General features: G+C 39.7%; 1 protein-coding gene across 1 annotated transcript; it reads left to right on the top strand.

Annotated features, from left to right (window-relative positions):
• Positions 1–11,788: 11,788 nt before the first annotated feature.
• On the top strand, positions 11,789–63,927 carry LOC311081512 (NACHT, LRR and PYD domains-containing protein 12-like). Its single transcript, XM_084112064.1, has 7 exons — positions 11,789–11,888; positions 19,277–19,559; positions 46,311–48,078; positions 48,324–48,497; positions 51,994–52,167; positions 58,619–58,665; positions 62,934–63,927. Exons 2-7 carry the CDS (start codon positions 19,307–19,309, stop codon positions 63,455–63,457), a joined length of 2,940 nt encoding a protein of 979 aa, XP_083968190.1. The 5' UTR covers positions 11,789–11,888; positions 19,277–19,306; the 3' UTR covers positions 63,458–63,927.
• Positions 63,928–72,089: the final 8,162 nt, after the last annotated feature.

The raw sequence follows: 72,089 nt of genomic DNA, 5'->3' as shown, positions 1-72,089 counted from the left end.
GTTTCGTTCCGATCGGCCTCCGTTAACCTTGTCTAATAGGTGCTCAAACTTCGTTGGCCGATGGCGGCCATGTTTTTTGAGATACGCCAATGTCCTCATAGACATACATGGCACCTTGGACCAAGACACTGCATACCAATTTTCAAGTCAATCGGACTAACGGTCAGGTGGTTATAGCCTGTTTTATGTTTTTTTCATTTTATAGCGCCACCATGAGGCCAATCGTCGCGATTTTTTTACTGTGACCCCAGAGTAAGCTCATACACATGTGTACCAAGTTTGGTGAAGATACCTCATTTACATCGGGAGTTATAGCCATTTTAGTAAAATAGGCCCCTCCCACAACGTACGTTTTGGCGCCCCTTAGCGACCGTGAATCGAAATTTCCACTTTTTTTCGATAATTATTGATATTCAGTCTCCAGAGAACATTTCTGCACTAGTTTGGTTCCAATCGGGCAAAAAACCAGGGACTAGTTCGCAAAAGTAGATTTTTGACAAAATTCAAAATGGCGGAAAATCTATCATGGCGGAAATGAAATCGGAGATATACATTTTGTTCGTCAGGCGTCCAGCTTTCCAATGATATAAGACACTTGAGTCTACGACATACGGTCTAGGAGTTATGAGCAGTTTCGCGCTTTTGGTTGTTATAGCGCCACCTATGGGCCAATCGGGGTCATAATCTCTGAACCTTTCCTCGATTTTTGTACTACCATCTGTCAAAGTTTCAAAGTTCCAGCTCTTACGGTTTGGGCTGCACGATGCGTTTTACGGCGGAATAATAATAATAATAATAATAATAAAAATCAGCACAATTACAATAGGGTTTCAGCACTTCGTGCTTGAACCCCTAATAATAAAAATCAGTACAATTACAATAGGGTTTCAGCACTTCGTGCTTGAACCCCTAATTAAAATATGAATGTAGTCCTATATATATTTATGTTATATCATAATCTGCGCGACCCCGTCGTTGACTTTCTTTGATGACGTTTGCAGGGCGTTTCAAATGAGCGGTTATTGTCAGTGAAGTCCACTTCAACTGATACATATGACATAATGCACATGAATTTTCACCTTTTTGCACAATCTTGAAAAAAGTACTGTTGTTGAAATTCTCAGATCAAGCAAACTTCAACGCACCCTTATCCACTACCTGCTAACGTTAGTGAACCGCACCCGAGCAAGCAAGCACACTTTGCAGTTCCCCCGGAAATGCATTTTTCTAGTTATTATTATTATTCCCGGGAGAGAAATTTTGGCCAGCTCCTGCGCCTAGGCCCTTTGAGACAGAGACACCGTTACAACTTTAAAACGTCCGGTCAGTACCGGTGTAAGTTGCTCGCGAATATGACATCACAAGTCCATGTCGTTCGTTCGCCATATTGGATTGAACAGTAAGCGAAACTATATTTTCACAGGTCACAAATTTGGTCTGAACTTCACGAAACTGGACGTACATGATCCTTGGACCAAGCCTCACAAAAGTTACTAGAAGGATTTTTGTTTTTCGGAAGCGTTTGCCCGTCACAGCCAAACAAAATCGGCGGCGTAGTCGCCAAAACAGGAAGTAGTTCATATTTCAGGAACGCTGTCACGTATCGAAACCAAACTTTGTACATGAACTCGGGACTCCAATGTGAGGATGCACAAGATCTGAAATTTTTATTTTCTTTTTAAAATTTCAGACAAATTGACAAACCCATTTACCTATGTCTATGCAAAAGAGTTTCACCTCACACTTTTAATGTTAATGCATTTAGACAGTAGGTGGCACTGTTGTATTACATTTCACAGAGCTGCCAAGTCAGTGAATAGACTGCATTCGTTTTTACTAGGTTTGTCTTAATAAATGCAGGGCCTGAATTTCGTTTTTAAAACTGGGAGGGAATTCCACCGCTTACATGGGTCACATGGGGGGGGGACTAAAGATTATTATGCATCATACATTCGGTCTTCTTCGCTAACCGAACAATTCATTGTCTGTGGCTATGTTTGTGCGCGCGGGAAATATGCTGCGCATAACAATAGAAAACAAGGAGAAACGTGCAGTCACACTCAAACAATCAACAACGTTGCTCTAGATGTGTAAAAACAAGTGGAAAGCGCGAGCGCACCGCTGTCTCCTTTCCACAAGCGCTTGCTGTCTCGTGGCATCTGTCGTTGCTATGCAACCATGAACTGCGCTCTCCATGATGACAAGGAAGTATCAGCAAAAGATTAATTGATTTCTAGCCCTTGCATTAGCTTTACTACTAGATATATTTATGGAGATGAACAATAATAAGGTGCCCTGTACAGCTATGATCAGCTGTTCGGCCGAGCATTCAATGTTGTTACGCTGCAAGCTGATCAGTTGGTTCATTGCTGCCGCGCTCTATCACTCGCACACCATAAAGAGCAAAGTTTTTTAATGTTTCAATTTCGTGATTAAAATTACATAATTTGGAAGCGGATAATTTCTTCACAAACAGCTCATTATGACTCAATGTTAGAATGCTGCACCTACACTCGATAGTGTGAATAAGATCAGCGCAACGCAGACCACTGCATTGACAGCGTGAAACATGATCTGTCTACGGCCAGGGCTCAGCGGAAGACAGACAATGCCAGTCCAGCGCTGATTGAGGAATTAAATTCGAAAATAAAAGACAGTTTGACATCTTTTTTTCTCGCATCTGTGAATTTATTTTTTAATCATTTGTTCTGAAATGAAGACGAATATATTTGTGCGGGAATTTCTCGCACTATAAAAGCTAACTTGCGGGAATGGTTTAAATTATGCGCAATCCCCACATTCCCGCACCGAAATTCAAGCCCTGAAATGGCAGCGGGATGTGTAACTCTAGCATATGGCGCATATGTCATATAAAGTTAGGCAAGGCTAAACAGCGTTATCCATGTTGTTGCGATTGCATCGCTAGAGTAAGCTAATAGTGAAACTGATAGCGTTTTTCATTTAATTACAATATGAGGACTGACGGTAGGCTATAAAAATCAGCGTTTCTTTGTAGGTGATGACAACCATCTTGACAGCAGCAATCAATGCATCGCTAATTACGGTAGACCTTAAAGGCGCTGTAAGCGATCTCAAGCGTTTTTTTAGGCCAAAACATTTTTTTTCACATACCGCAAATATCTCCTCACTATCCGCTAGCTGCCTGTCCCCTGAACACACTGTAAAAAAACACGGTCTCTGCAGACAGCCCACGCTCCACAAACTGCAGCAAAAACAAACTGAGCAACAAACAGAGCGACCCGCAGCACGAAACATAACAAACTGTTCCAGCCAATAACCGACAAGAATGATGTGGGGGTGGGGTTCGGGGGGTTAGTGCGCGGATGAGGAGGAGGGAGGGTCTAGCTAGCCTCCGTTTTGTTTGATAATAATTCAAACATCAACAAGAGGTTATGCCAACCGAGATCGCTTACAGCACCTTTAATTTGAGATAGTAAATTTGTTCCTAATCAAAGGGAACACTCAACCACAGAACAGCTGGGTGAGTTTTGTATTGGCTTATTGGATACAGTAAATGAAGACTGTCAACTTCTTTTCAATAGGCTACTATTTCATCACCCAAAACACTCCCACTCTCTGCTGTATATTCATAACCAAATATTTCAAAACCAACAACCAAGCCACATAAACAATGCCATTGGCACTAGTCTACATTGCAGACATGTCTCTTAATGCACATAACTTTTCACCTTTTTGCACAATCTTGAAAAAAGTACTATTGTTGAAATTCTCAGATCAAGCAAACTTCAACGACCCTTATCCACTACCTGCTCACGTTAGTGCACTGCACCCGAGCAAGCACACTTTGCAGTTCCTCCGGAAATGCATTTTTCTAGTTTTTTATTGTGTTTTATTAGTGACACATTTGGGTAGAGAATATATTCCAAAACTTTCTGAAAATACAGCATGAGAATTAACTGCACAATTACTAGAAATGTTTACCTTGGATATTATACAATTTGCAAGCACAATTTGTGAAAAAACCAACAAAAACTGTGTTTCCAACTGTGAACCAATTATATATATATATATATATATATATATATATATATATATATATATATATATATATATATATATATATATATATATATATATATATATATAGTCCTTGCATTCTTTCCTGTGGCTCAGTGACACACCTGAATGAAAGGCTCATTATGGGTGTGAACTTCTCAGGTGTGAGCCACTAAATGTTCATGATGGTGTTGGATCGTTTACGCCCCATCCGCATATTGCCTTTCCAAACTAAAAGTGTTTCACAAAATTTAAATCAATGTATCGTTTTATGTGAATGATTAGGCAGGATGATTTTCACATCATTTTGAAGAAAAAACTCTAAGCGACGACATCCATTAGTAAAAAGTCTTATTGATACATATTTAGTATGTGTTTTGTGGCCTTATTTCAGAAACTTTCATTTTTAGTTTTTTCAATAACCATGCATAAACATTATTCTCTCAAAAATGAAAACATGTACATACATGTTGCACACATATTATGGTAGCCCTGTTTGTGCTAAATAGAGTGTAATTACACCTTTGCCATTAATATGTTTATAAGCAACTGAAAAAAGCACAAATGTCAGGGCATGTCAGAACATCTCAAGGACCCCAAAAACACCTCAGACCCCAGAGGGTTAAGAGGGGACTGAGAAATGTGAGAGAATTGGAGGTTGGTCTGGCCTCAGCGGGACTAAAAACACTCTCTCTCCTCCTTTCGCACGGTGAGTGAGGCACGCGGGGTGCTGAACATTGCTCGTGACCGTCCGCTCTGACATCCCTTGCAAACGGCACAGTTTGCGCGGCTCAAACAAAAGGGAGAGAGAGCGGGAAGCGGGGTCGTGATAGGCGAACAGCCAGAGAGTGTCATCATGTCTTGTGACGGCGTTTGTTTGCAGGCGTGTTTACTGCAATATTGATATTTCCAGTCGCCTGAACTAAGGAGGGGACTGAGAAATGTGTGAGAAATGGAGGTTGGTCCGGCCTCGGCAGGACTAAAAACACTCTCTTTCCTCCTTTCGCCGGTGAGAGATGCACGCGAACGGGGCGCGAGGGGCAGGGTAGCTTTCTTGTAATGTAAAGAAAGCTAGCCCTTTGACCGTCCGCTTCTGACATCCTTTGTGGACGGCGCAGTTTGCACGGCACAAGCAAAGGGAGAGAGAGCGGGAAGAAGGGCGAGTAGCCAGAGAGCGTCATCATGTTTTGCGTCGGCGTTTGTTTGCAGGCATGCATGTATTATAACAGGCTCGTTTACTGCAATATTGATATTTCCAGTCGCCTGAACTAAGGAGGGGACTGAGAAATGTGTGAGAAATGGAGGTTGGTCCGGCCTCGGTAGGACTAAAAACACTCTCTTTCCTCCTTTCGCCGGTGAGTGATGCACGCAAACGGGGCGCGAGGGGCAGGGTAGCTTTCTTGTAACGTAAAGAAAGCTAGCCCTTTGACCGTCCGCTTCTGACATCCTTTACAAGTTTGATTCAAATAAAGCCTGGTTCACACGGCAGGATAATTAGGCCGATTTTAGCCCCGATTCACCCCTTCCGGCAATCTTAAGGATGCTCCGATTATCATAAAATAATCTGATCAAATATTCCTGCCGTGTGTGGTGTGTTAAGACTGCTCTCGTCTGCTCGGAAGGACGTCGGGACCGCTCCGATCTCAAATCGGGGATATCCAACATGTTGGATTTATTTAGCCCGATTCTCCTCGTGTGGGGTGTCCCCCGGGGACAAACGAGCATGCAGCCTGTGGACTGTGGCGTGTAGCCAATCAGAAAGCGAGGTGACGAGGCGGCGAGGAAGCACCGGGAAACAAAATCAAAATATAGTCAAGTATAGTCCATGCTTGCGTTGTCTCCACTTCTTTGACCATCGCCTTTTCTTTTGATTACGTTTTTTTTCAGTTAAAAACAAACTACAAACTATCGCCACTGCATCCTCTTCATCCGCCATGATTGTTTACTCTGAAGTCACGTTTGATCTCAAGGGATTTTGCGAGATTTCACGTCTGACCTGGGAATGCTTGGGAGTCAAATCTGTTCGTGTGTGATGTGTTGATTTTGCCGTGTGGCTGCACACCACACACTGTACGACCAAAACTGTTAGACCCGTGATTTTTTTATCGCCGTGTGTGGGGTCCCTCAGGTTTGGAAAATCGGACGACAATTTTAAAATTGTCCCGTGTGAACCAGGCTTAAAATAAAATAATATTAAATTATTATTATATTAAATATATACTTATGTTATAATACAATGTTATGACGTGGCCAGCGTTATGTCTGGAAGAGAAGGAGGCATGCAGAAACATATTCAAAACAAATTAAACAGAGAAGTGCCCTACATTCACCGTTTTAATCATCAGTTACATCTGGTTATAGAACATGCAGTTTCACCCGAGAGCGCTGTTGAAGGTTTTTCTGCCAATTGCAATGCACTTTACAAATCTCTGAGAGAGCCCACTGTAGCTGCACAGTATAAGGGAGAGAAGCTTAAAAGGCTGCTGGATCAATGATGGACTGGACATCTTGAAATCACACAACACACTTGTGGATTTTCTGAATGAAATCGCAACCACAAGAAAAAATTGAAGCTGGTGGACTTTACAAGGCCGTCACAGAACCCACTTTCAAATTTCTTGCCTGTGTGATGTACAAAATGTTGTGCCTGTGGATCCACCGAATAGGATGCTGCAAGCTGACCAAACAGATCTAATGACGGCAATTTGGCTCATTGGCAGCGCTGCTTCTTGCATTGAAAGTCTACGATCAGATGTAGAGTTTGCGAAACTGTGGGCTGAAAGTATAGGTGCAGATGATGCGGTTCCTGCCCCTCCGAAACGGCAGCGACAGGCCAGCAAGAAATGTCTGTGCGTTTCAGCGAACGTAATAGCAACTACATGGCAGCTTTGGATGCACTGGACCCTGGTAGTAAAAACTTTTTTAATGCGGGGAAAGTGCAACTACTAATGGAATGGTGGAGTGTCAGTTCACCGTTGCTCGTCAGTTTTGGCAAACACTGTGCAAAGGACAGGATGAGAAAATGATGTTGGACAAACTTCTTTCAAATTACTCCAGTGTTTTTCAAGCCATGCCAGTGGTTCTGACTGCCTTAAAACATCCACTAACATTTGGGGCCGCAAACTTTCTCAACGCTGAATAATGTATTTTCAGCTGGCATTTGAAACGTTACTGCTGAGGAGGTTTCACTCATCGAAGAGAAGACTGCAGCTCTACTGAGGCTAAAGGTACAATTAAATATTTTGCTCGTGATTTAAAAGGTTTGATAATTAGTCGCAGTTGTCAAGTGTTATTTTGTTATTGTAGCAGTTCAGGTTGTTTTAACTGTAATATTCCGTTAAATGGTCGCAATGAGCTGAGCATGTGGGTTAAGCAGTAGGGTTGGGCGATATACCGCATGACATTGTTATGTGCATCTCGTCAGTAAAGCCGGTTCCTTGATTATCGCCATCACCTGCTTTCAGATGGAGCGGCATTTACTACACAGAGCCGTAGTTCACTGACAAGCTGAGCCATATCGCATTAATTATCACGGACGTATCGCCTGCGATAATTAATGCGATATGGCTCAGCTTGTCAGTGAACTATGGCTCTGTGTAGTAAATGCCGCTCCATCTGAAAGCAGGTGATGGCGATTTACTACTAATCAAGGAATTGGCTTTACTGACGAGATGCGCCTAACAATGTCATGCGATATATCGCCCAGCCCTATTAAGCAGGCATAAATTGGTTTTGGTGGTGTTTTTGTGGTAACATGATTGTGTAGGCCTTATTTACACTGCACATACATACATACATACATATATATATATATATACACACACACACAGATCAGTAGCGGGCGGTGCATTTCACACCTAGGCCTTCAGTGGTGTCCTACCTGAATTAATTACTTTTAATAGTTTAACGCACAGACACTTTATAATTGTTGTGAAATTGCTGTTTTATTTTGCACCGGCAGTTATAGGGTTAATGCAGTGAGTTCGGAAAAGGCTGGTGTTGTGCCGAATTTCGACTCTCTGCCAAATTATTCCCCCCTCTTTAAAGTCAGTACCTGATTGCCTAATCCTAACCCCATCCCTAATCCTAACTCCTCCCCCACAACTAATCCTAAACCTACCAATGCTAGGGGGGTAATTATTTGGCGGGGGTCAGAATTCAGCACAACACCGGGTTGAGAGAAAGAGCGAGTGAGTTCGGCTGGTGCGTTTGTGTACAGTTGTTGCGTTCCAATTAAAAAGCTCAGAAATGGATATTGACGCTTTTTAAGGCATTGTTGGGGCGTTTACCATTTTGCATAGATCGCCTTATCTGATGAATAGATAGAACACATTATATGATGAATAGATAGAACACATCAGAAATTGTACATCTCAACAGTTTCATACAGATTACATTGCAGAGGAATATTTGTTTTAAATGTGAATTATTTTAATTAAAAGTAGACATTTCAAGCTTTCTTTAGACGTACGTTTCATGTTTGTGCGATAAGTATTAGCTGAAATTCGGTTCATTATTCAGAAAGTTTCAGAAAGTTTCTTGTGGAGACAGCGACAGCTGAAAGCACACCCTGTTTATTTTCTTTATTTTACAAAAACACAAGGATTTGCTTTATTGTGAGTGTACACAAATACAAGTAGACCCTTTATAGTTTATAATGATGTTTAATGACTTATGATGTATGGCCAAAAATGACAGCGTATTTTAAGTTGTTTATGCTGTCATGCGGAAAAAATCCAGCAGAGCGCACGTTCGGGCTCAGGGGGTTAAATACTGAAGATGATGAGGTGAGCACGGCTGAACAGAATGACACAATTCAACAACCTTGGCAACAAACTAACTGAGGGAAGACAAACAAAAGGCTTGTTTGACTTCAGCGCTGTGCAGACCAATCAGTTGCTGACTTGAAGCAGTGCATGCTGGTTAGAACTTGTAGTACCTAGTACCTGCAGGACTGAACACCACACTTCAGTGGTTCAAAATCAAATTAAAAATAACTTTTTCTGTGCGCACGTTTTGGATGTGTGCTAAGCACAGGTAACAACGCGCAAGTCGTCTCGCGCTTGAATTGTTTAAAGTCATTTGAAATTCTCACAAAGGAATCGATAAGAGCAATCGAAAATTTTATTTTATAACAAGTATCCGATTCCTGACCTCAAGTATTCAATTCCAGAATTGGAATCTATTTTCAATCTATTATAAGCAGTACACAAAGTATTAAATGGAAACGTATCTGTAACGTCTGTGTATTTGACAAATATTGCATTTATTTAGCTATTATAAAGTATGCAAACATCATGTGAGCGCCACTACGGGAAGCAGAAAGTGTCCGACTTCATGTTTCATTGAGCAGCAGCCGATGTTCAACACACCTATTTACCCGTCTGTCTGTCTGTCTCCTAACTATATGTGCTGTCTGTCTATTTACCCGTCTGTCTGTCTCCTAACTATATGTGCTGTCTGTCTATTTACCTGTCTGTCTGTCTCCTAACTATATATATCAGTGCTGTCTGTCTATTTACCTGTCTGTCTGTCTGTCTCCTAACTATATATATCAATGCTGTCTGTCTATTTACCCGTCTGTCTGTCTGTCTGTCTCCTAACTATATATATCAGTGCTGTCTGTCCATTTACCCGTCTGTCTGTCTGTCTCCTAACTATATATCAGTGCTGTCTGTCTGTCTGTCTCCTAACTATACAAATCAGTGCTGTCTGTCTCCTAACTATATATATCAGTGCTGTCTCTCTGTCTGTCTCCTAACTATATATATATATATATCAGTGCTGTCTCTCTGTCTGTCTCCTAACTATATATATATATATATATATCAGTGCTGTCTCTCTGTCTGTCTCCTAACTATATATATATATATATCAGTGCTGTCTGTCTGTCTGTCTGTCTCCTAACTATATATATCAGTGTTGTCTATTTACCTGTCTGTCTGTCTGTCTGTCTCCTAACTATATATATCAGTGCTGTATGTCTATTTACCCGTCTGTCTGTCTCCTAACTATATGTGCTGTCTGTCTATTTACCTGTCTGTCTGTCTGTCTCCTAACTATATATATCAGTGCTGTCTGTCTATTTACCCGTCTGTCTGTCTGTCTCCTAACTATATATATCAGTGCTGTCTGTCTGTCTCCTAACTATATATATCAGTGCTGTCTGTCCATTTACCCGTCTGTCTGTCTGTCTCCTAACTATACAAATCAGTGCTGTCTGTCTCCTAACTATATATATCAGTGCTGTCTCTCTGTCTGTCTCCTAACTATATATATATATATATCAGTGCTGTCTCTCTGTCTGTCTGTCTGTCTGTCTCCTAACTATATATATATATATATCAGTGCTGTCTGTCTGTCTGTCTCCTAACTATATATATCAGTGCTGTCTGTCTGTCTGTCTCCTAACTATATATATCAGTGTTGTCTATTTACCTGTCTGTCTGTCTGTCTCCTAACTATATATATCAGTGCTGTCTGTCTATTTACCTGTCTGTCTGTCTCCTAACTATATATATCAGTGCTGTATGTCTATTTACCCGTGTCTGTCTCCTAACTATATGTGCTGTCTGTCTATTTACCTGTCTGTCTGTCTGTCTGTCTCCTAACTATATATATCAGTGCTGTCTGTCTATTTACCTGTCTGTCTGTCTGTCTCCTAACTATATATATCAGTGCTGTCTGTCTATTTACCCGTCTGTCTGTCTGTCGCCTAACTATATATATATCAGTGCTGTCTGTCTGTCTGTCTGTCTCCTAACTATATATATCAGTGTTGTCTGTCTATTTACCTGTCTGTCTGTCTGTCTCCTAACTATATATATCAGTGCTGTCTGTCTATTTACCTGTCTGTCTGTCTGTCTGTCTCCTAACTATGTATATCAGTGCTGTATGTCTATTTACCCGTCTGTCTGTCTCCTAACTATATATATCAGTGCTGTCTGTCTATTTACCTGTCTGTCTGTCTGTCTCCTAACTATATATATCAGTGCTGTCTGTCTATTTACCCGTCTGTCTGTCTGTCTCCTAACTATATATCAGTGCTGTCTGTCTGTCTGTCTCCTAACTATACAAATCAGTGCCGTCTGTCTCCTAACTATATATATCAGTGCTGTCTCTCTGTCTGTCTGTCTGTCTCCTAACTATATATATATATATATATATCAGTGCTGTCTGTCTGTCTGTCTGTCTCCTAACTATATATATATATCAGTGCTGTCTGTCTGTCCGTCTGTCTCCTAACTATATATATCAGTGCTGTCTGTCTGTCTCCTAACTATATATATCAGTGTTGTCTGTCTATTTACCTGTCTGTCTGTCTGTCTCCTAACTATATATATATCAGTGCTGTCTGTCTATTTACCTGTCTGTCTGTCTGTCTGTCTGTCTCCTAACTGTATATATCAGTGTTGTCTGTCTATTTACCTGTCTGTCTGTCTGTCTCCTAACTATATATATATCAGTGCTGTCTGTCTATTTACCTGTCTGTCTGTGTCTGAACTATATATTTCAGTGTTTCAGTGCTGTATGTCTGTCTGTCTCTGTTTATCTGTATTTTCAGTGTTGTTTGTCTCTTTTTACCTGTAATTTCAGATATGTCATGTGTAGGTCTTTTGACGACAGACTGATTCTACAGATAGTTTGATGAGTCCTTTTTCGAAAAACTGGTTCTATTAGTTTTATGAAAAAGCAGCAGGTTATAACAGGTTTAAGTTCTGAAGAAAAAACTCCCCCTCCACAGTCCTTTATGATAACGCAGAATTGAAAGGAGTTTCAAAGCAACTTCTGCTCAAGACAGTTCAAGTTCAGTGGAGGAACAAGACACATCTTCACCGTCATTATTCATGGTTAGTAAATTCTACTTTATAAAATACTGACATATACAGTACAGGTCAAAAGTTTGGAAACATTACTATTTTAATGTTTTTGAAAGAAGTTTCTTCTGCTCATCAAGCCTACATTTATTTGATCAAAAATACAGAAAAAAAAAAAATGTAATATTGTGATATATTATTACAATTTAAAATAATTGGTTTTCAATTTATTATACTTTAAATGATCATTTATTTCTGTGATGCAAAGCTGAATTTTCAGGATCATTACTCCAGTCTATCACATGATCCGTTAGAAATCATTCTAATATGATGATTCATTATCAAAGTTGGAAACAGTTCTGGTGCTTAATATTTTTTTCATAACCTGTGATAATTTTTTAGGATACTTTAATGAATAAAAAGTAAAAAAAAAAAAAAAGAAGCACATTTTTTAAAAATATAAATCTTTTGTAACAACAATATACACTACTGGTCAGTAATTTGGGGTCAGTAAAAATAATTTTAAATAAATCAATACTTTTATTCAGCAAGGACGTGTTAAATTGATAAAAAGTGATAGTAAAGAAAAAATTTTTTTTACTTTGAATAAATGCAGTTCTTTTTAACCTTTTATTCATCAAATATATTAGGCAGCAGAACTGTTTCCATCACTCATAATAAATCAGAATATTAGAATGATTTCTAAAGGATCATGTGAAAGACTGGATGTCACATGTGACACTGAAGACTGGAGTAATGATGCTGAAAATTCAGCTTTGCATCACAGGAATACATTTAAAAAAAAAAAGTATATTCAAATAGAAAACTATTATTTTAAGTTGTAATAATATTTCACAATATTACTGTGGTTTTTTTCTGTATTTTTGATCAAATAAACGCAGCCTTGATAAGCATTAGAGACTTCTTTCAAAAATATTAAAAATCGTAATGTTTCCAAACTTTTGACCTGTACTGTATAGATTTAACAGTGTCATGAATCCATTCACATTGATCTAGACTTATCAAACAGCATTGACACATTGTGTATAATATTTTTGATTGCTAACAAAACTCAAAGCAATTATTTGATCTCTTACAGTAATTTTAGCAGATTTAATCAACACAGCTTTCTGATACCTCATACTGTATGTCTCTCAAATCAGACTGTATCTCATTTCTCTATTTATTAATACACACATTCATCTCAGAATCTTTATTTTAAATAAATAATTTAGATCATGTGACAGTATATTATTCATAATTCAGTCTGTCCACAGAAACATTATGTGTCAAACCTCTGCTTGCACATCTTTTTACCTCACTTTGAGCTTGACGCACGTCTGCCTGTTTTTGTGTGTCAGTGTTTGTGTGACTCTTGTGTGAGGAACCGCTGACTTTTTAAATAATTAAATTCACATTCTATGGGACACCTGAGACTCATATTATCTTGTGTTATTATATTATCTTATAATAATAATATATTTTATTTAAAGGCGCCTTTCATGGCACTCAAGGACACCTTACAAAATTCATAAAAAAAGACATTAAACAATCAAACCAGTACAGCAACAAACATTAAATCACATAAAAGCCTGCCTAAACAGATACGTTTTAAGACAAGATTTAAAAACTGAGAGACTAGAACTGTTGCAAACTTCTACAGGAAGAGAGTTCCATAAATGGGGAGCAGCATAGCCAAAAGCTCGTGACCCCATAGAAGTTGTCCGAGTACGTGGCAGAACAAGTGAAAGTGCAGAAGCAGATCTTAGAGTGCGGGAAGGAGTGTGTATATGAAGAAGATCTTGAAGATATGAAGGAGCCAAATTGTTAAGTGCTTTGTAAGTTAAAAGTAAAATTTTAAAATTCACACGGAATTTAACTGGGAGCCAATGCAACTTCTGTAAAACAGGAGAAATGTGTTCAAAAGTGGAAGTTTTGGTAATGACTCGAGCTGCAGCATTTTGTACTAACTGTAATTTATGAAGAGATTTTGAAGGAAGCCCATAAAACAAAGCATTACAATAGTCGATTCTTGATGTTACAAGAGCATGCACAAGCGTAGCAGTACTCTTGAGTGAAAGGACAGGACGCAGACGATTTATATTGCGAATATGGAAAAATGCAGAACGGGTAACTCTATTAATGTGAGATTCAAAAGACAGAGTTGTGTCAAAAATGACACCCAGACTTTTGACCTGATTCGATAGAGGAACAGAACAGTTATCTATTTCCACAGAAGAAATATTCGACTTACTTATTGTATTTTTTGAACCAACAAGAAGAATTTCTGTTTTACTGCTGTTCAATTTTAGAAAATTACTTGAAAACCAATTTTTTAATTCACTTTAGCACTCACCAAGAGCAGAAGAGGGAAACTTTGAAGAAGGTTTAGAAGACAGGTAAAGTTGGGTGTCGTCGGCATAACAATGAAAATGGATATCATATTTCCTAAAAATGCTGCCAATAGGTAAAAGATAGATAATAAACAGAAGAGGTCCTAAAACAGAGCCCTGGGGAACACCAGTGACAACATAAGTGGGTTTTGATTTAAACTGTTTAAGTTGTACAAATTGAATGCGATCTGTGAGATGAGAACGAAACCAGCTTAAAGCCATACCAGTAATTCCAATAGATTCCAGCCTGCTCAAAAGTATGGGATGTGAAATGGTGTCAAATGCTGCACTAAGGTCAAGAAGTATAAGTATTGACAGAAGACCAGCATCAGCCGCTAGTAATAGATCATTAGAAATCTTTACAAGTGCAGTTTCAACACTGTGAAAAGCATGAAACCCTGATTGTAACTGCTCATATAAACTATTGCAAGAGAGATGTTCATGGAGCTGAAGAGCAAAACATTTTTCCAGGATTTTTGACAAAAACGGCAGATTTGAAATAGGTCGAAAATTAGCAAAATTCTTTGTGTCTGTCCCAGGTTTCTTAAGAATAGGTGTTATAACAGCAGTTTTAAGTGCAGTAGGGACAGTACCAGTAAGAAGTGATGCATGCATAATATCAGTGATTAAAGAGGAAAGAAATGATAAACCAGCTTTAACCAAGTGAGTCGGTAATGGATCCAGTTGACGTGACAGATTTAGATTTTTGTACAATGGAACAAATGTCCTCAACTGTTGGAATTTTAAAAGCAGAAAATGAAAATAAGGGAGATGGCGCAAAGCTAGAATGAGTTATGTTCCGATCAGGGTTTGGTGAAACCAATTGCTGGTGGATGTGTTCAATTTTCTTATTAAAAAAGAGCATAAATGCTTCACACAATTCTGTAGAGTTTATATGCCAGTTAGAACACTCAGGTGGCTTTAAAGGTCCCGTATTATGCCCCTTTTCACAAGATGTAAATTAAGTTTCTGATGTCCCCAGAGTGTGTATGTGAAGTTTCAGCTCAAAATACCCAACAGATAATTTTTTACAGCACGTTTAAATTGTCATTTTTTGGGGCTCAGAAAAACGCGCTGTTTTAGTGTGTGCCCTTTAAATGCAAATAAGCTGCTGCTGGACGACCCAGGGGGCGGAGCTTCATGAGCTCGCGCTCAGTCTCTCAGGACAATCTCATCTCACGGAATGATGATAATATCAGAAACTCTCAGTAATGGTGTTCATTTCAAGTCGGACAATAATGCCTACAGAGTCAGAGTGCTGTATAGAGATGAAACAGGTATAGTTTAGTACTTTAATTACGGTTATTATAACGTATTTGTCATCTGCTTGTATGTATCCATTATTTATTAATAGCCTACAAGTCTGCTGTTTCAGACCAGGTCCAAATGATGATCAAACATATACTGATGAGTTTAATAAAGTTTATTGTACATCACACAAAAGATGAAGCGTCAGTTTTACTTCAGAAAACCACCGTAAGAGCTGAGTAAACAGCATAAGAAGTGCGCAAGTACATAAACGAATTTCGGTAGAGTTGAGGGAGCATTCCTGTGGGCGGAGGTCCGTCAAAAAAACTGTTCTACTGACGTCATTAAAGAAGGAAGTAGAGGGATGTAGTCCAAACGGGCCGTTCGATGTAGGCGACTTCTGTTAAATAAAATATCTCGCTTGGCATTGAACTTTGAGCTTTATAATTTTACAGATATTATTTATACTCTAACAACAACATTACACACTAACTAAAGTTTGAAACATGGGATCACGAAGAACGGGACCTTTAAAATAGTGTTAACCACAGAGAATAGAGATTTTTGGTTTCCTACACCAGATCCAATTAAAGGGGTGGTAAAACGCCTTTTTTCGAAGGCTTGATTGTGTTTGTGGGGTTCACTGTAATATGTGTTCATGCTTCGTTTTTAAAAATTCGCATTATTTTTCACATATTTAACCATTATTCTACACTGCTCTGTCCCTCCTTGTAAAAACGGTCTGATGATTCCGGGTTCTATGAAGCCCCGCCCTCAAAAATACGCAATGGGCTCAGATTGGTTAGCTGGCCCAGTGTGTTGTGATTCGCTAACCGCCAAGTGCATGTTGTTTCCGAAACGCCCCTTACCCTTACCGGTAGTTTGTGCTAAAGTAAACAATGGCGTTAATATTCCCATACCAGTTTGAGCAGAACCTGTTCAAGAACGGCTGTTAAAGGACGTTTCAGAAAGGTATGTTTTTTTATTTTTTAAAAATGCAGATCTATTGTGATCGCTATATGACACTGACTGTTACTTTTGTATATTTAAAACGATTGTAGCTAAATATCTGTCACCAGAACTATTAACCCAATACGAACACTAAACATTGGCTTTACAACAGTAGCCAAATCAAACACAAACCATGTTTAGCATGCCTGTAGATAAACAATACATAAAAGCTATTTACAGTGATCACTTATAAACGACAACAGCCACGAACATTCCAAGTTCGCTGCGCTGGTGATATTAAACACAAGTTTGTATGTGTTTGTCAGATAAGTATGAATTAGCATTTAACAAACTGGTTTGTGGAGACAAACTGCGTTGTCTTTCGTTTACTTCCTCGCTACAACGTACAATTAACAATACAAACTATTACAGGAAAACACATCAACGAAAAAATCATACTTACAGGTTGTTGGTCGTAAACAACAGCTTCTGTTTTTAAAGTTGGAACTGCTCCATGTTTCAGGACAAGCCGTTTGCGAATCCTACATTGTAGATGTAAGCTTTCCTCTGGAAAATGTGCAACATTTGGATTATAATTATGAGGGACCGAGTTAAAAATAAATTGTAACCGTCCTTAGGAAGACTGAATAAAGTGGACCTGCAATCTGGGTGAAAATAACAGCGTTTAGATGGCATAGCGGCAACGACACTCCAGTACCACAACAACTCTTCTCCAAAGCAACATAAAATGTCCTCGCCCCCTTTATGTATTGTGTTCCCAGAGGAGGGGTTTATGTAAATATTGGGCTTAGTGATGTCAGCAAGCCCACAGGAATGTCGTGTAGTCCCTATCGGCTGTTTCTGTAGTTCTTAGAAATTGATTTCTTTAAAAGCAAATATCTCCCTTTGCTTTAAACTTTGAACGTTGTAACTTTGCAGATGTTGTTTATGCTCAAACAGCAACATTACACACTAACTAAAGTTAGAAAAGTGAAATCGTGTTTTACCACCCCTTTAAACCTGCATAATAATCTGATTTCGCTGTGGAAAGTGCAATTCTTATAAACTTGCATGTGATCAGCATACAAATCTTTATGAACTACAAGTCCAGTCTTGGAATTCAAGCGTTCTAAACGACACCCCTTGACTTTTAGCAGACGAAGTTGACAAACGAAACATTCCTGGTTTTCAATGGGGCACAAGTGTCAAGGATCATTTGAAGATTGTCATTGTAATGCTGGATTAAATCATCAAGATTCCCTGAATGGTCTTTGTAGGGAAGTGTGGACAAACATTCCCCAAGAATTGAGGGATCAATGTTCTTAATATTACGAAATGTGATTGTACGACTCAAATTAGGCTTAAACACAGATAAAGAGACATTGAAAGACACCAGCAAGTGGTCTGACAGTGATAAGTCAGAAGTAGTGCAATTTCCAGGAATCACACCTGAACAGCAGACCAAATCAAGAGTATGACCTTTTGAATGAGTTTGGACATTGATAAATTACTGTAGTCCAAAACTATCTAGGCATGATAAAAACTCCCTAGAACATGAATTTTCTATATTATCCACATGGATATTAAAATCACCAACCAAAATCACGTTTGGAGACAATGAACAAAGAGAAGTTAAAAATGTTGAAAATTCCTGTTGGAATACAGAATTGGCCTTCGGAGGCCTGTATACAATAGAAATGATAGTTGGTATGAATCCATTGATTTGCAAAGCAACAGATTCAAAGGAAGTATAATCAGTTTCAGGAAGAGTAGTAACTTTCCATTTTTCCTTATATAGTGCTGCAACCCCCCCGCCCCGGCCAACAGTGCGTGGTTTACAGATAGAAGCATATCCAGGAGGAACAGAATGGTTCAAATGGTAAAAGTCATTACTTTTTTGCCAAGTCTCAGTAAGACAAAGAAAGTCGAACTTACGATCAAGCAGCAGATCATTCACGAAAGGACCTTTATCAGAGATTGATCGAATATTCCATAGTCCAAATGAAAGATTGTTCTTACCGTTGACAGAGGTGATCGTCTTAGTTGGCTTGACTAAGACACTGTGATCAATAGTCCGAACATGTTTCCTTGGAGGACGAGGGTTTGTAGACCAAATGGAAGGAATTCCACTTGGAGAGACAACCTTAAAACTCCGGCGAGATCCACGATGAACATATTTACGGCGTGGTGTAAAAGCAATATCCTGATGTAGTTTTAAAGCAGACGGAGGCTCGCCGTAGTGCACGCTTAGCTGCAACAATTCCGCTGCCGAGTAGTGATAGAGCGGATACACAGGATGGAAGATTGAGCAAAGGACAATCCACACAATTGAAATCCATCAGTTTGACGATCATCATTGCCGCAGCTGAAGGAGGATAGAAAAAAAGTCTGGCAGCCGCAAACCAAATTGACAGGTGAGCAGGAATCCAGGAATGCCGGCAACAGTCTCAGGTAGCAGCAAAATCTCAGTGAATCTCGGTGAATCCAAAATCGTGCACAAACGTACAAAAATTGTATGCAGTCCAGGCAGGTGAATAAAACACAGTGAACTAAAAAGGTAGTCTAAAAGCTAGAAACGTTAAAAAACGTTAAATCGTTCAAAGTTCCTCAGAGCAGCGGCTGCTAACAGCGCCAGCGTTCGCTCCACCGGTTTAGACGATCTTGTAATAAGGATCATTATAGGACTTCTTCAACAGAAGAATTTGTATTAGTTCAGTGAGAGTCCAGATCCAATCACAGCTTCATTTCATAATCCAAATAACATTTGAGTGCTTAGGTCCAAATGTTAGGAGTGAAACTACTTCAGATCTTTTTCTTTTTGTCCTGCAGCTGTGAATCTGTGTAAATCAGTGAAGGACGATGGCGTCTGTTGAAGATCTGCTTCTGAACTCACTAAAGGACCTGAGTGAAGATGATCTAAAGGAGTTTCAATGGCAATTAAAGAAGCATGAGCGTATATCAAAATCTGAAATGGAGAATGCAGATAGGTTGAAAACTGTGGATAAGATGGAGTGTTTTGGATCAGAAGAAGCTGTGAAGATCACAGTTGAGATCCTGAAGAAGATAAACCAAAATAATCTGGCTGAGCAGCTGGAGAACAATCACAAGCAAGGTAACATTTAATTCACTCTGACTGTAACGTAATTGACAGGCAATATGAAGACATGTACCGCTGTTGGAGCTCATTCAAAACAGAGCTGGGAAAAATAACAATCACTGTCTGTACATAGAAACACAGAAACAAAAATATACAGATGTGGCCATTAAGAATGCACATTTTTCACATGACATGCCGCTGAATCCTGTCAGCACGTTTTTTTTGTTTTTTTTTTTTAAATAAATGTGTTGTGATTCACAGTATATCCACCAGATGGCGCATGGAACAACATACTGTATCTATAGGCCAGACCAAATTGCTCATAAACACTTTTGTTAAATTGTTGTTTTAATTGTTAAATATGCTTCTAGATTATTACAGTATGTTACATTTAAAAATATATAATTAACATAATTATCAGTGTCTAATAAAGTATTAACTGCATGTAATGTTGTCATTGTAAGAAAACCACAATACAATATAGGCTAAATAAAATCGTATTAGACAAAAAGTTTGATGCGCATACAATAAGTGCAGACGCACAGTGGGAGAACACAAAGCTTTTGACCGATTATTATAATATAGCATAAATTGCCTCAAGTATAGTACCTCTTCAAATAAGTTGTTGAGAAGACATCGCTGTGCAAGACGATTATGCAGTATGTAAGAAATGTGATTCTTTATTGACTTGGAAGAATAAACAGTGAAAAGGAACTATATGGATTTCGAGTGTGAATACAAGACAAGAAGATGTGCGTCAAAACTTGTGGAATAAATAAAAGACATTCACATGTCCCGTACAACATGAGTGCAAAGCAGATCATTATTTGATGTGCTTGCTTTGTAAACACACTCACAGTGCTGTTGTTGTTCAAATTTAAAGATGCCTGCATGTCCCTGCTATAAGACGAAGTGCAACAATAAGTTAGCCTAAAAATATATCAGTATCTAATGCTGAAGCAAACATCAATCGTGTATTTTACAATAGATCTTTCATGATGAATTTTGGTAAATGCACTTTAAATTTATGTTCATAATAATAAGATAACATGGTTCGTACAGTTATGAAAAACTTGGAAAAGTCATGGAATTAAAATAAAGCAAAAATTCCAGGCCTGGAAAAGTTTGGAAAAATAAATAAACCCAGAAAGTATAAAATATTGGTTAAACAAACTACAAATGTATAATGTTTATTCGATCCATTTGACAGCAGAATTCCGTCAGATTTCATTTTGCAGCGTTGAGCATTATAACAAATCCCCTGTTTCTGTTGAATGTCATTTGCCAATCAGAGGCGTTCAGATTAGTCATCGTTGAAATGAAGAGTTTTGTTCAGTGCGTGCTCTCTGTCAAAATTTTGACTGAAACTCGTGAATTCTCCCGTCACAAACAACAAAGTGCAGATTCAATGTAAGAGATTCATATCGCAGTGTCGTCAGCTTACGTGATTTTAACAGGGGTGTTGGTGAGAGTGCTTAAACTAGCGCTAATATCGGTCACATTCTCTGCTCTCTTTCTGGATACAGTTAATGTTAATATAATTTATTCATCATGCTGATAACCAAGCCACCATGCGGCCCATTGTTTTGCCCTTCAGGCCACCGCACAGGTCACGTGACTGAGAACATGAGGGCCCAGTTCAGGTGTCTGAGATCTAAAATGGGTCTCAGGCTGCCGTCTTTCTTCTGGACGAGAAAGTAACGACTGTAGAAGCCCGACTCACTTTGTGATGTGGGAACTATCTCGATAGCCCCTTTTGCTAGCAGACTCGATACTTTGGAGCGGAGGAAATGAGCCATAGTGCTTCCTACCGAAGTGTGAGTTATGGCACGACAGCGTGGAGGTCTGCGGGCGAATTTAAGCGAGTAACCGTTCATTATGATATTCATCACCCAAATACTTCGGGAATGGCTTGCCAAGCCAGAGCCCGATTAGCCAGCGGCTGCATCATATCTGGAGGCGAAGCACCCAGATTCGGGAGCTCGACCTGACAGGGGATTATGTGTGGAGATTTGTTCGATTTGTTTTGTGTGGGTCACTGTTAAAATAGCGTTTGGGTGCAGGGGTGTGTGACAAATGATGGGCCCATGTGCTTGACCAGTGGCGGCGCAGGCGCGACCGGCAATAGCGGAAGTAGTTCTGAATGGCTTAGACGGGTGTGTCGCTTTCGTTCTCCAACTGCCTGCAGTGGGAGGGCACAGATGAGCGGCGACCGCTTCCTCAAGGCGCGGGAGCTTCACATAGCCCTTCTCTTCAGCGCCATCAACAGATGAGAGCGTAGTGGAAGCAGAAGAGCACGTTCGCGCTGAAAAGGGCGCGCGCCAGGATTTAGTGAGCTCATTGTGGACCTCGGGGAAAAACGGAGCGGCACGCTGGCAGGGAGCCTGTTGCGGGGAAAAACGGAGCAGCACGCTGGCAGGGTGCCCCGGCAGGAACCATTCATCAAGGCGGCTTCTAGCAGGCTCTTCTGGGGAAAGCCAGTCGAGACCCAGTTCGTCGACAGCGCGAGTGATAACGCGGAGAAGTTTGGCGTCAATACTCGCTCTGGTGTCGATTCCACGGAGCCCGACCAATCCTCACACTCAGACGCCGCCACAGAAACAGCTTCATCCAGGTCCTCTGCAGATCCGCCGAAAGAGACGAGTGCAGCCGCTTCGAGGGAGGAGTGTTGGTCACTCTTTGTGAATAACACAGGAGAAGTGTCAGAAGGTGTAGGTGAGGCACGCGCGGAGGGACCGGGCGTGCACGCACTCAAATCACCGCGCTCGTGGATCCCTCTGATGAAGATGGGTGGGCGCGCTCTCTGACGTAGCGAGATTGAAGCATGGATCGAAGCGCCGAGACGGGGATGCTGTCGCATGAAAGGCGACCGAGGCAGACAGCACACTGGGTGTGTCGGTCCGACACATGAAGGGGAATCCCGCAGGATTCGCAGATGGGGAGCGGCATTTGAAACAACGCGCTCTGCTCTTTTAGATAGAAGGCTTTGAAAGGAAATCTCGTCGGATGCCACAGGGAAACGATCAGCTTGGGCGAGGAAAGCCAGGCGCTGAAGGGCTAGTCGACGGCGAGAAGGCTTCTTATCCAGTGCTCGAGCTGAAGGAGATTAAATCTATCATATGGCGAGTTTTTTCTGAATTTATACTCTTCAGCCACGCCTACTTTGGTGCGCTCGAGGCTGGCAAGGCACCAAGCGCTCCGATTGGTCCGCTCGCCTCTGCCGACTCGCCATATGTTCGTGCAGTTGCTGCATCATTTACATTTAGTCATTTTTACATTTAGTCATTTAGCAGATGCTTTTGTCCAAAGCGACTTACAAATTAGGACTAAATTAAGCGAGTCATCGTGAAGAGGCAAAAAAACAACGCAAGAAGTGCTCAAAATACGAAGTTCAGTCATTGTTCAGAGCAGCATAAGCGAGGCCATAAGGGAAAAGGAAAGGTAGGAAATAAAGGAAAATGAAAGTTTTTTTTTTTTTTTTTTTTTTTATAAAGATAAGTGCTCACGGAAGAGAAGGGTTTTCAGTTGTCTTTTGAATGTTGCCAGGGATTCTGCATTCCGGATGAGGGTGGATAGAGCATTCCACCAGCATTGAACTGTGATTGAGAATGTTCTGGAAAGTGATTTTGTGGCTCTCTGCGATGGAACCACGAGACGTCGCTCGTTGATCGATCGTAGGTTTCTGGTAGGGATGTAGACTTGTAGGAGTGAGTGAAAGTAGGAGGGAGCTGAGCATGTGATAGATCTGTAAGCAAGCGTCAATGCCTTGAACTTGATGCGAACAGCGAGAGGTAGCCAGTCCAAAGTGATGAATAGAGGAGTGACGTGGGCCCTTTTGGGCTCGTTGAAGTCAAGACAAGCTGCAGCATTCTGAATCATTTGTAGAGGTTTGGTTGCACGTGATGGAAGTCCAGCCAGAAGAGCATTGCAGTAGTCAAGCCTAGAGATGACCAGGGCCTGGACGAGAAGTTGTGTTGCATGCTCAGTTAGGAAAGGCCTGATCTTCCTGATGTTGTGCAGTGCAAACTTGCATGATCGAGCCGTCTTTGAAATGTGATCTGTGAAGGTCAGCTGGTCATCAAACGTTACTCCAAGATTTCTGACCAACCTTGATGGGGTGATTGATGATGAATCTAGCTGGATAGTGAAGTCGTGCTGTAAAGATGGATTGGCAGGGAGGACGAGAAGCTCAGTCTTTGCCAGGTTGAGCTGCAGGTGATGTTCCTTCATCCATGTCGAGATGTCCGCCAGACAGCTTGAGATCTGTGCAGCTACTGTGGGATCATCTGGTTGAAATGAGAGGAAGAGCTGTGTGTCATCCGCATAGCAGTGGTAGGAGAAACCGTGTGCCTGTATGATGTGTCCCAGTGATGTGGTGTAGATGGAGAAGAGGAGGGGTCCCAGCACTGAGCCCTGAGGAACCCCTGTGGTCAGTAGATGTGCTCTGGATACCTCGCCTCTCCATGCAGTCCTGAAGGATCTACCTGTGAGATAGGACTCGAACCAGTGGAGTGAAGTTCCTGTGATGCCCAGTGATGAGAGGCTGGACATAAGGATCTGATGATTCACAGTGTCGAAGGCAGCAGACAGATCCAGGAGAATGAGGACTGAAGATTTGGAAGCAGCTTTTGCGATCCGTAGGGCTTCTGTGACCAGCAGTAATGCAGTCTCAGTTGAATGTCCTTTCTTGAAGCCAGATTGGTTGACATCCAGCTGGTTGTTTAGAGACAAGAAGGATGTTACTTGGTTGAAAACAGCTCTTTCAAGTGTTTTCGCAATGAATGGTAGGAGAGAGATAGGTCTGTAATTCTCTACAGATGATGTGTTTAGCATTGTTTTTTTAAGCAGTGGAGTAACCCGAGCCTGCTTGAATGCTGTAGGGAAAGTGCCAGTATGTAGGGATGCGTTGATGATGTGTGTGAGTGCTGGTAGAAGTGTGGGAGAGATGGCTTGTAGAAGGTGTGAGGGGATGGGGTCTAGAGGACAGGTGGTAGGATGACTGGAGAAGAGAAGTGTAGATACTTCTTCCTCGGTTAGCGGAGAAAAGGAGGACAGAGGGATATTGGCTGTGGAAGGGGTCAGACTGAGTTCCTGTGTGTGTGGAGCTGAGAACTGACTGCTGATAGTTCTTGTTTTGTTGGTGAAGAAGTTCGCAAAATCGTCAGCAGTTAAAGAGGAGGTGGGTGGTGGTGGAGGTGGACAGAGGAGAGAGTTGAATGTCTTGAAGAGTGATCGTGTGTTGGAGGAGCTGTTGATCTTGTTGTGGAAGTATGAAGATTTTGCAGCATGAACATCAACAGAAAAGGAAGAGAGGAGAGATTTATACATACTCAGATCAGATGTGTCTTTTGATTTGCGCCATTTCCTCTCCGCTGCCCTGAGTTCGGTCCGGTGTTCACGAAGAGCCTCAGATAACCAGGGGTTGGAGGGAGTAGCGCGTGCTGGCCTGGAGGAGAGAGGGCAGATACTGTCTAGAGAAGAGGTTAGAGTGGAGCATAAGGTATCCGTTGCGGTATTCACATCCAGAGATGAGAATTGTGAGGGTGGGGGAAGAGAAGATGACACGGCAGAGGAAAGATGGGAGGGAGAAAGTGAGCGCAGGTTTCGCCTGAAAGTGACTGGTGGTGGGGTTGAAGGTGCAGGGGCAGAGAGTTGTAGTATGAAAAGTAATGAGAAAATGATCTGAAACATGGAGAGGTCTCACCAAAATGTTGTTTGTGATGCAGTTGCGTGTGTAAACCAGGTCCAGTTGGTTGCCTGATTTGTGAGTTCCTGTGGTGATGAGTCGTTTGAAATCGAAAGAGGCTAGGAGAGAGATGAAGTCTGGAAGTCTGTTGCATGCAGCTTTTCGAGATGAATGTTGAAGTCACCAAAGACTAGAAGTGGGGTGCCGTCCTCAGGGAAAGAGGACAGCAGCACATCCAGCTCCTCTACGAAGTTACCCAGCTGACCTGGGGGGTGATAAATGACTACAATATGGATCTTATTGGGAGTTGTAAGTGTAATAGCATGATATTCATATGAGTTGTTGTTGCATAGAGAAGAGAGCACTGAGTATTTCCAATTGTTAGAAATGAAAAGCCCTGTACCCCCACCCCTCCCAGACTGGCGAGGGGAGTGAGAGAAGGAGAAATTGCTAGAGAGAGCAGCGGGGGTTGCTGAGTCTTCTGGATGAATCCAGGTCTCAGTCAAGCCCAGGATACTAAGAGTAGAATGAGATGCAAAGGCTGGAATAAAGTCAGCTTTATTGACTGCTGACTGACAATTCCATAGACCCACGGAAAGAGAGAGAGGTGTGTGTGAGGATGAGAGAATGGGACGCAGATTAGCAGTATTGCGCTGCCTTTTGCGCGTGATGAAAGGGCGTTGCCGAGAGATAACAGGAATGTATTGAAAGCACATTTTGAGTAAGGTGAAAAATAAGATAAAAAGTGGGAAGGGAAAGGGAAAAGGAGATACTTGAGTGCCTTTCTGGTGTCCTTGCTCGGTGGAGTCGCTGGTCTTTACCCGAGTCGGTCTGAACACGAGGAGGCTGAACACGAGAGCTGAACGCTTCCGCTGTCGCGGCAATTACATAGATATAGATATAATGCTATCACCGCTTGAGTGAGAACAGCTGTCTCGGTCCGGCAATTAAGACAATAAAGCGAAAATGGGCCGAATCGAAACTAGCTAGGAGCCAGTACTTAAGTGCAATTAAACTGCAATAATAATGCGTCTAAATAAAATACAGAATTATGTGAAGTTAAAAATGAAAAATAAGCAGAGAATCGAAGATATGCTTACCTTAAGTTAAATACAACACTGAAATAAGAGGAGAACTGAGTATTCTGAAAAACCACTTGCGCGCTCTTGCCGTGCGTCCTCTATGCTGACCGCTGGTCCTGAAGTAATGACCTGAAACTCCTCTATTTATATCTATTCTTAAGTTGCTGTCTCGGTCCGGCAATTAAGTCAATAAAGCGAAAATGGGCCGAATCGAAACGAGCTAGGAGCCAATCCTTAAAGGTATAGCGGAGGATTTTTTTACTTCCGGGTGGATCACCTATACTATTGGTCCTCCTAATTGTCAATCATTCTGGTGAATCAATCAAACTTATTCAAAAAGTGGAGAGGGCGGGTCTTATCTAAAATTCGGAAAGACCCTCCACTATACCTTTAAGTGCAATTAAACAGCAATAATAATTTTCACACGCGCCTGTTTATTAATGTAGCAATGCGTCTAAATAAAATACAGAATTATGTGAAGTTAAAAATGAAAAATAAGCAGAGAATCGAAGATAGGCTTACCTTAAGTTAAATACAACACTGAAATAACAGGAGAACTGAGTATTCTGAAAAACCATTTGCGCGCTCTTGCCGTGCGTCCTCTATGCTGACCGCTTGTCATAACGTTATTGGTGTCAGTAAAACCTATATAATTGAACAGCTCGATTGTGGTATCAGACTTGATAACTTGCGCAAGTAGCCGTGATACACAACTATGCTGCACGATTAAAATCTGCGATTTCAACGTTCAAACATTCAGAATTATAGCCACGTTAATAACGTTTGTAAGAAACCAAACCGTTTGTAAATCCGTCAAGATTTCAGTGAGATAAGAGTATTCGTGTTCGTGCAGATCACTCACCTTACATCAGGTACCACAGAGCACGCCAGAAAGCTTGCCTGTGACTAGATGGCCGCCGGTGATGACGTTATAGACTCCGCCGCAAGACATCTAGCCTTTATTATGTATATCTATGGTTGAAGAAGTGTTAGAGCTTTGGCTATTTATTTATTTTACTTGGGTGTATATTGTTAATAATTTGCATAGGCCTAGTTAATATTGTTCTTTGGTGTTCAGTTTATACAGGTTTTTCGAATGTTATTTAATAAAAATATTTTTTTTCTCAAAATCTCTTTTTTCTCCGAAAACTGAATTAATTACATAAAAAGTACATTTGATTAAAACAACAACAAAATGCCAAAACTAGCTACATTTTATTTTCTTCTTCGCTTTCAGAGTGGAAGGGGACTGAAATTATATTATTGCAATCAAATCAGTTGTTTGTGTCTAATACCAGTTCTCACTTTGTCACCTTAGTGAAACAATTAATTTGTGAAACAACATATTAAAGTGTACATGTCCAATTTGGGTCTGTCAAAGAAGAATAAAAAAAATTGGCATGATTATTGTAGACTGTTAATAAATAAATAGTCTTGCTAGATTAAGCAGCATTTTTGTCAAGCACACGAACGCAACATTATTAACGAACAAATCATGATTCTCTAAAAGCTCTCATACTAAAAAAAAAAATCACAGTTCGTATATTCCAACGCTATCTCACGACCAATTTGTACGAATTCGTTCTAGTGATAAAAAGGTGGCTAATTCGTACGAATTCGTACAACCTCAATCGTACGAATTTGTACAATTTGTCTAAACTCTAAACCCACGTGATGGGTAGGTTTAGGGGCGGGGTCAGGGGTAGGTCATTCATATGAATTCATACGAATTGGGCAATTAGTAAAAATCTGTACCGTATCATACGAGTGAGGTCGTATGAATTTGTACGAATTAGCCACCTCGTAGAATTCGTACGAATTGCCGTGAGATCAGGCTGTATATTCAGTTACTGGTTTAGAAATGAATGATTGAAATGTGAGCTAGAAAGAGTTAGTCATGGCTCGCAAGGATTGCTGAGCCAAGACAGAAGTTTCCACTTTGAATGCTTTAGCCTGGGTGTTTTTTCTCCAGCATCTAAAGTGAGAAAGAAAACAATAACCAAAATGTAAATGTAAAAAAACAATAGTTGTCCAAAATGTGAAGTATACACTGGAGTTTTCCCTCTACATATACGTGCAAGATTTCAGTCATAGATAAATTGTAGGCTAAATGTTTGCTTGATTGAGTGACGTCATGTGAAAACTATGAATTAACCCGTACAGTGCATACTTTTAGGTTAAATAAATTAGCTTACTTCCATTCATCCATTGACCAATTGCCAGCAAAACCTTTACAAAACTATCAAAATCTCTCATCTACACATACAGGGCCCTATCTTGCACCCAGCGCAATTGACTTTGTACACCGACGCATGTATCATTCCTATTTTGCAACCGTGCAAAGCGCGCTTTTCCCTCCACAAAAGCACGTCGCTAAACTAGGGAATGAACTTGCGCTCCCTGGGCGGTTCAGCGCAAAAAAGGAGGCGTGTTCCGGCGCAAACGTTCCTTCATGCTATTTTGCAGGTTTAGAAAACAATTGCGCCACTAACCAGGAAAAAATAGTTTAAAGTCAGTGGCGGGTTGCGCATGTTATTCATATGCTATTTTAAGGGCGCATGCTTGGCCATAATCAATGTAGCGTGTGCACAACGCGCATACACTTTGATTCTCTCATCTACACAGAAGCAGCAGTTTTCATTTTTGCAAATCATATATTATTACGATAGATAGATAGATAGATAGATAGAAATATAGATAGACAATTTGTTATAAAAGCATACATCTAGCTTACACATTTACCCAAATTATCATACGCCTTTTTAACCGAAGTTAATTTGGGTGGGTTTCTCCATCCCCAACGTCCCTGACGAGAGCGTTGCTCTCCTCGGCTGTGAACCGCTCCTGGCGCGCGCCTGGCAAATCCGCCGTTATAATAGGAATCCGCTTTAGAACAAAGCGCGCCTGCTCTTAAAGGGAATGTGAGATGTCGCTCTGATTGGTTTATTTCACGATACGCCCAAACCACACCTATGAATAATGAAGCTACTTCAGACCAACCCATTTTAGATTTGCGCCTGGCGCAAGAGTCATTTATCCCGCTGGGAAAATAGCAACAGCGCCAAGACCCGCCCACAAAGTTACTTGCGCTTTGCGCTTTGACACTTGCGTTTCAGATCGTTAAAATAGGGCCCACAATGTGATTACAGCTTAACCTAACTCACCTAGCCTTAACCTAACTCACTTAGCCTAACGGTTGAGATGCTAACAGATTTTTTCGAAGACACTAAACCATTTCTATAAAGTAAATATTCAACGGAAGCGAGTCATTTACATGAAAGAAAGTGTCAGAAACATTTGTTTGTAATAGTTGTGTAATTGTAGGGACTAAACTTTCCTGAAAGTATTTAAAACAACTGTGAGAGACGGAGTTTTGCAGCTTATCAGTTGAGCTGCCGCCCCGTTTCCATGGTAATGCCCTCCACTCAGTTCACACCAGTTCAGATGGCTCGAATGGAATTTTCAGCAAGCACGCCCATTAAAACACGTAGAATTTTGAATCGATGGAGTGAATTATTTGATAATCACTTGATTCATTATTAAGTGGATAGTAGGTATGTGGCCATCGTCAAACTGTAAAAGGAATGAGCATGAAAGCATTGAAAATGTAAAACAATGTTTGAAGTCATATATGTAAAGAATAATGTAGAGCGAGGCGGTTGTTATAGCAAATACAACCCCGACAGGCTGATCAGGACCCCGACGCGAAGCTGAGGCATTCTTACACAAAAACAAACAAATTGCACACACTTTCCATTTGCATTTGAAATGAACTCAAACTGTTTAGTTACTTTCTCAGTTTCTGCTTCCCTCACTCCCTCAACTATCCATGCTGGATCTGCTTGTTGTTTTAAAAAGTAATCACGGAAAGCAAAACAAGGCATTAGCATCCCGCATACAGCTAGCCAGGCCGATAGACGCTGTCTGATAGAGATTAGCACGGGCGCCCACAGCTTGGGGCGCTAAAAGAATCGCCCATAGCTGACTATATTTGAGCTTGCTGATTGGCTACAGTTTCTACCTTTCTGGCTACCTCTCTGGGGCGAGTTCTCCAGTGCTCTATTGTATTGAGGTGTTTGGTGTTTTTAGCCCCCAACGGCGCCTTCCAGGCAGCGAGGGGATGGGTAGGTTTAAGGTTGAGGTTAGGGTTAGCTGCCTGGAAGGAGAAACCCTAAGATCTTTTTCTCAATTATGTGACAAGTTTACACTGAGATCGAATGATCTCTTTAGATATTTACAATTACGACACTATATCACAATTCATAAACATTGGGACATAATTAAAAGATCTCCAACAAATGTTGAAAAAGATTTTATCAATATTATTGAACATGATCTACATACTAAAAACCATATAGCACATATTTATGGGAAGTTAATGCAAGACCGATCTGATGACACGTTTCATATCAAAAGAAACTGGGAACTAGAGTTAAATACTGTAATAGAGGATGAGATGTGGATAAATATATGTGCTGGCTGTCATAAGGGTATCAGCAGTCAAATGTGGAAGGAATTTGATTGGAAAATGAAAATGAGATTTTTTAGAGTTCCACTGGTGGTTGCCAAATTTGATATTACTTCGCCATTATCACAATGCTGGAAAGGTTGTGGGATGGTGGGGGACTATGTGCATATATTCTGGGAATGTCCCAAAATACAAGTGTATTGGCAGGGGGTTAAAAGGGAAATCAATAAAGTTTTAGAAAGAGATATTCCAGTGCACCCAGAATTTTTTTGCTTGATGGTTTCCCCTCAGATCAGTTCAGAGCCCTAGCGCCCTCTATTGGCCAGCCCCCCCTGGCTATAACTGAGAAAGAAACAGAATTGCCCCCTTCTGGTAATGTACGTCATGTGCCAGAGAACTTCACTACGGCCGGGTCTTGCCGTGGAATCCCTTTCCCTGTAATGCGCATTCTTAATGGCCACATCTGTAACAGCAAGCATCAATTACAGGGCCAATAAGAGTACCAGTAGCAGATCTTATACAAGTACATTTACTAGAATATTTACTGTATGATTTTACAAATGGTTGATATGTTTACAATGGTCTTAATTAAAACCCTTAATTAAAACTTCTGCAAGCAACTTGTACATGCAAAGGCTCATTTCAGTAAGTCAAGTCGCCGAGGTTACCCCGTGAGTCAGTCCTAGAGCTCATTTGAATCCCCTGATCTGGATACTCGCACAAATGTGGTCTCCGATTATATAAATGTTTGTGTGGAGTCCGTTCTACCCACAAAAATGTATCATTTATTTCCAGATAATAATAAGCCATGGGTATCAAAGAAACTTAACCCTCTGAGGTCTGAGCTGTTTTCTGGGCCCTGGAGGTGTTCTGACATGCTCTGACATTTCTGGTTATTTCTGTTACTTGTGACATTTTCATGGCTAAAGTCTAATTACACTGTATTCAGCACAAACTCTGCTACAATAATATATCAACAGCATGTATGTAAAAGTTTGTAGTTTTGAGATAATGACATTTATGCGTGGTTTGTGAAAATACAAAAAAAAATTCTCACTGAAATAAGGCTATGAAACCCATACTGATTATTTCTTCACAAGACTTTTGAAAATTGTATCACGTAGCCTAGAATATTTGCTCTAAAACTATATGAAAATCACCCTGACTGCTCATTCAGATAAGACAATATATTGATTTAAAAATTTTACGACGTGTTTTGTGTGAAAAAGCCTTATGCGAGAGGTCATTAATATGTAAGCTTTTCTCACCTGAGAAAGACAAAGACCCTCCCCTAACGGCCCTATTAGGAGCTATCAGGCCCTGTCATTCTGGGCAACCTTGCACAATACTGTAAATGAGGAGATTTAAAAAAGAATGGCTTTTAGATTGTTTGATTTATTTACAACACAACATAATCCAAAGATAACCAATGATCCAAAGACAGAGACCTTTGTGCCATTCCTAAAAACATTGTACATACCTTTCATTTCCAAGGTGTTTGATTTTCACTTTACCATGTACAGAGACTCATGTGAATGTTGAATTCAGCAGGACTCAGTGTCATCTGGGCCCTGAAAAAAAAAGTGAACATACTGATATCAACAGAAAGGCCTGCACGATTTTGGAAATAAATTTTAGATTTTTCTGGTTAAAATTGCTTTTTAAAATTCACAGAATACACACACACACACACACAAATGTTTCCAACAATATATAATGAACAGTGAACACCAGGTTTGTTGTGCCTTGTAGGCATAAGCTATGCGCAGTGCTGGATAAAATAATAATAACCTATAACAGTATAAATCTTCCAAAAGATTTCAGTAACAACTAAGCTAGAGAAAAATATATTGATTATCATGTTACTTCAAATGTTTCCATTCGTTATGATGATATGAAATGAGATAATAGTAAAAACATGAAGCCGTTTGCTTTTCAAACGCGATCGCGATCCAAAATATGATGCATTCAAACACGATCGCGCTGCAAAATATGATACATTCAAACGCAATCACGATCCAAAATATGATACATTCAAACGCGGTCGCGCTCAAATATAAAACATTATGGTTACCATATACATGGTTCAACTGCAATGTGAAATTTATGCAACAATAGCAAACTAATATGCAAGAATTTCTTACCTTATCTTTCTTGTCTTCAAATCGGGTTCTTCTTCTTCTGATGTAAATCCAATGTAAGCTCAGGCACGTCTTTCAAACTCGACGAAAAGTGAAGTGAAGTGTTTTGTTGTTGAGGTAATGAGCGCGATCGCGTTGCATGTGGAGATTTGCATGTGAATATCTTTTGCGCGAGTGGGCGTGGTAAATTAAAAAATAATTAGGAAGCATTTGAGAAGCTGGACATCTTGTTGGTTTTATACAAATTACTTAAACAGAGAATATTTGTTTTCGTTTTGAATCCGATCATTTAAAAGTACACACTTAAATGTTTATAAAGGTGTATGGCTCATAAATGTGTGACAAGTATTCGCTGAGTTTTGTTTCAGTTTATAGACGTGCTCAAGAAAAAAAAGTTCACCGCGACGGAGAGGCAGAACGCACACCCTGTCTATTTTCTTTATTTTACAAAAGCACAATGTTTTGATTTGATTGTAAGTGGACACATACAAAAGTAGAAATATCACAGATACTTTTTTTATATTTCTTTTTTCTGTATGACCATAAATGACAGAGAAATTTAAGTTTATAGTGCTGTGGAGAAAATCCAGCAAAACGTGCGGGCGCGTTTGTCAACCTCAGAGGGTTAAACAACTACTAAATAAGAACTAGATACAATACTTCCGGGGAACATACTTCCGGGGGCGCGGTTACGCTGCTGACCCTGTGTCTCACCGCTACTATTTTTAACGTTATTAGGTTTAAACGTTTTTAGCATTTTAGTGTGTTTTTAGTTGTTATTGTTGTGTTGTTTAAGCGTTTTTGCGCTTTACCGCCATGAATCTCTCCACTGTCTGTGCCGTTCTGGCAGTTTTGTCAGTAATACCTGGAAGCAACGCCGTCAACTCGGACAATACTGAAGTTTGGATTATACCCACTATCGCCTATTCTCAGGAGTTTTTGCTCTCTCTAAGGAATAATTCAAACAGCTTGGAAATCGGGACCATCTTCAACAGTTGCCCCTTGAAGGAGGGAAGAGGAAAAAAGGAAAAAAATTAAAAAGCGAGGCTCCAGAGGAGGAATTAGAAACTGGTTAAGGAGGCGGAGAAGTCGTCACCCTCTTCCAGTAATCACTCTATCAAACGTGAGATCACTTAACAACAAGCTGGATGAGGTAATACTTTGTGTTAAACATTAGGAGGACTTCAGACGCAGTAATCTCATCTGTTTCACCAAGACATGGTTAAATAAAGACCATAATGTGATTATAGAAGGATATAACGCAATCAGAGCAGACAGAAGTTAAAATCACGAAAAACTATCGGTGGGGGGCTCTGTATGTTTGTTGACAAAACGTGGGCAACACAATTTACCGTGGTTGAACAGACATGCACAAGGGACTATGGGATCCTGGTGGTATCTTTTAGACCCTTTTATTTACCCCGCGAATTTGGGCAGCTCACAATTAATTTAGTGTATGTTCCAGGTCCCAATAACAAAGAGGCAGCTGAGTGCATTTCGGATAGTTTGAACACCATGCTCTCAAAATCAGCTGATCAACCTGTGTTTATTCTTGGGGACTTTAATACACTGTCTTTAGCAACACATCTCCCAATGTTACAACAATATGTTGACTGTCCAACCCGCTCATCATGCATCCTTGACTTATGTTATGGCAATATTGAGGATGCATATAAGGCAATATGTAGACCTCCCATTGGTAAATCAGATCATATTGTCATTCATTTATTGCCGAAGTACAGACAACACGTGAAGAGGGAAAAGCCCATCGTCAAGACAATTAAGGTCTGGGACAGAGAGAGTGAGGATAAGCTAAGGAGCTGTTTTGAAGCCACAGACTGGGACATGTTCTTTGACTCATGCAGAGACCCACATGAACTGACAGATTGCACATGAACTGACAGATTGCATCACTTCATATATACTGTTCTCTGAGTATTCCCTCATAACAAGCTCTGGCTGACAAAAGACATGAGATGTCTTAATGACAAAAAGGTGGCTTTTCTGAGGGGAGACACTGAAGGTGTTAAAAATAAAAGAAAGGAGCTCAGAGCCAAGATACAAAGGGCCAAAATGGACTTTAAGCATAAGGTGGAGGATCAGTTTTGTACAGGGAACCCCAGACAAGCATGGAAGGGACTTAACACAATGATGGGAAGGAGATCCAAAGGAGGAGATGACAACGACTTACTGGACACTCCCTCCTTTGTGAATGATCTTAACCGGTTTTATGGAAGATTTGACATTGCAGATTTTAAAGATAAGAGCAATGCCATTTGTCTAGGTGCACACAGAAACCCCACCATTCAGCTTTCAGAACAGGAGGTTGGCATCTGTCTCTCACAGATTAAGCCCCACAAAGCACCGGGACCTGATGGTTTAGGTGGGCGTGCTCTGAAGGTGTGTGCCAGCCAGCTAAAGACTGTTTTAACTAGATTATTCCAGTTTTTATTAAATACCAGCACTGTAACGAAGACATGGAAAAATTCTATCATAAGACCAGTACCCAAAAAAACACTTCCGCCCCCATACTGGCTAAGTGCATGGAGAAGGTTGTTAGTAAACATCTTACCTCATGCATAAAAGAACAATTTGATCCATTACAGTTTGCTTACAGGACAAACAGAGGGACTGATGATGCTACTCTTACTATGGTTAACATGGTTTCTAGTCATTGTGAAGATGTCTGCCAACAGATTGTGTGAAGATGACATTTCCTTTGCAAACGTCGTTTCTGGGGCAATGCAACAGAACAGGAAGCCACCTACCCTGCATGAGATGACGGAAGCAGAAATGCTTGAGCTTGTGCAGAAGATCAGTATCAAAGACTGTTAGATGCTATGCCGTTAGAATTGCTTTTTAGAGCTTTGTTGTAATAAATGTGTGGAAAGCAATTTTAAAGGCAGAACCTGAGTTCAACGGAACTCAAGACTATATAAGACGCAAACAAAGGAAGATTTATTGCTCTTCCTTGCCTAGACAATCTAGTACGCCAGCTTTACTAGATGCAAGAAGCATGCTATCTTTAGCTATTTTTTACATCTGTTAGTTAGTACTCATTTATAATCTGTAACAAGTATCCTTTTCATTTGATTATTTTTAATAAAGTTTGTTAAACATTTTTTTATAATCATCTGACTGGACCTTGGATTCTTTGAGTACCATTTTCTTCTGCCTGGATCAGGAAGTCCTTTGTGCAGGAGACGCACGTGGGGTGAGCATTCTTTTTGATAAAAGAATTATTACCATGTATTTTGATTTGATCATATAGCCTAGCCAAAGAGGCAGCATGCAACAGGGTGATGTTATATTGCAAAAAAGGTTTAAGGAGTACCTCAAAAGACAGACTTATAATACTTGTGATATCTCTATTATTTTTATAGTAGAATATTAACTTGTATAGACTGATCGCCTAACTCCTTAAGGGCACGACTAAAGGATAGGCTCTTTAGTTACCGCAAGATTATCTCTATAAACTTTGAGGATGGTTTTAAGATAATTGTGAACGGTATTGATCGTGATCCATTACATCATTTACAGCAGAATAACACGTATGCACAGATTTTATTTATAGATTTTAACCCTGCTTTTAATACAATGCAGATCCATATTCTGCTGCAACGGCTTTTGGACTTGGGTGTGAATGGGGGTCTTGTACATTGGGTCAAGGACTTTTTTACTGACCGCCCACAGAGAGTCTAGTCTGTGTCAGAGGAACAGTATCGGAGGAAATTGTCCTAAACACAGGAGCACCTCAGGGTTGTGTTCTATCACCGTTATTATTCTCTGTGTATACTAATGAGATGACAATGCAAGACAACAAGTATAAACTATTTAAATATGCTGATGATATGGCCTTAGTTGGTCTTTTTTATAAGAATGATGCTGTGTCTGATTATTTTGGTCAGGTTTCCTGGCTGGAGCAATGGTGTAGGTCCAGCTTTTTGTCAATCAATGCTGTGAAAACAAAGGAGCTGATTTTACATCTTGCAGAACCATCCCTGTCGCTTACACTCTGTGGTCAAATAGTGGAGATAGTAAACAGTTTTAAGTATCTAGGTACACATGTGGATGATAAATTAAGTTTCATTGAAAATACTGATTGCATCTGTAAAAAAGCCGGGCAGAGAATGTTTTTAATTAGGACACTGAAAGAGTTCGTGTGAGTCAAAATATTCTGGAGAAAGTGTACAGCGGGGGAAATAAGTATTGAACACATCATCATTTTTCTCAGTAAATATATTTCCAAAGGTGCTATTGACATGAAATTTTCACCAGATGTTGGTAACAACCCAAGTAAGCCATGCATACAAAGAAAATAAGTTCAGAAATTAAGTTAAGTTATGTGTAATAATGTGAAATGACACAGGGAAAAAGTATTGAACACATGAAGAAAGGGAGGCGCAAAAAGGCATGGAAAGCCAAGACAACTGCTGAAAACTTACAGTAATTAAAAAGCAATCCAGCCCCCTGTCAGTGGAAATTAATAACAGCTGGTTCAGTCCCAAATGATGGCCTACAAAAAGGTCTCATTGCCAAGGTGTCACACAAGACACATCTCATGATGGGTAAAAGCAAAGAGCTGTCTCAAGACCTTCGCAACCTAATTGTTGCAAAACATAATGATGGCATTGGTTATAGGCGCCATTCTAAGCTTTTGAATGGTCCAGTAAGCACTTTTGGGGCCATAATACGGAAGTGGAAAGACAATAATTTCACCATAAATTTGCCTCGACCAGTGCTCCTCGCAAGATTTCTGATAGAGGAGTGAAACGAATAATCAGAAGAGTTGTGATGACAAAAGTGTGATGGATGTACATGATTTCTCAATTGAACTTCTAGACTATAGCTAGCTATTAACTAATAAGAGCGATATGCTCCTTCAGCCACAGGAGTGAAACTTCTTTGAATCAGTCCACAGCCTGACCAAATGCTCCACTTTTCTCCACAATGGTAACCCACTGTAATTAAAATGGTTCTAATAATTGCAATGTAATTGAACATTAAACAGAATTACACACTATCAAGTCTTCCTCTTTTCTCATTTTCTCAAAATTGCATAAAAAAAAATTTAATGGAACACAAAAAATTAATGGAACACAAATCATTCATGTAATCCAACACAAACGGATTAAGTAAACTTACATTTTACATATATTTAGGCAGACGGAACACAATCAAATTACGTTTGGACAAAATATATAGCAAATGTGTTGCAAGCTCATTTTAATGAAGCAATTTTAACAAGGAGCCAAAAAATCTTTTTCAGTTCAATATATTAAAAGCATCCTGAAAGGGGGGGGATCACGTGATGCTTGCAACTAGATAGACGCACTTTCTTCGCCTCCCCACTGGGTTGACGTAAAATAACTATTTGAAGTAACAATTTCGCTGTGTGATTCACCGCAACAGCTGTAATAAGTGTCAAAATGTCCCTGGATAACTTTTTTGCACCGCCCGCATCGAGTAAGAAGAGAGACGGACGAAAGAAAATGGCTAGCAAGGCTAATGCTAATAGCACTGCTAACGTGACATCTGTTGCTAGCCAAATTGACACTGAACACGAAGAGGATGCGCGTGATACGGAGCAGGCGGCTATAGAATGTGAAGCGGAGCCGGAGGACGTCAACCTCCAAAGAGATGACATATTAGTTGAGAGAGTGACCACCAACATCGCTGAGATGCTAGACACCAAGCTTGCTGCTGTTGTTAAACCAGTTACGGAACTGTCTCAGAAGTTGGACGGCATTTTGGAAAGAGTGACGGCTGTAGAACAGCGCGTATCTGATCTTGAGGACGCATCAACGGTTACTGAGCCGAGACTGGAATCCTGGAAAATGCTCTCAAAAAAGCACTGGAACGCCTTGATAATTATGAGAATCAAAGTCGTTGCCAAAATATTAAGATCACAGGGCTTAAGGCTGGCTTTGAGGGTGAAGATCCAGTTACGCTCTTTGAGAAATGGATTCCTGAAGTTTTGGATATGCAGCAGGACAGGGTCAAGATTGAGAGAGCCCATCGCACGGGACCCGCGCTTGGAGGAGGAGAGAAAAGCGGCTCTCGAGCGGTCCTAGTGAGATTACACAATTACACCGATAAACAGAAGATCCTTAATGCAGCGAGGAACAAAGGCAGGCTGACAGTGGACGGTCAGGATGTGTCCTTCTACCAAGACTTTTCGGCTGAAGTGATCAAGAAGAGGCAAGAGTCGGCAAACGCTCGGCGGAGGTTACGGGAAGCGGGCATCCGATACGCTCTTGTGTACCCGGCCGCAATACGGATCTTTCAGCAGGATGGGACTACAAAAACACTTTCCAACATTAAAGACGTCAACAATTACATTAAAGGACTGACTGAGAGATAAGACACAGGTAAATAACTTTGCCTGTGTTCCGGTAATAGCAACGTTTGGCTATTAATAAGCTCCGATGACAAATGACAGAACTTAAAAAGCGTTTGTTTAAACGCTTGTTTGAGTGCTTTGACAAATACTGGACCTCATTCTCTGTTATTTTATGTTGTGGGTTAAGACACTCAAACCGTAGCTGTTTAAATGTACGTTTTAATTAGTGTTATCACATGGCTGGTTACATTGACCAACGACCCAGTTGGGAAGGTTTTTTTCTTTCTTTTTTTTTCTTTGCAATCCTTTTTCTGGCTCGCTAAGACCCCAGTTGGATACTCCTTAATAAGAGTATGACGAAGTTTGTTCTTGGTTTTTGTATCTTCTACCTTTTAATTGGTTGGTGGATATTTAGGTTATTGTTTGTTACTCCAAGCTGTGTGTTTTGTTTTTGCTTGGGATTTTTTATGTTTTCTTTATCAGCACAGGCAGAGTTAAATGTTGGGATTGGACTAAACTTACTTATTTTTACCTTTCTGAATACAGCATTAAGTACATAAAGTATATTATATTTAGTAATGAGTATTAGAATTCGTACTTGGAATGTTAAGGGATCCAACAATCCAGTGAAAAGGAAAGCTATCCTAAACAGTCTAAAAAAGGACAAAATCCAAATAGCCTTTTTACAGGAAACACACCTCAGTGACAATGAACATAAGAAATATCTCCGGGAGTGGGTTGGTCAGGTTTATTATTCATCTTACTCAACAAGTAAGAGGGGGGTAATAATATTGATACATAAAAACTTGCCGTTTGTTGTTACAGACACATATAAAGATACAGAGGGGAGAATCGTTTTAACCAAAGGAATGCTTTATGGGGAAATTATTTTGCTGGGTAGCATTTATAGTCCTAACGTAAATGATGATGATTTTTCTGCCTTACTTTTTGATCGGCTTGTTGAGATGGACTCATCAAACATTTTGATAGGAGGCGATTTTAATTGTTCTCTTTGTCCTTTTTTGGACAGGAGCCCAGCTCAGAACAGTCAGTCTAAAACAGCAAGGTCGCTTAAAAACGTATTAGAGGAAATCGGCCTGTTAGATATTTGGAGGCATTTAAACCCTTCAACACAAAGCTTTACCTTTCACTCCTTACCTCATTCATCAATGTCCCGCACTGACTATATATTTATCTCAAGGCATTTGGCCCATCTAGTGGAGAAGTCAGATATAGGAGTTATTGCCATTTCTGATCACGCTCCTGTTAGCTTAGAGATGCAACCGCCCAGACCACTAAAGCAAACTATTTATTGGAAGTTAAACAGGCTATTACTTTTTGACGACAATTTTATTAAACTTTTAGAAGAACAGACAGATTTGTATCTAAACATCAATGACAAAGAGGACGCTGACCCTAGAATGGTATGGGATGCTTATAAAGCCTACATGAGAGGGGTTATAATCTCATATACAAGCTGTAAAAAGAAGGAACGAATAATATTACAAAATGACCTTGAAATAAAAATTAAAAGACTGGAAGAAGAATATTATGCATCAAAATCAGATGAAGTCCTTAAGGAATTAAAGATATCCAGGTACATGTTAAGTGACTTAGTGACAAGGAAAGCTGAGAAGGATATGTTATTTGCACAACAAAGACTATTTGAATTTGGCAATAAACCAAACAAATTCTTGGCGAGGTTGGCAAACAGTGCTCCCCCTAAATTCTTTATCTCGGCAGTTAAGGATGAGAATGGTCAGCGCCATATGGATAATAAGCACATTAATGAGTGTTTTAGACAATTTTATGAGGAATTGTATAGTTCTGAGACTGACTGTGACAAATTAAAAGATTTCTACTTTTTAAACAGCTTGAATATACCACGACTAACCGAAGACCAGGCTAACTTACTGGAAGGTCCCATTACATTGTTAGAATGTAAATGTAATGTAAATGTAAATACCCTGGAGCTGACGGATATCCTGTTGAGTTTTTTAAGGTTTTGAAAGGCAAGATTAATAAATTATTACAGAGAGTATTTAATGCATCTTTTGAACACTCAAGTCTTCCGGGGACTATGTATATTGCCAATATAACAGTAATACCAAAAAAAGATAAGGACCCAGAACTGCCTTCTTCCTATCGGCCAATAAGCTTGCTAGGAGTAGACATGAAAATATTGTCAAAGGTGTTGGCCAATAGATTAGAGCGGGTTGTATCAGACATAGTAAGCACAGACCAGACTGGATTTATTAAGGGTCGTTTGTCCTCAAACAATACAAGACGCTTGATTAATATTATCAGTCATCTCAATCATCATCAAATACCCGGCGCCATTGTTTCAATGGACGCCGAAAAAGCTTTCGACCGTGTCGAACTGGACTACATGTTCGAAGTGCTAAGAAGATTTGGTTTTAAATCCACTTTTATAGATTGGGTGAAGATCTTGTATAAGATGCCTGTAGCCTCTGTCTTGACAAATGGTCTTTTATCCACACCATTTAAACTCACACGTGGTACTGCTCAGGGCAGTCCTTTATCACCTTTGCTGTTTTCCTTGGCTATAGAGCCGCTTGCGATAGCCATGAGACAGAATATAAATATAGAAGGAACTTTAATAGGAACAAAACAGCACAAAATTTTATTATATGCCGATGATATTCTTTTAACTTTAACAGATCCCGATAAATCAATTCCAGCATTGATTGACTGTATTAAAGAATTTGGACAAATATCAGGGTATAAGGTAAATTTTGAAAAGTCAGAAATAATGCCTTTAACAAACAGTGGTCAGGTTGAGCCTGCTTATGTTAAACCCTTTCGCTGGTCGTCTAAAGGATTTAAGTATCTAGGAATAAAAATCACACCCAAAGTTGGTCAGCTGTATGCGGAAAATATCAATCTTTTAATTAGTCACATAAAAGAAAAAGTTACAAGTTGGAAAAAGCTTCCTTTATCAATGCTTGGTAGGATTAACCTTACTAAAATGGTACTACTTCCAAAAAATTATTATCCAGTGTCAATGCTTTTTGTGTTTTTGAACCCAAATGATCTTAAGGACATTAATAAACTGATATCAGACTTTATCTGGGCAGGCAGAAAACCTAAGCTTTAAATGGATATTTTACAACTTCCAAAACAACAGGGTGGGTGGGGCTTACCAAAGATTGAGAACTATGTACTGTCTATTCATGCTAGAATTGTTTCAGTGTGGGCAACTGAACATGATGTGACACCTTGGCTTGAGATTGAAAAAGTAATTAGCCAACCCTTCTGTCTTATAAACTTATTAGATAAACGGGCAAGAGAACTGCCACCCGCTGTTAAAGACAATTACCTAATTAATAATGTTATCAAGACATGGAGTATTTTGAAGAAATTATTTGGGAAGTCTCAGGCTCTTAACTTTCTTGCAATTCTGGTAGATATCCCAGATTTAACAGCAGAGGGCGCTGGTCTCAATCTCAAGTCATGGCAAGAAGCTGGTATTAGGAGAATGTATGATCTGTGGGACAAAGGTAAATTCAAGACATTTGAAGATTTAAGATCTCAATATAATATACCTGCCAAAGATTTCTACAAGTATCTCCAGATCAGGCATTACGTAAAATCAAAGACTGGATCCCTGGAGCTACCAACGAACTGTTACTTGCTTGAAAAAACTCTACTGGACTGTCGGAAACGTTTTGTGTCTAGATTCTATTCTGAGTTACAGACTCTAACAGTAGACAAACTGAAACACTTACGAACAACTTGGAATATGTTGCTTAAAATGTCAATTGACTCTGAGTCGTGGGAGGAAACAGTAATACTGCCCTCTAGAATATCAATCTGTAATAGATACAAAGAAATGCAGTTCAATATTCTACATAATGTTTACATATCACCTTATATATACAGTAAGTACACTCCAGGTGTTTCTCCGAACTGTCCTAAATGTAACGCAGCTAAGGGCACTAGATATCACTGTCTTTGGGAGTGCAAGAACATCAAGGTATTTTGGCAGGCAGTATGCAGGGAAATCAGTTTGGTGATAGGACAGACAGCCCCACTCAGCCCACTCATGTGCCTACTGGGGCTTATACCTGACCCTCTGAGAGCTCACAAAGAGACTGTTCAGTTTCTTCTAATGCTGGCTCGAAAGGCTATAATGATCAAATGGGTTAGTAGCGATGCCCCCACTACTCAGATGTAGCCCCCACTACTCTATCTTCATCCAATACGTTGAAAATCATCAAATCCATTTTTTTAATCGCAAAATTAAACCATTGATAATTAAGTAAAGTGGAAAATTATAATTACTTAAACGCGATACAATAGTGTTTTGGTAGTAAAAGAAATATATGTGTGTTACTTAAAAAAATATTTGGGTAAAAAGAACAGTGCCACAAAACCATTTTTTTGTGTGTATTGGATCCTTTGCAATTTGCATATCAGACAAACAAGGGAGTGGATGATGCAATTTTAACATTGTTGCATATTGTTTACTCGAATCTTGAAGGTTCCAAAAATCATGTGAAAATCCTATTTGCTGCCTTTTCCTCAGCTTTTAATAACATATTGCCATGTGTGTTAGTCGAAAGATTAGCCACAGAGTTTAATCTAGATGGAGGACTGATTCTGTAGTTGCGGGACTATTTAAGAAACAGATTACAGCAAATGAGTGTGGGTGGATCACTGTCGGAGGAACAAATTACTAATGTTGGATCCTCTCACCCCTACTGTTTATATTGTGACGAGTGTTAAAGGGATACTTCGCCCAAAAATGATATTTAAGCCATGATTTACTCACCCTCAAGCCGTTCGAGATGCATATGTCAATCTTTTTTCAGACGAACACATTTTCAGTTATTTTAGAAAATGTCTTAGATCTTTCAGTGGTTATAATGTGAAGCAATGGGGTCCAGCTGATTCAAGTCGCAAAATGTGCATGCATCCTTCACAAAAATAATCCATCCGGCTCCAGGGGGATAAACGAAGGCCTTCTGAGGGTAATCCGTGCAGTTTTGTCGTAAAAATATACATATTTAAAACTTTATAAACGAAAATAACTGGCTTCCGGTGGCGGTCGGTGCGCATTCATGGAGATGGTTGCTGGCATATGACGTAAGATTTCCAGTTTCTCAAACCCTTGCTCATTATTTTTAATGTGACTACGCCCACATGTGCAAAAGAGATTGACATGTAAATTGTCCACGCGTCACACGAATGCGCTCGTTACCTCAAAAACAAAGCACCAAACTTCATCAGTCTCTGCTGTTCGTTGAGTTTGGAAGACATGCTGTGAGGTTAGTCAGCTTACATTGGATTTACCTCAGAAGAAGAAGAACGCGATTTGAAGACAAAAAAGACGCAAGGTAAGAAATGTATTCTGAATTATATTAGTTATTGTTGCATACACTTCACATTGCAGTTGAACTGTTGTTAGATATATGCTGAATATTATAATGTTTAGACCCGTGTTCACTGTTAAATACTGTGTTTGTGGATATCTGCTCAAACGTAGATATGTATATGGTAACAACAATGTTTCATAGTTTGGAGCGGCTCGATCGCTTCAGTAAATAACGCGCTGTGCGTTTGAAAAGCAAAACGCACCAAACATTAGGCTTCATGTTTGTACTCCAATCTCATTTCATAACGTCATAACGAATGGAAACATTTAAAGTGACATATAATAATCAATATATTTTTCTCTAGTGTAGTGTTACTGAAGTGTTCCTTTTTAATGATTTATAGGCCTCCTGCTATAGGCTATTGTTGTTATTATTTTATGCAGCACTGCAGATTATGCTTTAAGAAGCAATTTTAACCAGAAAAATCTAAAATGTATTCCCAAAATCGTGCAGCCCTATAGTTTCTCTTGATATTAGCATGTTTATTTTTATTTTTTATACAGGGACCAGATGCCCCACTGATGATTCCTGCTGACTTCAACATTGACATGAGTCTCTGTACATGAACATGGTAAAGTGGAAAATCAAACACCTTGGAAATGACAGGTATGTACATTTCAGGAATGGCACAAAGGTGTGTGACTGTTCAAGTCTCTGTCTTTAGATTAATGTGTTAAATAATTTGCTTTTTTGTCATTTGTTGTGTATCTTTGGATTATGTTGTGTTGTAAATAAATCCAATCAAAAAAACATTATTTTTTAAATCTCCTCATTCTTTGTGCAAGGTTTCTCAGAATGATAGGGCCTGAGAGCACCTAATAGGGCCATTAGGGGAGGGTCTTTGTCTTTCTCAGGTGTGAAAGCCATCAATATTAATGATGTGTTCACGCCTCCTCGCATAAAGCTTTCTTACACAAAACATGTCTTACAAATTTAAAATTGATATATTGTTTTATCTGAATGATTTGTCAGGATGATTTTCACATAGTTTTGAAGCAAATATTCTAGGCTACGTGATACAATTTTCTAAAGTTTTGTGAAGAAATAATCAGGTTTTAAAAAAAATGGGTTTCATGGCCTTATTTCAGTGACAATTGTTTTTGTTTTTTCACAAACCACGCATAAATGTCATTATCTCAAAACTACAAACTTTTACATACATGCTGCTGATATATTATTGTAGCAGAGTTTGTGCTAAATACAGTGTAATCAGACTTTAGCCATGAAAATGTCACAAGTAACAGAAATAAGCACAAACGTCAGCGCATGTCAGAACACCTCCAGGGCCCAGAAAACACCTCAGACCCCAGAGGGTTAATCAAAACGCCTTTAATAATGCCAGTCAGCATGACCTGAAGTTATTCAGGAATTTAAAAATTTAATCCAACTGCATTCAATTAAGCATTAGTCAAGGTGTTTCCATCACCATATATGTTGTCAACTTCAGAATACTCAGTGTAAGATGTTGATGTAAACACAATTTTAGGACAAAGTGTGATTATTTTGAATACAGCAGAAGTGCAGTTTTATCATTATTTTTGTAATGGGAACTGCAGACCAGGTTACAAATTACAGATAGGTTTTATTAAGACTTTATGAAAAACATGATCACTTAGTCTTTGCTGTCTTTCTCCTCTTTTTTTAAAGTCTCACCTGCAAAAGACAGTCCAGCCACTCTTCCCGATTACACAGAGGCCAGTAGCAGACTAAAGGACATATTAAAACAGGAGTGTGAGCGGATATTGGTTGGTAATTCACAGACGGGTGAAAAGAAATACCTGAATGATATTTACACTGATTTATACGTGGTGGAGAATGAGACTGGAGGAAGAGTGAACGAGCACGAGGTGAGACAGATTGGATCAAATGGCAACCGACCGACTGCCAAAGAGAAGCCAATCAAGTGTAATGACATGTTTAAACGAAACACAAAGGTGCTGACGATGGGGATTGCAGGAGTCGGAAAAACTGTCTCTGTCAATAAATTCATCCTTGACTGGGTTGAAGGAAATAAAAATCAGGATATAGCCTTCATTTTTCCTCTGCCATTCCGTGAGCTAAACCTGATTACAGGGAACTGCAGTCTCATGGAACTGCTTCATGAATACTTCTTTAGTGAGGATAAAGAACTGCCTTCTCTTCCTAAAGGTGACGGTAAGGTCTTGTTCATTTTTGATGGACTGGATGAATGTCGCTTCGAATTGAACTTTATAGATGGTGGCATATTTGATGTTCACGAAAAAACAACAGTGAGTAAGATAGTTACAAGTCTTATAAAGAGAAACCTGGTTCCCTCTGCTCTCATCTGGATCACATCCAGACCAGCAGCAGCCAGTCTGATTCCCCGAGGATACATTAATCAGATGACAGAGGTGCGAGGATTTAACGATGAGCAAAAGGAGCAATACTTCACCAAAAACAGTCCTGAGGTTGCTGGGAACATCATCAGTCACATCAAGAAATCCAGGAGTCTGTACATCATGTGCCATATCCCCGTCTTCTGCTGGATCTCTCTCACTGTTCTTCTGCCTCTATTGGCTCCAGAGAGCAATGACAAAACTCCCACAACTCTCACAGGGATGTACATAAACTTCTTAATTTCTCAGCAGCAACAGATGAAAGAAAAATACTGTGAGCCCAAACCTTTTGATCAGATTATTCTGAAGCTTGGGAAACTGGCCTTTCAACAGCTGGAGAAAGGAAACCTGATTTTCTACAAAGAAGATCTTGAGAAGTGTGGACTAGATGTCAGTGAAGGTTCAGTGTACTCTGGGTTATGCACTCGAATGTTTCAGGAGGAAAGGGCTTTTTCAGACACACACGTTTACAGCTTCGTACACCTCAGCGTACAGGAATGCCTCGCTGCTCTCTATGTGTTATTTGTTAACAAAGACAAGAATGCAAACCCATTTTTCCCATTCTGGAAAAAAATGACACAGAAACTCTCCACAAAGCCACTGTTTCAGCTTCATAAGGCTGCAGTCGACAAGGCTTTAGAAAGCGACAACGGACACCTGGACCTTTTCCTCCGGTTCCTCCTGGGTCTCTCACTGGAGTCCAATCAGACTGACCTGAAGGAACTACTGCCAGGACTGAAACTCAAAACAGAGAACGTTAAAGACACTGTTGACTATATCAAAAAGAAAATAGGGAAGGAGAAATCAGTAGAAAGGACCATCAATCTCTTCCACTGCCTGAGTGAACTAAAAGATGACTTTGTGGAGGACATCCAGAAGACTCTGAGCTCAGGAAAACTTTCAGTACAGAATCTCTCCTCTGCTCAATGGTCTGGTCTGGTGTTTGTGCTTCTCATGTCAGAAGAGACTCAAGAGAAGTTTGAACTGCAGAAATACAGAAGATCTGGTGAAGCTGTGATGAGACTGCTGCCAGTGATCAAAAACACCAGAAAAGCACTGTAAGAGGCTTCTTTACTATCATTTATATACACTGTTAGTCATTTTAATTGGGCTTAATCTTACATGGGTGACTTGTTGGCAAAAACTAAATACAAATAAATGTATCAATGTGTGATGATATTAAATGCAAATGTCAGGCAAAACTCAGGAACCTTTTAACCATTTTATTATTCTTTATTTTATCAAAAATTAAAGAAATTATAAAAATGTTTTATAAAATTTTTTTTTTTTGTCCTCCACACAGGCTACATAGCTGTAATCTTACTGCTCAGTGTTGTGAGAGTTTGTCTTTAGCTCTACAATCCTCAAACTGCTTTCTGAGAGAGCTGGACCTGAGTAACAATGACCTGAAGGATTCTGGAGTGAAGCTTCTTTCTGACGGACTGAAGAGCCCAGACTGTCAGCTGGAGATACTGAGGTAAATGTTTTTTAAATAATTAAGAAAATACTATCACAATGAAGGATTTTGAAGAGACAAAATCAACATTTGCAGGACTGTGATTTTGTTTCCGTATTTATAAAGATGTCCATATTTTCTGAGTTGAGAAGTAAGACCCATGTGGACTGAATAAGTCTGAGAAAAATATTGTTTGGTGTGGGGACTGTTTGAAGTTTGAAATAGAAAATTGGCCTTAACCTGTGAACCTTCACCCCCCGCCACCTGACATGGCCTGGAGAATACATATAAACAGGGGTGCACATAAGTGGTGCGCAGGTGCGCATGCGCTACCCAATTAAACAATGCGTACCAGATGAATTGCCGCAACCCTCATTTGCGTACCTAAGATTTGGGGATAGATAGGTGCAGGGCCGCTGGAAGAGGTTTTAGGTTGGGGGTGTGGATTTTTTTTTTTTTTTTTTTTTGGGCGTCACCACTTTTGAATAAGAAACAATATCAAGACTATAAAACTCGTCAAAAAACGCGCCCACTCCAACCACCTGACTGCACATTATATTTTTGACTTAATTGATTCTGCTTTTATTCTAAATGCAATGGACCGGTCAATGGGACATAAATGAATCCTTAAAGGATGGGACTTTATGGGACATTTGCACAAAAAGAATAAATAACTTACCGTAGCCTATTTTATAAGTCGCTCCGGAGACGCATATCAGTCAAAAAATGCGCCACGAGGAAGAAAAAAACATATATAGCCTAAGTCGCACTGGACTAAGTTGCATTTTTTTAGAAATTTATTTCACAAAAAAAAAGAACAAGTTATAGACAGTTTTCGCTACGGACGTGAGCGCTCTAAAGTGGCACTAAAAGAATGTTTTAAAACTTTCACAGAGACCTCAAACTGAAAGCACAAAGCCTGTCTTTAAATTTAATTTCGTTTTGTATTAATTGTATCTTAATTTTTATCGATGTTTCGTCAACAAATTGTCTGGATTTAATAAGAAGTAGCTAAATATAGGCTATTAGAAAATAGATAATCAGGACACGGAGGTGCTGGCGAACCTGGAGCTCGTCTCATAAATGAACCGAAACTCAGCGTAGGCCTATAAGGTAGCCTATTGCTTCACAGACCTGAGACATATAGATAGCTTTAAATGTCTACTTTTAAGCAGAACAATTCAAAACGAAAGAAAACAGACTGCGCTGCTTATGTAGGCTAATTCGTATGAAATGTGCATTTCTCTCTGGCGCTGCGAAGATTGCGATTGTCATTTCTTTGGTTTTCAGAGTTAGAAAAGCAGATATTTGCACATTTAATTTCCAGAGCTTGAAACAGTTATGTTATTTTGAAAATTACAAGGTTTTAAAGATCAGACATTCTGTTGCACTTCTTCTCTTAATTTTCAGTTGAAATTAAAGTTCATGTGAATCATGTCACATGACATTATCCATGCATCCCTCTAATTTGTTCCTCCGGTGAGGTGGGTTAAGGAAAAAATGCATTTGAAAATGTGAGGACCAAGCAACAACCCCAGGTTCTCCCCTGAGAACAAGACCAAAAATGTTATGTGCACCCCTGCATATAAATCATATATTGTTGCAATTGTGTGTTTGTCTCCAAAATGTCTTTATCTGCATGTTACAGCGATCTGAACGAATGTTCATAATTCATATTAAATTATCAACTCCTTTTTTTATTTACTTTTATTTTTTTATTAACTGGCACAAATTAAGACCCATTAGACGTCCAGAGAGGAGGAGCTGGATATCATTTGACTCTGCAGTGAGTACCACTTGGCATGGTTTGCTTCCGATAGCACTGAAGAAGATAGTAGTGCCATCTAGTGGCTGTGTACTGGACATCCTTAGCATCTCATTCATGGTTCAAAATAATACCACATGTCAAATAATGTCATTATTTAATAATGTAATAATGATTATTTGAAACAATGTTTTTTTGTTTTTTTTACCAGTTGGCTGGCAATTCTAGCAATAAATGTTTGAGCCAATGGGATATGGCTTAGTATGAGTTTTGAATTTTGAAGATTGTTGTCACTGTGACACCTGTCTTGGACTTTGTTTTGCCTTCTGTGTTTGTGCACCATGTGTTTTCTTGTAAATCAGTTTCACCTGTTACCTGTCATCATCCTTATCAGTCATCACTCACCGTGTGCACCTGTTGTCACTTAGTCTCCTCATTTGTCAGTGTATATAGTCTCCCTGGTTTCAGTTCTTCCTGGTCGGTTCTACGTCTTTACTGCTTGCTATGTTTGGTACGTATCTTGTTCATATATAATAAGTAGAGTTTGATCGTTATCCATCTTCTTCATCTTCCTGGTCTTCCTGAACGTGCCTCACGCAGCCAAAGTGTGACAAATAGTTGGTTGGCCACCGCCTCGCTGCCTAAGCCCTCAGTGGAGATGGTCGCCGCTACTCGCCCTCTACACGCTAGTGGAATGGTGGGCTCACTGAGGGGCTTCCAGTCCTCAGCACCATCATGGACTGTGGATGCCTGGAATCCTACTCCAGCCACCATGTCCAGGATTCCACATTGGCCCATCAATCCATCAATAGCTCATGAACAGTTCACCCCTTGGCTTCTACCTTCTTCATCTCCACTGTGGCCCATCAGTTCACCAGTTCACTCGCCCTCTACAAAGCAAGTGGAATGGTGGGCTCGCTGAGGGGCTTCCAGGGACGAGACAATTGTGAGGGACAATAAACTGCCAAGTTTACAAAACAATGGGACGAGACAATTGTGATGTAATTATATAAATATACATTCTAACATGCACATTTTTCATTTACAAGCAAGTAGCTCATGATCCTGTTTTCAGTGTTTCAGATTGGCTTGATTCACAGTAAATCAGTAGTCTTAAACTCAGCTCCTGGAAGACCACTGTCCTGCAGAGTTTAGTCTACTAATCCTAAAGACTTAGCAGGATTAGATGTGTTTAATTAGAGTGGAGCTAAACTCTGCAGGGCAGTGGCCTTACAGGAGCTGAGTTTGAGTCCACTGCAAGTGATTTTGGGCCACTCATAACATGGAATTTAATATGCAACATGCACCAAATATTTTCCCAATTTTGTAATGAGAAATGTTTTTAAATATTCTCAACAATTAAGAAGTATTAAGCTGTGTCAATAATGTTTTTATTGTCATTAGCTCCCTGCATTTTTCTGCTAAAATAAAATATTTAATTATTTTAGTTTATAATTTATTAACAAATAGAATTCATTGCAAAGTAATGCATTTGAACACTGCAAATAATATATATTTTATGCACACTTTCACTCTTATTTGTATGTCTAATATGCTGAAAATACTTGTTGAAAATGTTGTCATATTCAGTTACACATTACATCAATTATATTTTTAATTAGTCACCAGACATTTCTATTTAAGTTTTTTTTTTTTTTTTCACAAAGTTACAAATAAATGACACCTAATGAATGGCTGAAATAGATATAAATGTAATATAAAGTCATGTGGACTATTGCTGTGTCTCTGTAGGTTGTCTGGCTGTATGGTGACAGAGGAAGGCTGTGGTTATGTGTCTTCAGCTCTGAGTTCAAACCCCTCAAACCTGAGAGAGCTGGATCTGAGCTACAATCACCCAGGAGATTCAGGAGTCAAGCTGCTCACTGAAAAACTGGAGGATCCAAACTGCACACTGGACAAACTCAAGTATGTGAAGCAGGAAGAGTTTTGATTAAACAACTAAAAACAGCATTAAAATCTTCACGTATTACAAACCAGTTTAGCTGTATTTCTTTCATACCTCTATAAAATTTATTATTGATAATTAACAGAGGTTTAGCTGTAGTTATACTAATGAATGCTTCATTCTGATTGTTTGATGAACTTTCTAAGGTGTGTAATTATTTTCCAGTAAACACACACCTTAATTAGTTCCAGTCATGTCTTGACCACATTACAGTTCCATATCACTTTGTCAAATGATTTCAGTTATTTCAGCCATCATTTTACTTACAACAGCTAAAAAACAAGCCACTGACACTGACCAAGACAAAGACACTGACCAAACAAATAAATATAGCAAACAATAATATAAAAATGACAAACCATTTCAATGATTTCCCCACAAAATTACATTTTATTATCTATCGAAAGTATGCTCTTTTCACACTGGATCTGATCAGCTTCACACAAAGGAGGCTTATTTGTTCTTAACCCAATGGTAACTTTCATCTAGGTTGCACAAGTGTAGATGGACTTTACAGGATAATCAATTCACCATAGGTGCATGTGTATATATATCCAGGTTTATGAATGGGGTTTATGTGTGTGTGTGTGTGTGTGTGTAACTACAATAGAAAGAGAATAAATATATAAATTAACTCACGTCTCAAGTGGTATCCAAAGACATTATTTACATGAACAGTTTACATACGCTTTTGAAGAAATTCTTAGGTTAAATGTTACAAATGAATTAAACCATGAAATCTTATACCAACACTACCACCTTGTGGTGAGAAATGGTACATATATTCAAACCCAGAACTGAGGTAATTTACATAAACTCCATGTGAATCAAGTCACCTTTATTTATATAGCACTTTTTACAATACAGACTGTCTCAGGCAAAGACTTTACATGCAGTGTTTGCCTAACAATCATGTCCTTTTGTGGAGCCCACAGGGAGAAAATGAAGCACACATTTGGGAGCCCATTGTGGGCCCTGACACCAGCATGAAAGGCAGGGCACATTTGAACCCCCATTTTGGGATCTAGGTGAGGCTTTGTGGGACAGACCAAAGTGCAGGCTGAGTCTGTGTCTCCCAAATCCCATCTGTGGCCCACTGGGGGCCAACAGTATTTACAATGAGCATGCATGCTTAATAAGCAAAAATAGTTTGTTCTTACAAATAATATCCCAGCTGAAAATGTGGGCCAATGGGCCCCATCCTAGCTTACCATTTTAGGTTCCCAGAATGTTAGTTCTTGGTTCCCAGAATGTAATTTTTGGGGCACTGGAAAAGTTTTGACATTCCCTGACAGTTGCTTATAAAAACATTAATTGCTAAAGTCTCAAATGTGCTAAATGTGAGTGACATGTATGTACATGTTTGTATTTTGGACAAAATAAAGTTTATGCGTGGTTATTGAAAATAAATAAATAAATAAATAAGTCATTAAAATAAGGCCACAAAACACATACTAAAATAAAAGACCTTGATGTAAATACTGGACTTCTGTAATTACAAAATCCTGAGCTGTAAAAGTAAAAATATATTTGTGCTCATTTGAATGTGACCTATGACATCCGTTGACATGAAATTAATCTAAATTCAAATGATCTCATAGATGTGGCTGTTGTGGTTCACGGTCATAGTGGCAACAGCTGCTGTAGTAAATGTGGATATTCTTTTTACATTTACCCAGTTTAAAACCATATTACCAATCGAACTGATATATTAATTATAATACTAAACATGAAATGGCAAAAACATTGGATTCACAAGATACATAATATGTGGTACATTGGCATTCTTAAAGAACTTTCATTGACTTGAATCAGGGTGAAAGGAAGGGAGTAGAGTCATTGTTTTTGCATAGATAAGCGAGGAAAGAAGTTTGGATAAGGCTGTTTTATGCTCTTTCTCTAAGATATTCTCTCCAGATTAGTGGGTTTTATTGTAGGGTGTTTGATCTCATCTTTTGTCTTAGCAGGAAACCCCATGATGAATTCATGTCAAAAGTGCGAGTGGTAAATAAGGTTTCCTTTTTCAGAGTCATATATTTATTGAGCAGGTCTCATTTGATCACTAGATTCTTCACTACCACAGTGATCTGGTAGTGGAATTTAGACTTTGTCTGGATGTATTAAAGGTAAGGTAGCAATATAACTGTAACGGTCCCCAGCTGGAGTGCCCTGGAGAGCCACCAGAGGGCACTCCACATAAGACTATGATCACTTCTTATCTTCTTACTTATCACCTTGTTTCACTCATACCATAAATACCTGGTTTTCACATTCACTCAGTGCGAAGTCTTGTTTTACTGTTGTGAACTTTACTAAGCGTTTATTCCCGTGGACTGTCTGTTTGTTTTTGACCTTGCCCGTTTCTGGATTTCTCCCTGTCTGCTGCCTGCCTGCGTTACCACTGCCTTGATCTCTGTCTCTGATTGTTTGCTGCCTGCCTTGACCTTTTGCCTGGTATTACTACGATTTAGCCCTGCCTGCCTTGACCTTTTGCCTGGTATTACTACGATTTAGCCCTGTCTTCACTGCTGTATCTGCTGGTTCTGACCATTGCTTGTTTGATTACTCTGATCAATAAATCACACTGCATATGGATCTCTCTGACTTGGATGCTTCGTAACAATAACTAGTATATTTACCACCGGTATGCATAAGATTAAACACATAATTAAACATAGAAATACAGAATTTTGTAATTACAATTATAAAATTGTCTAAATTACTTGTTTTAATTGCAAATCATTAATGCAAACCTAAGGTTTCAATCAGGTCAATTAGAGAATGAAATTTACAGAAACAGAGTTTTAAAATCTGTAGTTTAGCTTTTGCCAAGTCTCACTCGATGCAGGTCTGACTGGGAATTGTGTGGTTGATTGATAGAATCATAAGATTTCTGTCTTATTGAATGTGTGCAGTTTTAGTTAAGTATGAGATGGGCTGTTGGTGACACTTTTGTTATGGACAGCTTATTGTTTACATTTTACTGTCATTGTCACAGTAATCTCACTTTATGCATGTGGATTATAAAGAAAGTTTGATTAATGCAGGACCTCAACTGATCTTAAATCAATGTTTTAACTGTCCTGGGCTGTGTTACCTGATAACGATGGATCTTAGCACTTACAAGTATTTTCTACGAGCGACTTTACAAACGTTCGTGTTCATTTCACGTGCGTTTCACAAAAATGCACTTAGCACGATGGCACGCAGATGTGCTTTAAGTGCTGCTTAATAGTCACTGTCTGTATGTCAAGTGCTGAAATGTCACCTTGTAGAATGGCTCATAATTGTAGCACAAGCTTGTATTTTGAAATGTTTAGACTAATTGTTTTCATCTGATGTGCATTTTCTACTAGGCCAATCATCTATAAAAGCACAAACCTACGGGTGGAGACACCAACAAAATGGCTGAACCAAAAAAAAATATATATACATTTTTCAAAAAGAGGAGATTAACCCTCTGGGGTCTAAGGTGTTTTTGGGGTCCTTGAGATTTTCTGACATGCCCTGACATTTGTGCTTTTTTCAGTTGCTTATAAACATATTAATGGCAAAGGTGTAATTACACTCTATTTAGCACAAACAGGGCTACCATAATATGTGAGCAACATGTATGTGCATGTTTGTATTTTTGAGAGAATAATGTTTATGCATGGTTATTGAAAAAACTAAAAACTAAAGTTTCTGAAATAAGGCCACAAAACACATACTAAATATGTGTCCACAAGACTTTTGACTAATGGATGTTGTCGCCTAGAGTTTTTTCTTCAAAATGATCTGAAAATCATCCTGCCTAATCATTCAGATAAAACAATACATTGATTTAAATTTTGCAAGACACATTCTGTTTGGAAAGGCAATATGCGAGTGGGCGTCAACGATCCAACACCATCATGCATATTGAGTAGTTCACACCTGAGGAGACAATGGGGCCCGCATACTTAATGAGCCATTCATTCAGGTGTGTCACTGAGCCACAAGAAAGAATGCAAGAGCAATATATATATATATATATATATATATATATATATATATATATATATATATATATACATACATATACATATACATATATATTCTACTAAATTGGTTCACAGTTGGAAGCATCTCAGTTTTCAGTTTTGGAATATGTATCCTCTCCCCAAATTTGTCACTAATAAAACACAATACAAATTATTTAAAGAAAAGGCTTATGTTTATATTATATATTAAAAAGGTTACAATTACAACAACAATTTAAAGTGTAATCTTTCTTTGTAAAAACTAAAGTATACATTTTATCATACATATTTCAAAGTTAAGGATTCATTACTTGAATATAGCCTATACATTGGAACAAACACATAATAACATATTAGTTGATGACTTTATTTTTGACAAAACATACTATATTTAACATATGAGCAAAAATTGGCAAACAAAAGCTTATTTGAGGTGGCAGATATTTTACAGTAAAAATTTATAATCTATCCAAAACACGAAATGTTGTCTTTCATATGTCTGTAACATAGGTCTTTCGTTTTTATTATAAGGAATATAAATGTTAATTTGCAGTTTAATACATTGCTTATACAAATTCATTTTATTTCAACATATTTCAGTCGATTTTTACTCATCTCAGTATAGCAATACAGTTTGCTAAAAGCGGATCATTCATTCACACACAGAAACGCGATTCAAATTTAAACCGTCTTTTTGCGAGTTGTGGTAAACAGCGCACATCTCTGCCATTCATTCATTCACACACAGAAACGCGATTCACTTGAGAATGAAAAAACTACAGTAGTCCATCCGTTGCTCCTCGAAATACCAGCATTTCTGAGGTACATTTTCCATTATTATTATTATTACGATAGTATTATTCCTCACAGCGCTGCGAGACGGTGTAAACAGCAATGATCTGACTAAACTTGATGTGTTTTCTCAAGCTGATATGGGGGCGTTCACAGTTTGCATGAATTGCCTCAGTCATTTGCGTTTGAATAGCGCGCGCTCTCCGTGGGCGGGGTCATATTAAAAATAATGAGCTGAGATGAGAACGACTGACATCTCTCTCTTTTCATATATATTACATAAACTGAGAATATATATTTTTTAATATAAATTACTTCATTTAAAAGAAGAGAATTCAAGCTTCATGCCTGTGTGTCTGTTTGACTGAGTATTCGCTGAGTTATTGTTCATTTTCGGACGTGTTTCAGAATTGACTTCACTGACAGAGAGCAGAACTCACATCATGTTTATTTTAATTTATTTGGCAAAAAGCACAACACTTTGTTTTTATTGTGAGTATACACAAAAATAATACACACTTAACGGGATCGATTGATGTATGAAACTGGTTTGTAAAATCAAAGTCAACAGAGTATTTGGAGTCTCGTTTGAACTGATAAGAAAAAAAGCGAGCCTATCGCACCGGCGCGATAGCCGACCTCAGGGGGTTAATGTAATTTTAGAGGAGGTGGAGCTATACAAACTTTTTTTCCCCAGCAGGTTTAGGGGCAGTCATACAAATAAACACAAATAAAATACCTGGGAGGATATTGCTACAAACTGACTTCAACTAGGGGCATTAAAAGATCAGGGAAGGAGGTCAGGAATAAGTGGCAGGACTGTGCCAGCCTTGCTAAAAGGAAAAGGGCCCTGCAGTGAACAACATTTAATAAAACAGGTGGTGGGACCAATGAGTCCCCCCTTCTCACAGCAGAGGAAGAAAAGGCCTTGTCAATACTTGGTACAAGTGCTTCAGATGACATTTGTGGTGGTATTGACATCCATGGAGGAGTAGGGGTACTCAAACTCAGCCTGAGTCAGGTCCTTCATCCTTAGAGGAACTATTGGTTTCATCAGCACCTACCATCCCTAGTCCTCCAAACAACCCTCCCAGGCCTCAGCCTCCATCTTCTGTAGTCCAGACTGCAGCTACAACACCTCAGCAGTTTGAGGATGTTTTCATTTGTAGTCAGGACATATGACAGTGTCCTTACGTTAACAGGGAGGAAGATGAAGAGGAGGAGGATGAAGATGAAATCAAGAAAAGCCCAATACATGGCTGGTTTTTGTGCACATCAGCAAGTCATTGATTTTTCGTTGATTTTTTTTTTTTTAGTTCATTCCTATATTTTCCCAGTCTTTGAAGCATATTAAATATAGATTTTTTGTTCATTCATTTAATTTAGATTTTAATTATTAGATTAAATTATTTCTATTTTATTGTCTCCCTTTTTAATTATTTTATTTATACATTTATTTAAACAAAAAACGTGTAACTTTATTAACACTGTCTTCTTACTTGTATTTTTTGAAAATTTTGTGTGATGGTAGGTTTAGTGTAAGGGGAGAGAATATACAGTTTGTACAGTAAAAACCATTACGTCTATGATTGATTGTGTCATTGTGTGTGTTTTCTAGTGTGGATCAAAGAGGAGAGATCAGGATAACAACAGGAGTACGAAAATGTATGTCTACACACACTTGCACACACACACACACACACACACTTGCACACTCACACACAAACACACACATCTGGTACTGTTCGGTATGTGCTACTGTATATTCATGGAAAAAAGGACTACTGTCAAGTAAGAAAAAAGAAAATATGAGCAAATAATCAAACTTCAAGTAACAGCACAAATAAATAGAACAGAGCAAAGATACATATATTAAATTTATATTATATGATATTAAATAAAAAGGTGATATTAAATAAAATGATATTAAATAAAAAGGTGTTCCCTTTCAGTTCGGTTATGTTCAACATAGTCAGACGTACCATACTGATTGGGATCACACTTAGTGTATTAAAACTTTGAGTATCGATAAAAAGAGTCAATGCACATTGGCGTGTGAGATTTGCATCTTGCGTTCTGCCCCGCAGCGCGGGTATAAACACGGAAGCGGATGCACGCACCATTTGTTGCTCGCTTCAGAGCCGATCGGTCTTCATGTCAATGTCTCTGAAGTTGATTCTTTCAATGAGCGAGTATGTCAGTGGCTTCTTCTAGAAGGCTCTCCCAGTGCTGGTGGTTCTACAGTGCGAGTACAGCAGCAATAGCGAGCATCTTAGCTCTTAACTGCTGTTTTAACAGCATTCTCTTTGTGTGTTTGTTTTGACGGTTGTATAGAGGGCGAAGAAGTGAGTGCTTCACTGGTACAGGCTGTACCATCCCCTGTCAGTGTTGCTGCGGTCATTCCCCTGTGTGCCCCGGCACTGGTGAGAGTCCCATTTCCTGAAAGAGCAATCTTTTTCAAGATGCCATTCCACCCGTGCGTTTCTGGATTCGGTCGTTCCCTATCCCCAGCTGACGGTCACAATAGATGTATCTTGTGTTTGGGCATTCAGCACGCTGAAGCAGCTTTTGTGGATGGTTCATGTTCTCATTGCGGGAACTATCTCGGTGTTGAGATCGAGACTCGCCTTCATCCGTGAAGCTGGAGTCCCCATTCACATGCCCCGCTCTAGCGCCCCTTCTGGCCCACCCCAGAAGTGAGCTACTGTGCCGTGTAGGATGGGTGATCTGAGGATCACAGTGAGGGCTTCGCCCCCTGGTAGCCAGTCCCCGTGGGCCTTTCACTCCTCTGTCACACCGCAGCCGGAGCTCCCTACTGAACGTGCTAGTCCCTCTGTAGTGGACCGACCAGCTGTTTCGTTCAGGGCTCCTCCTGAGGATAGGATGTGGATCGCTACATCGGATGGGGAGCTGGACTCTGGAGATGATAACTTGGCTGTGCTACCTCGTTCTGGGAGAGTAAATGCTGAAGACTATATCCAGAAATGTCAGCTATGCTGAAATGGGCCGCCAAGACGGTCGGGCTCCGAACCGTCTCGGATGGATGATTGGTTTCTCGGGGCAGGCCGTGCTGGTCCTTAGCCCGCCGCCCCAGTACCATTCTTTCCCGAAGTGCAAGAGGAGGTTACTAGGTCGTGGACGGCACCTTTTTATGCCAGGAACCGCCTTAGCACCTCCTCCCCTCTCACTACTCTTGACAGAGGAACGGCAAAGGGTTACGAGGCTATCACTCCAGTTGAGCCGTCTGTCATGAAGCATCTGTGTCCGGCGACTGCTACTTCCTGGAAGGGTGATCCTCGTCTCCCCTCTAAGGCCTGTAAGTTCTCATCCATTCTCACGGGCAAGGCTTACAAAGCCTGTGGGCAAGCCGCTTCCTTCCTGCATGCCATGGTATTGCTGCAGGTCCACCAGGCCAAAGCACTCATGGACATGCATGAGGGTAATCCAGACCGTGAGCTCATGGGTGAGCTCCACACTGCAACCGACCTCGCTCTCCAGGGCACAAAAGTTGCGTCTTGTGCGGTCGGTCTGGTGAGGTCCAGGAGCGCAATCTCTGGCTCAACCTGGCCGATATGAGGGAGAACGACAAGTCTCAGTTCCTGGACTCCCCCATTTCTCAGGCTGGGCTCTTCGGTGACATGGTGGAGAACTACACCCAACAGTTCTTCGCCTCCCAGAAGCAGATGGAGACGATCTGGCACATCCTGCCCCGGCAGCCCGCTGCTGCCTCCACCCGACTGCCGGTGGCAGATCCTCTGCCTGCTCATCACAGAGGGCGTCCCCCTGCCACCACTCCCGCTAGGCCACAGCAGTAGCCTTCACCCAGGCCTCAGTGTGGAGCCGGCCGCAGGCAGACCGCCCAGCCCGTCACCCAAGGATGGAGGAACGAGCTCTTCGGGACATGGTGACCACACCACTCTTTCCCCCAGAAGAGGGCTGGGTGGAGAATCTTTGTTTTGTTTCTGCTTTTGTTCCACCCACTTTTTTAAAGAAAAGGCAAATTCCTCTATTCCTGGGTCCCAAGAGGGCCAGACTGGCTGTGTGCAACCCTGTAAATCCTTGCCACCCCCAGCCCACTCTTGTATCGCCAGCTGGTGCAGTTCAAGGACCAGAGTACGCCTTCTCATGCACCCACTGCTGATCTGTGGAGACAGGTAAGTGTTGCACCGCTCACTCAGACCCCTCTTCGGGCCACCCCCGAGCCTTCCGAGTCGTGTCCCCGTCATCCACCTCACTGCCCCACCTTGGTCTGTGGTGCCTCTGGTCCCCCTGCCCCGGCTCGTGGAAGCCTTGAAAGTGCATCCCAACCAGTCCAGCTGGCTCCTCCGCATCAGACTCGGCTATACGGTTCAGTTCGGCCGGCGTCCACCAAGTTTAGCGGTGTTCGTTACACTTCGGTGCTCAGCGAAGGTGCCCCTGTCTTGCGCGGAGATCACAGTCCTACTGGCGAAGGATGCGATAGATCCGATCCCTCCAGCCGATATGAAATCCATTCTACAGCCCGTACTTCATTGTACCCAAGAAAGGCGGTGTCTTACAGCCTATCTTGGACCTGCGAGTCTTGAATCGGGCTCTTTACAAGCTTCCGTTGAAGATGCTAATACAGAAACACATTTTCTAATGTATCCGTCCCTGAGATGTATTTACAGTGATCGACCTGAAGGACGTGTAATTTCATGTCTCCATCCTCCCGCGACACAGGCCATTCCTGCGCTTTGTGTTCGAGGGTCGAGCATATCAGTACAAAATCCAACCCTTCGGGCAGGACCTGTCGCACCGCGTCTTTATGAAGGTCGCGGAGGTGTCCATTGCTACCATGAGAGAGCGTGGTGTTCGTATCCTCAACTATCTCGCCGACTGGCTGATACAAGCTCAGTCTCGGAAGCAGTTGTGCGAGCACAGGGACTTGCTGCTCCAGCATGTCAGTCAGTTGGGTCTTCGGGTCAATGTCCAGACCTCTGGAAACTCCATGTCTGGTCCCTGGAAGGGATGCGGATGTTCTGGGTGATCTACCACAAGCTGTCGTAGACTCCATCACTTCTGCGAGAGCACCCTCTACGAGGAATGCTTACGTCCTGAAGTGGAACCTGTTCGTTGAGTGGTCCCCGAAGATGTTTGATCAGTACTGTGCTTTCCTTCCTGCAAGATGGGTTGGAGAGCTGTCTCCCTCCACCCTCAAAGTGTATGTTGCCTATTGCCGCACATCACGATGCAGTTGATCTAGTATAATGATTCTGTTACACATGCGTGTCTTTCTCATCTGTTTATGTTCACTTAAGGTATAACTGACTGTGTTTGCTAGGGTACTTGCCAAGATGGGCATTTTGATGTTGTGTGAATTTGTCCGTTCAAGCGCAAGACTTGAAAGAGAACTCAGTATTTAAGCGCTGTTTGAGATGTGCAAGTCTCTTTAACCTCTTGCGCTTAAATGTTTAAATTGGCAAGGCTTAAATAATAAATGACTGCTCATATTAGAGCATATGACACTTGCATTGAACAATTTACAAAGAGGAAAATTTTTTCCATGTTTTTGATCATCGCTGTTGTAACGTATTGGGAAGCCAGTATGATAATCCATTGACTGACACAAACTCTGTCTGTCTGTTTTACGTGGTGTTATTCTCAACAAACCATATCATAGATGCGTTGTCATATGTGAGATGAACAGCAATGCAAGGACCGCGGGTGGAGAACTGTACGATTTGATTTTTTTTTTACAGAGAACTGTTACACCCCATTGCACAGACCAGTTGACTAGTTGACTTTAATGTTCTACCATGATGCTCTAAGTCGCTGATCATGTGAACAAAATGGCCACCTTTCAGAAGACTTTCAGACTGTTTTGACTTAGTGTGCTTTATATTTCTAAATGCTACATTAAAAGATCAGGCAGATTCATAATTTCTGATTCTAATGTATTTTCTCTCCATCAGATTTCCATCAGCTCACTCTGGATCTGAACACAGCACATAAATGCCTCCATCTATCTGAGAAGAACAGAGAGATTACTGGCACTGGCACAGATCAGTCGTATCCTGATCATCCAGACAGATTTGATTATTATGAGCAGGTGTTGTGTAGAGAGAGTGTGTGTGGACGCTGTTACTGGGAGATTGAGAGGAGTGGGATTGATGACGTGTGTATATCAGTGTCATATAAGAGCATCAGCAGGAAGGGACGGGGTTTTAAGTGTCGGTTTGGATATAATGATCAGTCCTGGAGTTTGTCAATTTCTCTCTTTGGTTACTCATTCATACACAATAACATTAAGACTGAACTCCCTGTAAAGCCCATCAGTCGTAGAATAGGAGTGTGTGTGGATTACAGTGCAGGAACTCTGTCCTTCTACAGCGTCAACAGAGACACAATGAGCCTCATACACACAGTCCAGACCACATTCACTCAGCCGCTCTATCCTGGGTTTTATGTTTATTCTGGATCAGTGAAACTGTGTTGATGAATGAGAATATAGTTAATGATAGTTAATAAGTTAATGATAAATGCTGGTTAAGGAGTTTGTAAAGCCATGATACAATGTCATCCTTTCATTAAGTGATGAGTATTTAACAGTGATGAAGCAGTCTATCGCGTGCTGTCGAGTGCACGTGAATGTGCCGATTATATTCAATTTGATGTGCATGTATGTGTGATCCTCATATTAACAGCTGAAAAACTTGCTATGAACGCAATGTTTCTGATTATGTGCTGTTCATTTAAATCACTTCATAATCATAATTATAATGTTTTGATGAATGTTTGAATGTTTTACCATTTCTGACCACTGGGTGGCGGTGTTGCATAATAATTTAGTTGCTTGTATATTGATTTCTTTATTTTATTCTAGAATTGAACTTTATTTGAGAGATTTGTAGCTTTATGGAAATAATGTTTGTGTAATAATAATAAATAACTCAAGACATTTGTTAATATATATCTTTATTCCTTTCCCTTTGTAGACCACACACATCTAAACACACTATTAAGCTGTAAAACCTGTGTACTGCAGTGTTGTGTACAGCCAAAGATTGTCAGCAAACCTCCTTTGCCTGGAACTGATCAAATCCAGTGTTTTCTGATCGACACCCCATTGAGGAAAGCTAGATATAAACCATCACCTATTACAGTCCAACCTTTTCAGGCCTACTATTGAACAGAGAATCTACCCATAATAATACTTTGAGCTGCTTGATAAATCAGTGACTGTCACAGACTGGCTTGACTAGATAATCAACAGGAAGATAAACATCAGGGATAAACCCTAGCACGAAATATAGATAAATTCCCTACTCCATGCCATGCGGGAGTCAAACATGTTCTATCTAGTTAGTGGATGTGCGAAAGTTAGTTTGGCAGCTTTTCTGTAGGATTGAAAATAATCCAAGATATTTTAAATGAACAAAGATATTTGCTTTACTGTTTCCACCCCCTCTTTCTACCACAAGGACCATTTGGAGTTCCTAAAGGCACAGAGGTTTCTGATAGTGATATAGGCCTGTAGGCCAACATGTTTGTACTTTGGGGGTCTATGAATTGTCACACATTTAGTACAGTGGTGGAAATGTAATTATCTGATTGGTCAGTTTGAATGTCTCACATCTCTTAGCAGGGTTCTCAAGTTTTATCAAAAGCTTGGAGTGAGATCACATGCGGTTAGGGGAGGAGCCCTAATGGTGGGCCCCAGGGTGTGGGCCAGTTGGGAGTGGGTCTTAGCCTCCATCCAACAGGCCCGCCCCGCTACCCTAAATAATTGTCTTGGCGGGCAGTGTTTACAACCTTTGCTGTGTAATGTGTATGATAATAAACAGCGTTCTTTTAACTCAGTTTCCTAATTTTAATTATGACAGATCATGTGGAGACATTGGTGACAGTAGTTGTATCAGCATGATATGATATATTACACTCATTTTGATAGACAGTGACAGAAATCCTGCTTAGTGATTATATTTGACATATTGCGTTAAGATACTTATCTTAAATTGTTTTTTGAATTGATAAAAATTTACAGCCCTTTTTAATTCATCCTTTAAGTCATTCCATAAGTTCACACCTCTTCGAGTGACACATTGGCTCCTGAGGGTAGTGCGAACACACTGCACCTTAAAATTAAGCGTTCCCCGCAAATTATATCCGCCTTCTCTGTTGGTGAATAATTGTTGGATGTTGCTAGGAAGTTGGTTAGCTCTAGCTTTAAATACAATTAAAAGCACTTTTAGTTTTATTAAATCTTCAAGTTTAAGAAGGTTAGATTTTATAAACAGTGTGTTAGTATGGTCCCTGTACTCAACGTTGTGCACTATCCTAATAGCTTTTTTTTGTAGTTTAAATACAGTCTCTAGATGGCTACTGTAGGTATTTCCCCAAATCTCCGTGCAATAACTGAGGTAAGGTAGTATGAGCGAATAGTACAAGATAAGGAGAGCTTGTTGGTCCAATAGATATATTCCCATAATAGCAATATTTTTTGCTAATTTAGTACATATGCTGTTTATTTGTGGTAGAGATGCGCGGATGGGCTATTATTTCATCCGCAACCGCATCACAAAACTCATCATCCGTCCGCCATCCATCCACACCAACGTTTTTGACCAATTTTCAAAACCGCACCCGCCCGCCATCCGCTGATTGCTGTATACATAATATTTTTCATTTGATTGGTTCAACCGCCCGCCACCCGCCCGAATTGAATTAAAATATTATTTTTCGTCACGTCATCCGCCCGATCCGCTGTTTATCCGCGGAGTCCGTGGCTGTAACCGCCAACCGCGCATCTCTAATTTGTGGTCTCCAGCTAATATTGTGTCTAAGAATCACTCCTAGGAATTTATACTCTTTTACTCTTTCTATTTCAACTTTGTTAATTTTGATTTGAAACTGTACATCCTCCTTACGTTTACCAAATAACATCACTTTTGTTTTCATTTAATGATAATTTGTTTTGATTGAACCATTGTTTAAGTTTCTCTAACTCCGCTGTGATTTCATTCACAATTAGCTGAAGATTTTTGCCTGAGTATAAGATTGTGGTGTCGTCGGCAAATAATATAAATTTAAGTTTAGACGATACATAGCACAGATCATTAATGTACAACAGGAACAATATTGGTCCCAATACCGAACCTTGAGGGACTCCACAATTGATACTCCTCCATCTTGACCTTTGCTCACCTACCTGTACAAATTGCTGTCTATCAGTTAAGTAAGACTTCACCCAGTTATATGCAAGACCCCTTATCCCATTTTGTTGTAGTTTCTGTAAAAGCATTTCATGGTCTATAGTATCGAACGCTTTTTGGAGATCAATGAATATACCCACCGAGTACACTTTGCTGTCAATTTTGTCACTTATATATTCTATTAGATCAATCAATGCATGAGCAGTTGACCTATTTTTTCTAAAACCGTATTGACTATCGTGAAGTAAGCTATGGCTACTAATAAAGTCATTCAGGCGTGCAACAAAAAGTTTTTCCAATATTTTTGATAATTGAGAAAGTATAGAAATAGGTCGATAGTTTGTGAACTGATGACTATCCCCGTTTTTATAAATTGGAATGACCTTTACGATTTTCATGAGCTGAGGAACTTCTCCATTTAGAAAAGATGTGTTTCAGATATAGGTTAGAGGTGTTGCTATATTACATATTACTTTCTTAATTATGGCCATATCAAGGTCGTTCCAATCTGTGGCCTTTTTATTTTTACAATCATTGACTATTTTGATGATTTCATTCTCATTTGTTGCAGTCAGAAACATTGAGTGTACAATTTTATTTGTGTAGCCAGCGTAATTATGATCTGTGGTGGCAATCTTTGATGCCAGTTGTGGGCCGATGTTAACAAAAAAATCATTAAATGCGTTAACAAGTTTATCCATATTTGTTATTTTTGATCATCTTTAATCATGTAATCAGGAAATGTGGCATATTTATAATCTTTATTAATTACATTATTCAATACTCCCCAGAGACCTTTCATATTATTTTCATTTCTCTCAATCAGATTTCTGTAGTACAGTTTCTTACAAGTTTTTATAATACTTAATTTATTTTTGTACTTTTTATATTTTACTTCCGATTCTTTCGTCCTTTTCCGTATAAAAGTTTTATATAAGTTTTTTTTTTTTTTTGCACGCATTTAACAATCCCTTTGTCATCCATGGACTTGTTTTATTCATCTGCGTATATGTATACGTTTTTATAGGGCAGTGTTGATCATATAAGTTATTAAATGTATTAACAAAACTACAATATGCTTTGTTTACATCATTTTCTCCAAGAACATCATCCCAATTTTGTTTGGACAGGCTTTGGTTAAGAGTATTTATTGACTGATCAGATCTTAGTCTGATTTTCTTTGTTATTGTTTTACTTATCTTTTTCGTATTTATTCTTTTTTCATAGGATATAAAAATTGGTAAGTGATCGCTGATATCATTAACCAGCAATCCACTTGATATATTAGTATTCTGAATATTTGTGAATATGTTATCGATTAAGGTAGCGCAGTGTGCAGTAATCCTTGTGGGACGCGTAATTGTTGGATATAAAGAAAGACTGTACATAGCGTCTATGAATTTTCCAGTGGGTCTATGTAATTTTGCTTTTAATAAATCTATGTTAAAATCCCCACATATAATTAGATCTTTATGATTCCTATTTGTAAATAACCTTTCCATGTGATCAATAAACACTTCCATGTCTGCACCCGGAGCTTTGTAAATACAGGATATAAGCATTTTTTTCATTTTTTCAATAATTTTCTCGTGACACATTCAAACACATGATCTATTTCCATAGTCATACAATCAACCTTCTGAGCTTTCAATTGTTTTTGCACATAAAGTGCAACCCCCCCACCAGATTTATGGTGTCTGTTTTGATTGTACATTTGATAGTCATCAAGTTTAAAATTCCCATATTTGTTTTCATTTATCCATGTCTCTGATAATGCAACAATATTGAATTTGACATCTAGCTTGTTCAAATATTCTTTAACATACTCAAAGTTTGCGTATAAGCTGCGGCAGTTTAGGTGCATTATTGACATACGATCTGCCTTATTTAATGTTTTAATTTGTTCATCGCGATAATATTTACAGTTATGAGAGATAGAATTAAAAAAATGTATATCAGGATCCACATTATTTAGCATATTCATTGGTTTGTGCTCACCATTTGAAAATATTTCTAACTCTGACTCCAGAATATCACCTGTATCCTCATTGTCAGATGAGGACGAGTCGTTAGTTAGAATGTCTGTCATGGTGAATGAAAGTTTGGTTATCTGTTACCTTATCTGTACTGATCCAGTTCATAGCATTCCTTAATCAGCAGAACTTTAGCTTGTTCAGGAGATCCATTCAATTTGATGAACACCCTGCAATTGGATGTCCATGTTGGATGATTTTGTTTTCTTTGCAAAATTGCCATGCTTGTCTGGCGATGTCAGAGTTTTTCTTTGTCAAATGTTCATTGATGTACACATTTGTCCATTTCAGGTTTCTTCCTTGCTTGAGTAGTGCGATTTTTTGTTTCCTAGTTGCGAATCTCAGTATTATGCTTGGTTTGAGTTGTTTGTCCTTGCGAGGCAGCGGGTGGCAGGCCTCAATGTCCTTACTGTCCAAGACAATCCCTTTGCTGTTCATGAACCGTATCACTTGTTGCTCCACAGACTCCAAGTCTTGGTCAGTTGGCTCACCTCCGCCTGACCCCACTGCTCTGGCATAGGAGCGCGGCTTAACATCCAGGCCCGATATGATAAGGTCATTCATTCGGGTGTATTGCTCCAAATCCGCCAGTCGGTTTTCCAAGGTAATTATTTTTTGTTTTTTTTCATTGTTTTGTTTTTTTAATTCTTTCACTTCAAGCATCAATTCCATTATGGATTCCATTATGGATTTTCTGCATCTCAGCTGTCAAGGTGTTCAGAGATATTTTTATGTTTTCCAATTCCTCCTCCATTATTGCGTTATTGGTTTTCCTCGGCATATCTCCGCATCGGGAGTATTGTACCCGGGATGACAGCGTTGTTGTTGTTATTGTTGTTGTTATTACAGCCACCTATGTAGAAGGTACCGTAGTAGCGCGAAGATCAACAGATAGCAGCAGAGTAGTATGAGTTGTGCCAGTGATGAGTTGGAAAGTTATCAGTGTCCGTGTTATATCCACATTAAAAATCCACAGGGAAATGAAAATAATAATGTCCAAGCAAATGTAGAAGAGAGGCACGGTAGACGCTACACAAACAAGCAAACAAACAAACAAACAAACACAAACAAACAAAACAAAAGTGGCAGCGAGGCGCACGCAGCGTACAACGTACTCACACCGGAAACGGAAAGGAATGCATTCATTAAATGCATAGCTAAACAGATGTGTTTTGAGTCTTGATTTTGAAAGTGACTACTGTAGGAGCACATCTGATCTCCTCTGGAAGCTGGTTCCAGCTGCGGCTGGCATAATAGCTGTAAGCAGACTCGCCATGCTTTGAGTGAACCCTTGGTATTTCTAGCTGATATGATCCTAGTGATCTGAGTGACCTGTTGGGTTTATATTCAGTGAGCATATCTGCAATGTATTGAGGTCCTAGGCCATTGAATGATTTATATACCAGTAATAATACTTTAAAATCAATCCTAAATTTAACTGGGAGCCAGTGTAAAGACCTGAGGACTGGTGTGATATGTTCATATTTTCTGGTTCTGCTCAGCGTTCTGTATGAGCTGCAACTGTCTTATGGTCTTTTTGGGAAGGCCAGTGAGGAGTCCATTACAATAATCCACCCTGCTGGTGATGAAAGCATGAACAAGTTTCTCTAAGTCTTGTCTGGAAACAAAGCATCTAATTCTTGCAATATTTTTCAGATGATAGTATGCTGATTTACTTATTGCTTTGACATGACTACTGAAACTAAGGTCTGACTCTAGTGTCACACCAAGATTCCTGACTTGATTTTTAGTTGTTTGACCCCTAGAGTGAAAGTATGCGTTCACCTTGAGAACTTCATCTTTGTTTCCAAACGCAATGACTTCAGTTTTGTCTTTGTTTAACTGAAGAAAGTTTTGGCACATCCAACTGTTGACTTCATCAGTGCATTGGCACAGGGAGTCAATGGGGCTGTAATCGTTAGGCGATAGGGCTAAGTAGATCTGTGTGTCGTCTGCATAGCTGTGGTAAGCAATTTGGTTCTTTCTCATTATTTGGCTCATTGGGAGCATATACAGGTTGAACAGGAGTGGCGCAAGAATTGAGCCTTGAGGGACTCCGCATGTCATGGATGTCCACTCAGACTTAAGATCTCCTATACTCACATAATAACCTCTCCCATCTAAGTATGACCTGAACCATTTTAGGACTATCCCAGAAAGCCCCACCCAGTTTTCCAGCCTGTCAAGAAGTATGTTATGATCGACAGTGTCAAATGCAGCACTGAGGTCGAGTAGTACCAGCAGCACTGACAATTTGCCTGAATCAGTATTTAAGCGAATATCGTTTATTATCTTTACGAGCGCTGTCTCTGTGCTGTGGTGCGGTAGGAAACCAGATTGAAAATTGTCAAAGTATCCATTCGAGCATAAGAATTTGTTCAGCTGATTGAAGACAACTTTTTCAATGATCTTGCCTATGAAAGGAAGATTTGAAATCGGCCTATAGTTGCTTAATATGGTCTTATCCAGATTGTTCTTTTTCAGGAGGGGCTTGACAACTGCAGTTTTCAGGGAGTTTGGAAAACTCCCAGAGAGAAGTGAAGCATTTACCACTTCTAGAAGATCTGCTTCTAAACAGTTTAACACACTTTTGAAAAATGATGTGGGAAGTGTGTCAAGAGCGCCAAGAGCGCAGGTTGATGTTTTAAGGTGCTGTACGGTTTCTTCCAAAATTTTGCCATCAATTTCTTTGAAATCAGACATAGTAACTACTTTCTCAGGTGGTCTGATCTGTCTGACCCCAGCGCAACTCAAGGATGTGCTGATCACCTTTCTTATATTATTGATTTTCTCAGAGAAGAAAGAAGCAAACTCACTGCACTTGTTGTCTGAGAGCATTTCACTGGGAATCTGGCTTGGGGGGTTTGTCAGTCTCTCTACAGTAGCAAAAAGAGTGCGTGTGTTGTTTAAATGGCTGTTTATAATATTTGAGAAGAAAGTCTGTCTAGCTTTGCCTAGTTCCATATTGAAAGCATGAAGGCTTTGTAGATGTTATAATGGACTACAAGTTTTGTCTTCCGCCACAAATATTTTGTATTGGTACCAATACAAAATATTTTCTTTATTTGACAAGTGGTAATTGCTGTCTCAAATCCTCTTTACGAACTTAGACGTAACTTTATTGTAATGCTACTGTGCCCATTCAACCTGATCAGTTAATTTAGAACACTAGAGTGATACACGGGTTACAGAAGGATATGCTAAACATGTTGCATGAGGTGCAAGTAACAATAAGAGGAGAAGATGACATGACTCACCATGTTTGTTGACTGATCCTACTCACCTAAGTTGTTTAATGGACTCGTAAAAGGTGCGAGCGCGTGAGAGAAAAATAAATAAATAAAGAGCGCACGGATGGCACGCTAACAGGCTAGCGAATTACTAGTGTGTTGTGCTAGCAATAACGATTTAGATTGAAGTTAGCGATGTCAGATTAATATGTGATGTTGAGTAAGTTATATTTAGCAGTATAAACAACAAGGAATGATAGTAAATAATGATTCACAACAGAAAGATATATGAAGCTTACAGACGCACATCAACACAACAGCAACAGAAGCAACGAGGCAGACAGGAGCATTCGATCAGCGAACCCAATCACAGCTTCATTTCATAACCCAAATAACATTTGATTGATTGATTGATTGATTTTATTTAAAAGGGACCATGTGCAATTAAAAACATAAATGTAAACATTTGATGCATTACACCAGAGTCAGCCTTAGGCTAATTTGCATCTGCAGTCCCCGTTTTTTAGGAGTGAAACTACTTCAGATCTTTTTCTTTTTGTCCTGCAGCTGTGAATCTGTGTGAATCAGTGAAGGACAATGGCGTCTGTTGAAGATCTGCTTGAGAAATCACTGAATGAACTGGTAGAAGCTGA

The sequence above is a fragment of the Abramis brama genome (assembly GCF_963993115.1).
Source record: "Abramis brama genome assembly, chromosome: 4".
Lineage (NCBI taxonomy): Eukaryota > Metazoa > Chordata > Actinopteri > Cypriniformes > Leuciscidae > Abramis > Abramis brama.
The sequence above is the reverse complement of the archived record's forward strand: the minus strand, read 5'-3'. Positions and strand labels throughout refer to the sequence as shown.

Bases quoted from the DNA above. Each gene is read 5' to 3' on its own strand.
- LOC311081512 (XM_084112064.1), top strand. From the start codon at position 19,307: ATGGCGTCTGTTGAAGATCTGCTTCTGAACTCACTAAAGGACCTGAGT. The intron at 48,498-51,993 runs GTAAATGTTTTT...GTGTCTCTGTAG, and splicing joins TGTCAGCTGGAGATACTGAG to GTTGTCTGGCTGTATGGTGA. The intron at 52,168-58,618 runs GTATGTGAAGCA...TGTGTTTTCTAG, and splicing joins TGCACACTGGACAAACTCAA to TGTGGATCAAAGAGGAGAGA.